The sequence below is a fragment of the Phyllobates terribilis genome, unplaced genomic scaffold, assembly GCF_046119375.1.
Source record: "Phyllobates terribilis strain yellow unplaced genomic scaffold, ASM4611937v1 Scaffold_5__5_contigs__length_657084704, whole genome shotgun sequence".
NCBI classification, from domain to species: domain Eukaryota; kingdom Metazoa; phylum Chordata; class Amphibia; order Anura; family Dendrobatidae; genus Phyllobates; species Phyllobates terribilis.
Window position 1 is genome coordinate 18,406,495 of NW_027362765.1, and position 66,646 is coordinate 18,473,140.

General features: G+C 44.2%; 1 protein-coding gene across 2 annotated transcripts; it reads right to left on the reverse strand.

The window, feature by feature from the left end:
- Positions 1-10,226: 10,226 nt before the first annotated feature.
- LOC141270508 (uncharacterized) lies at positions 10,227-53,983 on the reverse strand. Of its 2 annotated transcripts, none has more exons than XM_073680519.1 (10): positions 53,906-53,968; positions 38,501-38,633; positions 38,192-38,371; positions 37,985-38,108; positions 37,808-37,905; positions 37,519-37,609; positions 15,697-15,803; positions 15,388-15,567; positions 15,181-15,304; positions 10,227-11,789 (listed from the first exon to the last, which is right to left on the reverse strand). In XM_073680519.1, exons 1-10 carry the CDS (start codon positions 53,929-53,931, stop codon positions 10,537-10,539), a joined length of 2,316 nt encoding a protein of 771 aa, XP_073536620.1. In that variant the 5' UTR covers positions 53,932-53,968; the 3' UTR covers positions 10,227-10,536. The 2 variants fall into 2 exon arrangements, with proteins under 2 accessions (XP_073536620.1, XP_073536621.1); XM_073680520.1 differs by having other exon boundaries at positions 10,228-11,789; positions 38,501-38,570; positions 53,906-53,983.
- Between the last annotated feature and the right edge of the window lie 12,663 nt (positions 53,984-66,646).

A 66,646-nucleotide genomic window follows, 5' to 3' on the forward strand; every position in this document is an offset into this window, starting at 1 on the left:
GTGTGCTTGCACTCTGAAGGTGCCAGGTCCCGTTCTGTGTTCTCTTGTCTGCCTATCCTGGAGGCTGTATTTCCAGGCCTGTCTGAACACGCTCCTAGCCTGTTCCTCCTGCCTTCTAGGGGCCGATTACCTAGACCCGTTCCTGTATCTTGTCTGACCTGTCTGAACACGCTCCTAGCCTGTTCCTCCCGCCTTCTAGGGGCCGATTACCTAGACCCGCTCCTGTATCTTGTCTGTCCTGTCTGAACACGCTCCTTGCCTGTTCGTCCTGCCTCTCTGGGGGCCGTATTCCCAGACCCGCTCCTGTATTCCGCTGCAGTGTCGGTCTCCTCCGTACACTCAGTTCCAGTCTGAACTCTCTCCTATCCTTTACCTGTTTTGCCTCTATGTCCGTTCCCTTCCTTTTTCTGCAGAGTCTGAACTCGTACCTAACTCCTGCTTGTTGTCTCTGTACTCCCGCTTGTGAGTTTGTGGTCCACTCGCTACTTCTCTGCAAGTACCCTGTGGGTGTCTGGCTCTGCCTTTCCCTTCCTGTCTGTTCCGTGTGAACAGAGCCCTGTCCCCCCTACTCAGCCTAGCCTGCTCTGACTCCTTTGCTCACCGCTCCGGTGGTTCTAGCCTGCTCTGACTCCTTTGCTCACCGCTCCGGCGGTTCTAGTCTGCTCTGACTCCTTTGCTTACCGCTTCGGCGGTTCTAGCCTGCTCTGACTCCTTGCTCACTGCTCCGCAGCCTTGCTCCGCTCTGTCCCTTTTGCTCACTGCTCCGGCAGTCCTGTCCTGCCCTGCTTCTGCCCGCTGCTCCGGCAGTCCTGTCCTGCCCTGCTTCTGCCCGCTGCTCCGGCAGTCCTGTCCTGCCCTGCTTCTGCCCGCTGCTCCGGCAGTCCTGTCCTGCCCTGCTTCTGCCCGCTGCTCCGGCAGTCCTGTCCTGCCCTGCTTCTGCCCGCTGCTCCGGCAGTCCTGTCCTGCCCTGCTTCTGCCCGCTGCTCTGGCTGTCCTGTCCTGCCCTGCTTCTGCCCGCTGCTCCGGCAGTCCTGTCCTGCCCTGCTTCTGCCCGCTGCTCCGGCAGTCCTGTCCTGCCCTGCTTCTGCCCGCTGCTCCGGCAGTCCTGTCCTGCCCTGCTTCTGCCCGCTGCTCCGGCAGTCCTGTCCTGTCCTGCTTCTGCCCGCTGCTCCGGCAGTCCTGTCCTGCCCTGCTTCTGCCCGCTGCTCCGGCAGTCCTGTCCTGCCCTGCTTCTGCCCGCTGCTCCGGCAGTCCTGTCCTGCCCTGCTTCTGCCCGCTGCTCCGGCAGTCCTGTCCTGCCCTGCTTCTGCCCGCTGCTCCGGCAGTCCTGTCCTGCCCTGCTTGTGCTCGCTGCTCCTGCAGCCCCGTCCTGCTCTGTTCTTGCCCACCGCTTCGGGCGTTCCCTCTCTGCTGTGGTTGTCTACCGCATCTGCGGTTCTGTGACCCAGTCTGTACTGGGTCTTAACCTTTCTGTGCTCCAGCCCGTCCTTTCGGCCAGTACCTCCCTGCCTGCATACTCGCCTGTATCCACCCATCTGCATACCTGCCGTGTTTGCTTATATCCACCAGTCTGTGCCAGCCTAACCTGCCTGTTCCAGTAATCCCAGTGTGGGTCAACCCCCGTGTCCGGAGTTTGACCTGGAGTAGCACCTGGTCCCTCTGCCCGGTTTCTCCCTGGTGCACTGGCGTCGTATGCCGTCGTGCCACCTTGGTCGGATCGGCCAGATACTTAGTCACGCCCCTCCAGGCACTCTCCAGTCCATGGTCCAGTGGAACCACAACACCCGCACACGCCAGTCAGTCCGGGCGTGTGCATAACAGCATGCTCAGGCCATGGTTCCCGTTGAGCCCCACGGCCTTCGCTCTCTGAGAAGTTTTCCAGCGAATACATGCATTAAAATAAATAAATAAAATTTTTTTTTTTTCCTTTAGCTGAGTTCCAGGCGAATTACGCACCCGTCCAGATGGATCTATCTGCTCTCGTTCCTGCGGATCCGCTACGTTATTATGGGGATCCAAGACAAAGTCGTGCATTTGTGGAGCAATGCATGCTACACTTCAAGTTCTACCCTCTATGTTTTCCCACCGATCGGGTTAAGGTGGCATTCATTATGTCTTACCTGGCGGGTGATGCCTTGGAATGGATCAACCCCCTATATGAAACACAGGATCCGATCCTCCTGGACCTAATGGCCTTCCTGGTGGCCTTTCTAATGGTCTTCGATGATCCTAACCCGGAGGCTCCTGCTGAAGCTTCACTTCCCAATATCCCGGAGCAGCCCCAATGGGTAATGTGTGTGGGTAGCGCAATAGTCCTCCAGCCCAATGAGACTACTGCCCACCCAGAATCCTCACAGGGTGACTACGCTTTCCGGAATACTACTCCCAACCTCAAGAGGCAGTCCAGACGTGCTAGACGTAGAGGCAAGCCGTCACGCCAGGGTCTGTCCTCCCTGAGACCTCCTGACCCCAACCTTGAAGTCCCTACTGAAGCTTCATCTCCCTGTATCCCGGAGAAGCCCCAACGGGTAATGTGCGTGGGTAGTGCACCAGTTCTCCTGCCCGAAGAGACTTCTGCCCATCCAGACTCCACACAGGAGAACTTCCTGCACCCGGCATCAGATGCTTCACCCACTTTAACCGGTGTGCATGTCCAAGGATGCTCCAAAGCTGTGGTTACCTCAGAGTCTGTGCACCTCTACTACCTGGCGGAGGACCCCCTGTTGCCTCCTGAATCCTCCGGGATACCACTCGATGACAAATGGAGAGAGACTTCTCTACACCCAGTACTCGATACTTTGTCCGCTTCGTCCTGTGAGCCTGACAATGGGTACCCCAAAGTGGTAGTTACTCCCGAGTCTCTACACCCCTCTGACCAGGCGGAGGACCTCCAGTTGTCTCCAGAACCCTTCGGGGTGCCACCTGGTGGTGAATGGACAGAGACTTTCCTATATCCTGGATCTGATACCTCGCTTGCTTCGTCCAGTGAGTCCGACCTAGTGTACTCTGAAGCAGAGGTTACCCGTGAGTCTCTACACCCCTCTGACCAGGCGGAGGACCGCCAGTTGTCTCCAGAACCCTTCGGGGTGCCACCTGGTGGTGAATGGACAGAGACTTTCCTATACTCGGTACCCGATACCTCGCCTGCTTCGTCCAGTGAGTCCGACCTAGTGTACTCTGAAGCAGATGTTTTCTCTGAGCCTCGGCACTCTTCTGACCCGGCGGAGGACCTCCAGTTGTTTCCTGAATCCTCCGGGGTACCACCAGATAACAAAGAGACAGTGACTTTTCCTCATTATGTACCTGATAACCCGTCTATTTCTTCCTGTGAGCTTGACAAGATGTACCTCGAAGCAGAGATTACCCCCAAGTCTCTGTCCCCCTCCAACCCGGTGGAGGACTTCCAGTTGTCTCCTGTACCCTCTGGGGTGCCACCTGAAAATATGTGGAGAGAGACTTCCTTGTGTGCTGTTCCTGGTACTCCACCCGTTTCGTCTGTTGCTAAGGGTGGCTGGATGGGAGGTAGCATCCTAGCTACCCAGAGGAGACCAGTTTTTCCGGTGGACAGTGGAAGTGATCTCCTTGAAGTGAAGAATTGGCCCTCGAATTCCCTGCGGAAGATTCTGGCAGGCCTGAAGAAGAGGGGGCGTAAGGGGGGGGGTACTGTAACATACCTGGCGGCGTCCTTGCATAGTGGTCCATCTCCCACTGTGCAAGAGCGCGCACTTGATCTCCTGTCCAGAATGTCTCTCTGGCTTCCCTCCTTGCTGTCTGTTTGTCTGTTTTGGCTGCATAGGGCGACGCCCGCTGAACTTCCTGTTTCTTGTACCTGCTGCGGACACGCCCCTGTTGCACCTTCAGCCTATTGCTGTCCATCTTTGGGTATTTATACCACCTTCTTCCTCAAGATGGCGCCTGAGCATAGTGTTTCATTCAGTGTGTGCTTGCACTCTGAAGGTGCCAGGTCCCGTTCTGTGTTCTCTTGTCTGCCTATCCTGGAGGCTGTATTTCCAGGCCTGTCTGAACACGCTCCTAGCCTGTTCCTCCTGCCTTCTAGGGGCCGATTACCTAGACCCGTTCCTGTATCTTGTCTGACCTGTCTGAACACGCTCCTAGCCTGTTCCTCCCGCCTTCTAGGGGCCGATTACCTAGACCCGCTCCTGTATCTTGTCTGTCCTGTCTGAACACGCTCCTTGCCTGTTCGTCCTGCCTCTCTGGGGGCCGTATTCCCAGACCCGCTCCTGTATTCCGCTGCAGTGTCGGTCTCCTCCGTACACTCAGTTCCAGTCTGAACTCTCTCCTATCCTTTACCTGTTTTGCCTCTATGTCCGTTCCCTTCCTTTTTCTGCAGAGTCTGAACTCGTACCTAACTCCTGCTTGTTGTCTCTGTACTCCCGCTTGTGAGTTTGTGGTCCACTCGCTACTTCTCTGCAAGTACCCTGTGGGTGTCTGGCTCTGCCTTTCCCTTCCTGTCTGTTCCGTGTGAACAGAGCCCTGTCCCCCCTACTCAGCCTAGCCTGCTCTGACTCCTTTGCTCACCGCTCCGGTGGTTCTAGCCTGCTCTGACTCCTTTGCTCACCGCTCCGGCGGTTCTAGTCTGCTCTGACTCCTTTGCTTACCGCTTCGGCGGTTCTAGCCTGCTCTGACTCCTTGCTCACTGCTCCGCAGCCTTGCTCCGCTCTGTCCCTTTTGCTCACTGCTCCGGCAGTCCTGTCCTGCCCTGCTTCTGCCCGCTGCTCCGGCAGTCCTGTCCTGCCCTGCTTCTGCCCGCTGCTCCGGCAGTCCTGTCCTGCCCTGCTTCTGCCCGCTGCTCCGGCAGTCCTGTCCTGCCCTGCTTCTGCCCGCTGCTCCGGCTGTCCTGTCCTGCCCTGCTTCTGCCCGCTGCTCCGGCAGTCCTGTCCTGCCCTGCTTCTGCCCGCTGCTCCGGCAGTCCTGTCCTGCCCTGCTTCTGCCCGCTGCTCCGGCAGTCCTGTCCTGCCCTGCTTCTGCCCGCTGCTCCGGCAGTCCTGTCCTGCCCTGCTTCTGCCCGCTGCTCCGGCAGTCCTGTCCTGCCCTGCTTCTGCCCGCTGCTCCGGCAGTCCTGTCCTGCCCTGCTTCTGCCCGCTGCTCCGGCAGTCCTGTCCTGCCCTGCTTCTGCCCGCTGCTCCGGCAGTCCTGTCCTGCCCTGCTTGTGCTCGCTGCTCCTGCAGCCCCGTCCTGCTCTGTTCTTGCCCACCGCTTCGGGCGTTCCCTCTCTGCTGTGGTTGTCTACCGCATCTGCGGTTCTGTGACCCAGTCTGTACTGGGTCTTAACCTTTCTGTGCTCCAGCCCGTCCTTTCGGCCAGTACCTCCCTGCCTGCATACTCGCCTGTATCCACCCATCTGCATACCTGCCGTGTTTGCTTATATCCACCAGTCTGTGCCAGCCTAACCTGCCTGTTCCAGTAATCCCAGTGTGGGTCAACCCCCGTGTCCGGAGTTTGACCTGGAGTAGCACCTGGTCCCTCTGCCCGGTTTCTCCCTGGTGCACTGGCGTCGTATGCCGTCGTGCCACCTTGGTCGGATCGGCCAGATACTTAGTCACGCCCCTCCAGGCACTCTCCAGTCCATGGTCCAGTGGAACCACAACACCCGCACACGCCAGTCAGTCCGGGCGTGTGCATAACAATCAGTATATAATATCTGAAGAAATATTGACTTATTTCCCACAAGAATTTTTTGATTACGTCTTTCTTATCTTTAATTGATGTTCCAATCTTGCATCAAACTTGTTCATCATCTGCTTTAATACCTCAAAAAATGTGGATGCTTGTAAATGTTCTTTGATTATTTCCCAATAAACAAAACATTGAAAACAAAACAAAACCAGTGTAATGACTGGCACAAGGTGGAGGCATCGGTGAAGCGGCTGGACAGAAATATGACCTGACTGCCGCATTCAGGACGGATTGGAGAGGATAAAGTTTGGTAAGAGGGAGACCGATCAGAAGAGAGTTGCAGTAGTCCAGACGAGCGTGAATAACATAGTAACATAGTTTGTAAAGCCGAATAAAGACTTGCGTCCATCAAGTTCGACCTGTTAGTTCTGTAATTGCTAAAGTTGATCCAGAGGAGGGCAAAAACCCCAAATGATTTAGCCAATCTTCACCTGAGGAAAAATTCCCTCCCGACTCTGAAACCAGCAGTCAGAATAAATCCCTGTATCAACCTACTATTTTATTTTATTTTTAAGTATACGCTGAAATCTGCCTGGTATCTAGAAATGCATCCAGTCCCCGCTTGAACTGGTGTAGTGAATCCGACATTACCGTCTCCTCACTCAGTGAATTCCATATTCTCACTGCTCTTACCGTAAAGAACCCCTTCCTATGCTGGTGCTGAAACCTTTTCTCTTCCAGTCTTAGTGAATGCCCTCTTGTTCACGTAATATCCCTCTTTTTGAACAAATCCCGGGCAAGATCTCTATACTGTCCCCTAACATATTTGTACACATTTATTATGTCCCCCCTCAACCTTCTCTTTTCCAGGCTGAATAGTCCTAGTTTTGCCAACCTCTCTGGGTATTGCAGTCCCTCCATTCCCTTTATTAATTTTGTTGCCCTCCTTTGTACCTTTTCAAGCTCATTTATATCCTTTCTATATATTGGGGCCCATAACTGAGCACAGTATTCCAAGTGTGGTCTGACCAGTGCTTTGTACAGTGGAAGAACAATGTTCTCATCCTTTGAAGCTATACCTCTTCTGATACATCCCATTACCCTGTTTGCCCTTAAAGCAGCGGCCTGACTTTGGGCACTCCAATTTAGTTTGCTATCAATCAAGATGCCAAGTCCTTCTCCATCTCTGAATTCCCCAATGATTTCCCATTCAGTGAGTACTGGTGACTTCCATTTTTCCTTCCCATATATATGACCTTACATTTCTCCTCGTTAAACCTCATTTGCCATTTAATGCTCGACCTACCCAGCTTATCCAAATCCCTCTGTAGGTCTGCACTGTCCTCTTTTGTATTAATTGTTTTACATAACTTTGTGTCATCTGCAAATATTGATATTTTACTATTTATCCCGTTGACTATGTCGTTAATAAAGATATTAAATAACATTGGGCCTAGTACAGACCCCTGTGGTACCCCACTAGTGACGCTTACCCAATCTGAGTATATTCCATTTATAACCACCCTCTGCCTTCTATCCTTTAGCCAGTTAGCTACCCACTTGCAGACATTTTCCCCCAGCCCCATCATTCTCATTTTGTATACCAACCTATTATGTGGCACGCTATCGAACGCTTTTGAGAAGTCGAGATACACGACATCCACTGGTTCCCCCTGATCTACTCGAGAGCTAACCTCCTCGTAGAAGTCAATCAGGTTTGTTTGGCAGGAGCGATTCCTCATGAATCCATGTTGGTTCGGGATTAAAAGATTATTAGCATCAAGATGCTCCGTAATTGCCTCTTTAATGAAGCTTTCAAAAATTTTGCCCACAACGGACGTCAGACTCACCGGCCGATAGTTTCCGGCGTCACTTTTTGCTCCCTTTTTGAATATTGGCACTACATTCGCCTGTCGCCAATCAAGTGGTACAGACCCAGTCTCAACAGAGTCCTTAAATATAAGGTATAACGGTCTGTCTATCACATTACTTAGTTCCCTTAGTACCCGTGGGTGTATGCCATCAGGTCCTGGTGATTTGTTTATTTTAATGTTACTGAGGCGTTTCTGTACCTCAACTTGGGTTAGATTAGTCATACTTAGTGGAGGATTAAGCTTGTCACTTCTCATTTCTCCTGTTAGTACTATTTCCTTTGTGAAAGTTGTCGAAAAAAAAATATTTAATAGATTAGCTTTATCCTCATCTTTCTCTATGATTTTGCCTTCCTCACTTTTTATCGGTCCAATATTATCCGATTTAATCCTTTTACTATTTATATACGTAAAGAACAGTTTGGGATTTGATCTACTTTCCCTAGCAATACGTTTCTCTGTTTCCTCCTTCGCTATTTTTATTTGTTTTTTACAGGTTCTCGTTTTTTCCTTGTAACACATTAGTGCCTCCTTACTGTTTTCCTGTTTTAATCTCTTGAATGCCTCTTTTTTGCTATTTAACGCTCCTTTTACATTCTTGTTCAACCATATTGGTTTCCTCTTATTTCTGGCCCTTTTAGTCCCATACGGTATATACCTCTCGCACTGAGTATGTAGAATTATTTTGAAGGTTTCCCATTTACTATTCGTATTCCATTGATTAAGTACTTTGTCCCAGTCAATAAGTTGAAGGTTTTCTATCAGCTGATCAAACTTCGCCCTCCTAAAGTTTAATGTTTTTGTTGTTCCCTTATTGATAACCCTACTGAAGGGCATTTTGAAGTCGATAATATTATGATCGCTATTACCTAGGTGCCCCCCTATCTGTACATCAGTTATTCTATCAGGCCTATTAGTCAATATTAAGTCCAACACTGCCTTCCCTCTCGTTGGTTCCTGCACTAGTTGGGAGAGATAATTATCCTTAATATTTGTCAAGAACCTTTTTCCTTTCTGAGATCTACAGGTTTCTGTTTCCCAGTCAATATCCGGGTAGTTGAAATCCCCCATTACAATCACTTCATTATGTTTTGCTACTTTGTCTATTTGTCCTAATAGCAGATTTTCATTCTCCTCTGTTATATTTGGTGGCTTATAGCAGACCCCCAGTAATATTTTATTATTATTTTTTGCCCCTCTATCTCTACCCACATGGACTCGACCCCCTCTTCTCCCTCTCCTATATCTTCCCTTAATCTGGGTTTTAGACATGACTTTACATATAAGCAGACTCCGCCGCCTTTCCCCTGTTTCCGGTCCCTTCTAAATAAACTATAATCTAATAAATTTACCGCCCAGTCGTAGCTATCGTCTAGCCAAGTCTCTGTTATACCTACGATGTCATACCTCTCCTCCGATATAAGCGCCCGCAGCTCATCCGCCTTATTGGTCAGGCTTCTTGCGTTGGTCAGCATCAAGTTTGTCGACTACAAGAGCGACAGTAAGAGTTTTAGCAGTTTTAAAGGTGAGAAAAGGTTGGATTCTGGAGATGTTTTTAAGATGCAGGTGACAAGAGCGAGTGAGTGATCGGATATAGGGAGTAAAGGAAAGTTTAGTGTTGAATATGCAGCGAGTGTGCTGCTTGGGAGTTATGGTTGAACCCTCCAAGGTCATTTCAATGTCAGGTAGAATTAGGTTAGTAGAGGGGAGAAACACAAGTTCAGTTTAAGATAGAGGGAGGACATGATGTTAGAGACAGCAGACAAACAATCCTTGGTATTTTGTATTTGGGTAAGGGTGATGTCAGGTGAAGAAGTGTATAATTGGGTGTCATCAGCCTAGAGATGATACTGGAACCCAAATCTGCTGATTGTTTGTCCAATAGGGGCAGTGTATAGAGAGAAGAGGAGGGGGCCTAGGACTGAGCCCTGCCCTGCGGAACCCCGATAGTAAGGGGACGAGGAGAGAAGTAGGAGCTGGCAAAAGATACAGTGAAGAATCATTAGTTTAAAAATATTTAAAATTATTTAAAAATAAAAAACACAGTATACTCACCGAACGCCTATTTCGTTGAAGTCATAGTCCACTGTAAAAAACAGAAAATAATAAACAGCAAAAATACTCACCTAACGCCCAATCCGCTGAAGCCATTGTCACCTGTAAAAAAAAATAAAAAACAACCATATGCCTCACCTGTTCGACGTGATGACATAATCCACAGTGTCCCACGAAGATCTGGGTCAGTTCTAGAGCAGTCACATCAGCAGGCTATACACTGACAGGAGTGTAATCACTTCTGTGTCAGTGTATAGCGCTGAGCTGCTGGTTGAGAGGTCACCAGAGTTCAATCAGCTGATTAGCTCCGGTGACCTCACTTACAGCACAGCCGCTGAGTGAGAATTTTCTCACGCAGCATCAGTGCAGTAAGTGAGGTCACTGGAGCTCATCAGCTGATGAGTTCACATGACCTCTCTCCCTGCAGCTGAGCGCTATACACTGTGGGGAGCGATTGCGCTCCAGTCAGTGCATAGCCTGCTGCTGGGTGATCTGATTGGTGAGTATATGGTGGTTTTTATTTTAACATTTATTTAAACTTTTTTTTTTTTTTTTACACTGTGAGCACAGACGCCGGCCGATGACAGGTCCCATCAGTGGCACATGCTATCGCTGTTATCAGACAGACGTACAGTACAGACCAAAAGTTTGGACACACCTTTTCATTTAAAGATTTTTCTGTATTTTCATTACTATGAAAATTGTACATTCACACTGAAGGCATCAAAACTATGAATTAACACATGTGGAATTATATACTTAACAAAAAAGTGTGAAACAACTGAAAATATGTCTTATATTCTAGGTTCTTCAAAGTAGCCACCTTTTGCTTTGATGACTGCTTTGCACACTCTTGGCATTCTCTTGATGAATAATAAAGGCAAAATATATTCACGCAAATTTACCACTAACATAAATAATATCAACAGTTCACATCTTAACATTTCACATTCTGATGCGAATATGGCTTTGCTCACATGTGAGTATTTTGATGTTTAACAAGAGTTGATTTCTGATTAAAACATATCCCACATTCTGAACATGAAAACAGCGTTGCACCAGTGTGAATTATCTGATGTCTAATGAGATCCGGTTTCTGATTAAAACATTTTCCACAATGTGTACATGAAAACGGCTTCTCCCCCGTGTGAATTCGCCAGTGTCTAAACAGAACTGATTTCTCGCTAAAACACTTCCCACATTCTTCACAAGAAAATGGTTTCTCCCCTGTGTGAATTTTCTTATGTTTGATAAGATTTGATTTACGGTTAAAACATTTCCCACATTCTGAGCATGAGAAAATATTTTCCTCTTTGTGAGTTTTCAGATGTCTAACAAGATTTGATTTAGCAGTATAACATTTTCCACATTCTGGACATGAATGTGGCTTTGCTCTCGTGTGAGTATTTTGATGTGTAATAAGATTTGATTTTCTGTTAAAACATTTCCCGCATTCTGAACAGGAGTATGGTTTCTCCCCTGTGTGAATTCTCTGGTGTTTCATAAGATTTGTTTTATGGTTAAAACATTTCCCACATTCTGAACATGAGAACACGTTTTCTTCTTCCGTGTGAGTTCTCAGATGTCTAACAAGATTTGATTTAGCAGTATAACATTTCTCACATTCTGAACATGCATATGGCTTTGCTCTTGTGTGAGTGTTCTGATGTGTAATAAGAATCGATTTCCAGTTAAAACATTTCCCACATTCTGAACATGAAAATGGCTTTACACCTGTGTGAATTGTCTGATGTCGAACAAGACATGATTTCTGGTTAAAACATTTTCTACATTCTGAACATGAATACGGCTTCTCCCCTGTGTGACTTCTCTGATGTCTAAAAAGATCATATTTCACGCTAAAACATTTCCCACATTCTTCGCAAAAAAATGGCTTCTTCCCTGTGTGAATTATCATGTGTGTCAAAAGATTTGATTTCTTGTGAAAACATTTTCCACATTTTGAGCATGAATGTGGCTTCATTCCAGTGTGAACTCTATGATTTATAATACCCCTTCTGTGACGTTTAGTTTTCTTAACAGTCTGTGATGAATCTAAAGACAGGACATGTTTAAAAAGATCAGAGGATACATCTTTTCTTTGAAGATCTGGAGGCATAGCTGCAATAATGGCTTGTTCTTCATATGGATCTTGTGTGATACCGTGATCATATGATTTGGAATGTAAAGTTCTATGATGTTCCTCTGAGCTCTTGGTAAAAGTACCTGACAAGGATAGAACAGATTTTATTATTTTTGAATAGTATCACCTGAAAAATTATTGTAACATATATCTAAAAATTTCTATAGGATTTGCAAGGCATGTAGCAACTCTAAAAGGTGTTATCCATGATTTTTTCGCTTGGGGCTAATAACTTAAAGGCAGGTAGTTTCTATCTCTGCCAGCTCAGAGTGGTCATGAACTGCTCCTGCCAGCGAATCTCCGGCTTCCGGTGACGTCATATCCTCTGCTCTGTCGATGGGGCATCGCTGCAGATGTTTTGATGATTGACATTTGAATCCCCTCTGCCTAACTGAGGCGAGCCGAATGTCAACCTGCATGATGTCAGCTGTCAAGCCCCGTCGACAGAGCAGGATGGAAGAGAAGGCGCTGTTCGGTTAACGCAAGGTGAAGTGAAGTAGGGAAATTGCAGCCTGAACTGGCAGAGATTGTCGCCGGGAAGAACAGGCAAGTAGCATACAAAAAAATGACCAGAGTCTGTGGAAAAGAGTTCTCAATATCGATACCAAGCTATTTTTCATTAGTTAATAATCTTCTACTGGAATCTTGAAAGGGTGATATTAATTAATAATTTCTCTCTCTACACACAGTTGATGCTGGTTATATTACATAGTCGGCATTGATGTCTAACAGCAGCATGGGAGTTGAGCTCTGATCGCTGCTGTTAACCATTTACATGCTGCTGTCAATCACTGACAGTGGTATTGAAATGGAGCAATCGCCGTCATTTGTGTGGACTGGCTCCCATTGCTTTCCCCCACAATGCAATTGCGAGGCAACGATGAGTTACAACAGCAGCATCAGGCCTTCTAAAGGCCCCTGTTGCTGCCATCTTGGTACTTCCTGTGAAGCTCAGCTATGGGCTGAGCTTTGTAGGAGACTTGGAATTTCACTATATACTGCAATACTGAAGTATTGTAGTACACAGTATAAGCAACTTGTAGGGAACATGAATCTGCGATTTAAAAAAAAAGTTATTACTGGATCTGTAAAAGTCCGATCTATCAAAAAATATAATAAAATAACCCAAAAACTATAAAGAGCAAGAAACATCAAAATTCCAGGGTCTCGGAAAATGGCAACACAAAACAAAATTATATATATATATATATATATATATATATATATATATACAGTACAGACCAAAAGTTTGGACACACCTTCTGATTTAAAGATTTTTCTGCATTTTCATGACTATGAAAATTGTACATTCACACTGAAGGCATCAAAACTATGAATTAACACATGTGGAATTATATAGTTAACAAAAAAGTGTGAAACAACTGAAAATATGTCTTATATTCTAGGTTCTTCAAAGTAGCCACCTTTTGCTTTGATGACTGCTTTGTACACTCTTGGCATTCTCTTGATGAGCTTCAAGAGGCAGTCACCGGAAATGGTTTTCACTTCACAGGTGTGCCCTGTCAGGTTTAATAAGTGGGATTTCTTGCCTTATAAATGTGGTTGGGACCATCAGTTCTGTTGTGCAGAAGTCAAGTGGATACACAGCTGATAGTCCTACTGAATAGACTGTTAGCTGCTTTTTTCTTGACATAATACAAATACTAAGTAAAGAAAAATGAGTGGCCATCATTACTTTAAGAAATGAAGGTCAGTTAGTCCGAAAAATTGGGCAAACTTTGAAAGTGTCCCCAAGTACTGTTGCAAAAACCATCAAGCGCTACAAAGAAACTGGCTCACATGAGGACCGCCCCAGGAAAGGAAGACCAAGAGTCACCTCTGCTTCTGAGGATAAGTTTATCCGAGTCACCAGCCTCAGAAATTGCAGATTAACAGCAGCTCAAATTAGAGACCAGGTCAATGCCACACAGAGTTCTAGCAGCAGACACATCTCTTCAACAACTGTTAAGAGGAGACTTTGTGCAGCAGGCCTTCATGGTAAAATAGCGGCTAGGAAACCACTGCTAAGGACAGGCAAAAAGCAGAAGAGACTTGGTTGGGCTAAAGAACACAAGGAATGGACATTAGACCAGTGGAAATCTGTGCTTTGGTCTGATGAGTCCAAATAGGAGATCTTTGGTTCCAACCACTGTGTCTTTGTGCGACGCAGAAAAGGTGAACGGATGGACTCTACATGCCTGGTTCCCACCATGAAGCATGGAGGAGGAGGTGTGATGGTGTGGGGCTGCTTTGCTGGTGACACTGTTGGCGATTTATTCAAAATTGAAGGCATACTGAACCAGCATGGCTACCACAGGATCTTGCAGCGACATGCTATTCCATCCGGTTTGTGTTTAGTTGGACCATTATTTATTTTTCAACAGGACAATGACCCCAAACACACCTCCAGGCTGTGTAAGGGCTATTTGACCAAGAGGGAGAGTGATGGGGTGCTATGCCAGATGACCTGGCCTCCACATTCACCAGAACTGAACCCAATCGAGATGGTTTGGGCTGAGCTGGACCGCAGAGTGAAGGCAAAAGGGCCAACAAGTGCTAAGCATCTCTGGGAACTCATTCAAGATTGTTGGAAGACTATTTCCAATGACTACCTCTTGAAGATCATCAAGAGAATGCCAAGAGTGTGCAAAGCAGTCATCAAAGCAAAAGGTGGCTACTTTGAAGAACCTAAGTATTAAGTATATAATTCCACATGTGTTAATTCAGTTTCGATGCCTTCAGTGTGAATATAAAATTTTCATAGTCATGAAAATACAGAAAAATCTTTAAATGAGAAGGTGTGTCCAAACTTTTGGTCTGTACTGTATATATATATATATATATATATATATATTGGTTTTACAAAGTTCTAATTATTATTTCAGCACTTAAAAAAAATAGAAAAGCAATGAAAGTTTGATATCTCCATAATCGTACTGACCTGAGGAATCGTGCCGTCAGTACATTTTTGCAACACAATGAACTTCGTAAAAACAAAACCCCAAAAAACAATGGCAGAGTTGCATTTTTTTCACCATTTCTTTCAACTTGGAATATGTTTTCCTGTCTTAGTATATTGACACCATTCCCTTCACCATACATTCAAGACTACAACTAGACCCGCAAACAAGCTCTTCTAGGTCTATGTTGACAGAAAAAAATAAAAAAAGCTGTGACTCTTAATAGAAAGAGAGAAAAAGCAATGCAACATTGCATGATGTTTCGGGAAACACCCTTTTCTCATTCCAGTTGCCCGAAATGTCATGTAACAAGTGTGAATGCTCAAATCCATAGACGTCTCCATGACTCAAAATCGGAAGGCAAGGAACCTCGACAAAAATTTCACAATGGTGATTATATTGGTGTTTGCATTGTTTGACGCATATGGAAACTGTAGTGAGCACATACAGGGACTGAATTCATTCTTTACATACAGATAATTATAGGCCGTGTGTATGTAGTCCTGTCTATTACCTGGTGATGTGAGGGGCTGGGGAACCTCCATCATGACGTCCTTGTATAGATCTTTGTGTCCTTCTAAATACTCCCACTCCTCCATGGAGAAATAGACGGTGACATCCTGACATCTTATAGGAACCTGATACATACAATGATACCGTCATCCCCCCGATCCCTTCATAGCATTACTGTACAATGTCCCAGCATTCCCAGCAGTGTCACCTCTCCAGTCAGCAGCTCAATCATCTTGTAGGTGAGTTCTAGGATTTTCTGGTCATTGATGTCCTCGTGTATCAGGGGGTGAGGTGGAGGCCCCGTGATTGGGCTCAGGGGTCTTCCCCATCCCTCAGACACAGGGTCCTGACAGCGCTCACTAGAGGTCTCTTTCACTACTGTGTAATCCTGGTTATGGAGAGACACATTAATAAATCTCACTACAGACTTTTCCAGAGTCCTCACCTCTCCAGTTCTGTCCATCTGTTATTCCCATACATAAGAATGATGTAATGTGACATCATCAGAATCTCTCACCTCTCCAGTAAGCTGGAAGAGGATCTCTAGGGTGAGGTGTAATATCCTCTCTGCCATTTTGTCCCTGTTCTTATCCATACTTGATGGGTCAGGAAAATTATGGAAACCTAAATGGAAACATGTTGAGATGGAGCAAATACATACAAAATACCACGTAAAAAAATACAATTACTAGAGTTGTGATGCCGATGTAAAACAATAATGTGGTGACTCTTATTAAAGCACTGTGGACAATTTCTTCAAAATCAGTTATCTTGTGGTTATTATTTTATTGGTTAAAGGGAATCTGTCAGCAGGTTTTTGCTATGTAATCTGAGAGCAACATGATATAGAGTCAGAGAGCCTGATTGAAGCGATAGGTTAGCCCCTTCCCGACATTTGTAGTATACACCGCGTGCAGAATTATTAGGCAAATGCATATTTTGATCACTTCGATACTTTTTATACATGTTGTCCTACTCCAAGCTGCATAGGCTTGAGAGCCAACTACCAATTAAGTAAATCTGGTGATGTGCATCTCTGTAATGAGGAGGGGTGTTGTCTAATGACATCAACACCCTATATAAGGTGTGCTTAATTATTAGGCAACTTCCTTTCCTTTGGCAAAATGGGTCAGAAGAGAGATTTGACGGGCTCTGAAAAGTCCAAAATTGTGAGATGTCTTGCAGAGGGATGCAGCAGTCTTGAAATTTCCAAACTTTTGAAGCGTGATCACCGAACAATCAAGCGTTTCATGGCAAATAGCCAACAGGGTCGCAAGAAGCGTGTTGGCCAAAAAAGGCGCAAAATAACTGCCCATGAATTGAGGAAAATCAAGCGTGAAGCTGCCAAGATGCCATTCGCCACCAGTTTTGCCATATTTCAGAGCTGCAACGTTACTGGAGTATCAAAAAGCACAAGGTGTGCGATACTCAGGGACATGGCCAAGGTAAGGAAGGCTGAAAAACGACCACCTTTGAACAAGAAACATAAGATAAAACATCAAGAATGGGCCAAGAAATATCTTAAGACTGATTTTTCAAAGGTTTTATGGGCTGATGAAATGAGAGTGGCTCTTGATGGGCCAGATGGATGGGCCAGAGGCTGGATCAGTAAAGGGCAGAGAGCTCCACTCCCACTCAGACGACAGCAAGGTGGAGGTGGGGTACTGGTATGGGCTGGTATCATCAAAGATGAACTTGTGGGACCTTTTCAGGTTGAGGATGGAGTGAAGCTCAAATCCCAGACCTACTGCCAGTTTCTGGAAGACAACTTCTTCAAGCAGTGTTACAGGAAGAAGTCGGTATCGTTCAAGAAAAACATGATTTTCATGCAGGACAATGCTCCATCACATGCATCCAAGTACTCCACAGCGTGGCTGGCCAGTAAAGGTCTAAAAGAATAAAAAATAATGACATGGCCCCCTTGTTAACCTGATCTGAACCCCATAGAGAACCTGTGGTCCATCATAAAATGTGAGATCTACAGGGACAGAAAACAGTACACCTCTCGGAACAGCGTCTGGGAGGCTGTGGTGGCTGCTGCACGCAATGTTGATCGAAAACAGATCAAGCAACTGACGAATCTATGGATGGAAGGCTGTTGAGTGTCATCATAAAGAAAGGTGGCTATACTGATCACTAATTTTTTTGGTTTTTGTTTTTGCATGTTAGAAATGTTTATTTCTAAATTTTGTGGACTGATATTGGTTTACCTGGTGAAAATAAACAAGTAAGATGGGATTATATTTGGTTTTTATTAAGTTGCCTAATAATTCTGCACAGTAATAGTTACCTGCACAAACAGATATCCTCCTAGGATAGCCAAATCTAAAAAAAAAACACTCCAACTTCCAAAAATATTAAACTTGGATATTTATGAGTCTTTTGGTTTAATGGGAACATAGTTGTTGATCAATAATAAAAATAATCCTCTAAAATACAACTTGCCTAATAATTCTGCATACAGTGTATATATCCGTCATCGTCGGGAAGGACTTCCCGACCGATTCCATATATACAGTTATATGAAAAAGTTTGGGCACCCCTATTAATCTTAAGCTTAATGTTTTATAAAAATTGGTGTTTTTGAACAGCTATTTCAGTTTGATATATGTAATAACTGTTGGACACAGTAATGTTTCTGCCTTGAAATGAGGTTTATTGTACTAACAGAAAATGTGCAATCTGCATTCAAATAAAATTTGACAGGTGCATAAGTATGGGCACCCTTATCATTTTCTTGTTTTAAATACTCCTACCTACTTTTTACTGACTTACTAAAGGACTTTTTTTGGTTTTGTAACCTCATGGAGATTTGAACTTCATAGCCAGGTGTATGCAATCATGAGAAAAGCTACTTAAAGTGGCCACTTGCAAGTTGTTCTCCTGTTTGAATCTCCTCTGAAGAGTGGCATCATGGGCTCCTCAAAACAACTGTCAGATGATCTGAAAACAAAGATTATTCAACATAGTTGTTCAGGGGAAGGATACAAAAAACTGTCTCAGAGATTTAACCTGTCAGTTTCCACTGTGAGGAACATAGTAAGGAAATGGAAGAACACAGGGACAGTTCTTGTTAAGGCCAGAAGTGGCAGGCCAAGAAAAACATCAGAAAGGCAGAGAAGAAGAATGGTGAGATCAGTCAAGGACAATCCTCAGACCACCTCCAGAGAGCTGCAGAATCAACTTGCTGCAGATAGTGTCACTGTGCATCGGTCAACTATACAACGCACTTTGCACAAGGAGAAGCTGTATGGGAGAGTGATGCGAAAGAAGCCGTTTCTGCAAGCACGCCACAAACAGAGTCGGCTGAGGTATGCAAAAGCACATTTGGAGAAGCCAATTTCTTTTTGGAAGAAGGTCCTGTGGACTGATGAAACCAAGATTGAGTTGTTTAGTCATACAAAAAGGCGTTATGCATGGCGGCAAAAAAACACAGCATTCCAAGAAAAACACTTGCTACCCACAGTAAAATTTGGTGGAGGTTCCATCATGCTTTGGGGCTGTGCGGCCAATGCCGGAACCGGGAATCTTGTTAAAGTTGAGGGACGCATGGATTCCACTCAGTATCAGCAGATTCTTGACAATAATGTTCAAGAATCAGTGACAAAGTTGAAGTTACACAGGGGATGGATCTGTCAGCAAGACAATGATCCAAAACACCGCTCCAAATCTACTCAGGCATTCATGCAGAGGAACAATTACAATGTTCTGGAATGGCCATCCCAGTCCCCAGACCTGAATATCATTGAACATCTGTGGGATCATTTGAAGAGGGCTGTCCATGCTCGGCGACCATCAAACTTAACTGAACTGGAATTGTTTTGTAAAGAGGAATGGTTAAAAATACCTTCATCCAGGATCCAGGAACTCATTAAAAGCTACAGGAAGCGACTAGAGGCTGTTATTTTTGAAAAAGGAGGATCTACTAAATATTAATGTCACTTTTCTGGTGAGGTGCCCATACTTATGCACCTGTCAAATTTTGTTTGAATGCAGATTGCACATTTTCTGTTAGTACAATAAACCTCATTTCAAGGCAGAAACATTACTGTGTCCAACAGTTATTACATATATCAAACTGAAATAGCTGTTGCAAAAACACCAATTTTTATGAAACATTAAGCTTAAGATTAATAGGGGTGCCCAAACTTTTTCATATAACTGTATACATCATGGCAATAGCCCGCGAATAGAGGGCTATGCACAGGCGATCGCCGCCGGATGTCAGTTGATTCTGACAGCTGACACCTGGGACTCAGTGCCAGGAGGGGTGCCTGCACATATATTTAGTATAATGATAATTTATTATTACCGCATATATATTTATTGAACCCATAAATATTTTTCTGGAAAAAAAAGTACACATATTTGGTATTGCCGCTTCCGGAACGACCTGACTTATAAAACAGTCCCACTAGTTAACCCCTTCAGCGAACACCGTAAAAAAAAGTGAATAAAAAATGAGGCAAAAAAAACTATGCTTTATCATGATACCACCGAACAAAAAGTGGAATTAAACGCGATCAAAAAGACGAATGTAAATAAAAATGAGCAGCGTACAACGTACTGGTCACTATAACGGCAGTTTGTAATTTTCACTCAGCAACATCCACTGCTGCTTGTTTCTGGAAAACACCCATGGAGTCAAAATAGTCATTACACCTGCAGATAAATTGCCAAAGGAGTATAATTTCCAAAATGGGGTCACTTGAGTGGGGGAATCTGCTATTCTAGCACTTAGTAGTTGTGTATATGGTGTCCGCATACTATTCTAAAAAAATCTGCGCTCCAGGAGGCAAGTAGCATTCCGTCTCTCCTGAATCTCGCCGAGTGGCTAATCAGTACTGTACAGCCACATATGGGGTATTTCTACATTCAGCAGAAATTGTAGGACAGATTTTGGTGGCATTTTTACCCATTTCCCAGTGGAAAAATGTAAAATCTGGGGCTAAAACTAATTTTTGGTGATAAAAATGTAATTATGCTTTTCTTCACTGACCAATGGGATAAAATTCTGTGACCGACCTGTGGTGTCAATATGATCACTGCACCCATAGATGAAATCATTGAGAGGTGTTGTTTGTAAAATGGAGTCTCTTATGGGGGGTCTGCTGTTCTGGCACCTCAGGGGCACTGCCAATGTGACATGGCACCCTCAAACCAATCCAGCAAAATCTGAATTCCAATACGGTGCTTCTTCCTTTCTGAGCTTTGCACTTTGCATCAAAAGTAGTTTTCGACCACATATGGGGTATTGGCGGACACAGGAAAAATTGCACAACAAATTTTGGGGTCCATTTTCTCCTGCTATCCTTGTGAAAATGCAAAGATTTGGGGCTAAAAACATTTTTGTGGGAAAAATATATATCTTTCATTTTTACAGATCCACATTGTAAAATTCTGTGAAGCACCTGTGGGTTGAAGGAGCTCACTACACATCTAAATAAATTCCATGAGGGGTCTAGTTTCCAAAATGGGGTCACTTGTGGGGGTTTTCTACTGTTTAGGCACATTAAGGGCTCTCAAAACGAGACATGGCGTCCGCTAATTATTCAAGCAAATTTGACATTCAAAAAGTCAAATGGCGGTTGCGAAGACCCAGGGTGGAATTGTTAGAACTCTCCTGTTAGGTTTTTTCTAGTTTGCTGGTCACATGACCTTTTTTGCCTATTTAATCCGGCTCCGCCCTCCTGGCCTTGCTGGACTTCATTGCAATTTCTACTCTTGAGCTAGCTTGGTGCTCTGTTCCTTTCTCAGTCAGTTTTGCTAGGTCTTCGGACCTCTATGTTCTATGTTGTTTGTTTGTCTTATTTCTGCTACAATTTCTGCTAGGAGGTGTCCATCTTTCTCCCAGTCCCTAGTTCTTGTAGGGATCCCTTCCTCACATCTATAGGTCTTCGTTCAGACTAGCCGAGGACTTTAGCGGGTCTGATCGCAGGATCAGGTTCCCCGTTACATCGTAGTGATCCAGCTTAGTTCTATTGTAGGGACAGATCTCCTGTCTTTCCTTAGTGCTTGTAGCAGATCATAACAGTAACAGTAAGTCTCTAAGGAAAGACCTCCAGTTTCCATCATGGTCTCGGTTCAGGATTTGGCTCAACGCTTGCAGGGACTCTCTCTGGAGTTGGCCAAGCTCCAACAACACGTGAGTAGCTGTTCTGGAGCACATTTTGTGGAGCCAAAGGTACGTCTGCCTGATCTATTTTTTGGTGAACAACAAGATTTTTTTCCTTTAAAAATACTTGTTTATTGTACTTTCGTTTAAGACCCGGATCCTCTGGTGATGAATCACAGCGCATAGGGTTCATAATGTCACTTTTGCGCAAAGAACCTCAGGAATGGGCCTTTTCTCTCCAACCTAGTGATCCGTGCTTTAGATCAGTGGATAGTTTTTTTTCTGCTTTGGGGTTGTTGTATGATGATCCTGATCATGTCTCATCTGCTGAGTCTGAATTAAGACGTTTGAGGCAGGGATCAGGTAATGTGGAAAATTATTGTACTCACTTCCGTCGGTGGTCTGCTCAGGTAGGGTGAGCTTTGAAAAGTTTGTTTCTTGCGGGGCTAGGTGAAAGGGTTAAGGATCTGCTGATTGCTTATCCTTCACCTGGAAACTTGCAGGAGGCAATGCAATTAGCTATACGGGTGGACAGGAGACTGCGTGCAAGGGTTAATGAGAGTAAATCCTCTGCCATGTCAGCTCCGAGTCTTGAGAGGGTCTGTACTGACATTGGAGAGCCAATGGAGATTGGGGCGATGTCACCCCGCTCTCAGGAAAAAGACCGCAGATTTTCTGAAGGTTTGTGCTTTTATTGCGGTGGATCTGATCATTTCATTAGGAACTGTGTGCTTCGTGTGAACAAAGAAAAAAAAAAGGTCAGTTACGCCCGTATAGCCTGTTTAAATACTAAGGGTGTACTTCTTTCTGCTACTACCACTGCTCAGGAAGAATTAATTGAATTTCGGGTATTTGTGGATTGTGGTTCTACTCTAAATGTGATTGATGGGGGGGTTCTTGGAAAAACTTAAATTAAAACCCAAACCTTTGTCATCCCCTATTGCTGTGGTTTCTGTCGATGGCTCTCCCTTAAAGAGTGTTACTCACAAGGTCTGTGAATTTCCCCTCACTATTAATGGTATTCACCAAGAGAATTTGGATTTGGTAGTATTAAATAATTTGCCTTCTCCAGTAGTGTTGGGGTTACCCTGGTTAAAATTGCACAATCCTGTACTGGATTGGTCTACCAATGAAATTAAGTCCTGGAGCCCTAAGTGTTATGACAAGTGTTGTAACGGGTGCATTGCTGCTGTGGATAAAGGGGAATTACCTGTACCTATTCAGGATTTTTGGAAAGTTTTTTCTGAGAAAGAATCGCAAATTTTGCCTCCCCATAGAGACTATGATTGTACCATTGAATTTGTCCCTGGAGCAACTCTTCCTAAAAGTCGTTTATTTAATCTTACTATTCCTGAGAGAAAGGCTTTGGAGGAATACATACAGACAAGCTTGGCCGCCGGTCAGATTAGGCCTTCCAAGTCTCCTGTGGCTGTTGGATTTTTTTTTTGTTAAAAAAAAGGACGGCGGTTTATGTCCTTGTCTGGACTTTCGTGAGATTAATAAAATTACTGTACGCAATCCTTACCCACAGCCATTGATTCCTGATTTGTTTAACCAGTTAGTGGGGGCCAAGTGGTTCTCTAAAATTGATCCCCGGGGGGCATACAATTTGTTGCGCATGAAGGAGAGTGATGAATGGAAGACTGCTTTTAACACTCCTGTGGGTCATTTTGAGAATCTGGTTATGCCTTTTGGTCTTACCAATGCTCCAGCATTTTTTCAGAATCTTATTAATGACATCCTTAGACCTTTGATCGGCAAAAATGTGGTTGTGTATTTGGATGACATTTTGATTTATTCGCCGGATCTGGAGTCTCATTGGCGGAGCGTATGTGAGGTTTTACAGTTATTAATGGACAATTCGCTTTTTGCTAAGCTAGAGAAATGTGAGTTCGCTGTACAGAGAATTCGTTTTTTGGGTTACATTATCTCCAGTGAAGGTTTTGAGATTGATCCGGTTAAAGTTCAAGCTGTGCAGGAATGGCCTAGGCCTATTGGTTTGAAATCGATACAGAGGTTTTTGGGTTTCGCCAATTATTACAGAAAATTCATAAAATTTTTTTCTATTATTGTCAAACCACTGACCGATCTCACCAGGAAAGGTGCTAATGCGGTTCAGTGGACTACTGAGGCCATTGAAGCTTTTTTGTTTCTAAAGGAGAGGTTCACCTCTGCTCCCATCCTTATGCAGCCTGATGTGACTAAGCCGTTTTTGGTTGAGGTTGATGCTTCTTCTGTGGGGGTCGGTGCGGTGTTGTCTCAGGAAAGCAAGGATGGAGTACATCCCTGTGCCTTTTTTTCAACAAAAACTTTCTGAGACTGAACTTAATTACGATATTGGTAATCGGGAATTGCTGGCTATTAAACTCGCATTTGAACACTGGCGCATCTCTTGGAAGGTGCTGAATTTCCCATTCAGGTTTTCACTGATCATAAAAATCTGATCTATCTTGATGCTGCCAAGCGCTTGAATGCCCGTCAGGCTAGGTGGGCACTTTTTTTCTCGCGGTTTAAATTTTCCGTTACTTACATCCCGGGTACCAAGAATGTTAAAGCTGATGCTTTGTCTCGCAGCTTTTCTCCCATGGTCGGTGCTGAGAAGGAGGAGAGCATTTTACAAGAAGGTGTTGTGATTGCTGCTTTGGACTCCGTTTTGGAGGATGAGATTCTTAAAGCTCAGGAGAATGCCCCATCTAACACTCCCCATGGGAGGTTGTTTGTGCCTAGGACCTTTAGGACAGATTTGTTTATTGAGTGTCATGAGTCTCGGTTGGCAGGTCATCCAGGAATTTCTGAGACCAAGAGACTTGTGGGTCGCAGTTTTTGGTGGCCTGGATGGCAGAAGGAAGTCATTAAGTGGGTGCGTCAATGTACTGTGTGTGCTAGATCTAAGTCTTCACATACTCCTGCAGCGGGGTTGCTTTGCCCTCTGGAGGTTCCTAGTGCACCTTGGACACATCTGGCTATGGACTTTATTACTGACCTTCCCCCCTCTGAGGGTTTCACGGTCATCTGGGTGGTCGTGGACCGTTTTAGCAAGATGTGTCACTTGGTTCCCTTCATCAAACTGCCTTGCGCTAAGACACTCGCTAAGGCCTTTGTCAAGGAAATTGTCAGACTACATGGCGTTCCTACTGACATTGTTTCTGATAGGGTACCTCAGTTCGTGGCTCGTTTTTAGCGTGCCTTTTGTGACAGGTTGGGAGTTCATTTGTCGTTTTCATCCGGATATCATCCTGAGTCTAATGGCCAGACAGAAAGAAAGAACCAGGATGTTAAGCAGTTCTTGCGTTGCTTGTATCAGACAATCAAGAGGGGTGGTCTGAGTTTCTGTCACTTGCTGAATTTGCTCTTAACAACCATACATCCTCTTCTGCTGGTTGTTCGCCTTTTTTTTGTTGTTCTGGGAGACATCCGTCTTTTGGGTCATTCTCCAAATTGGTATCGGCTGTGCCTGAGGAGGAGAGTTTTTCCGGTGATTTGGAGAGAGTTTGGACGGATGTGCGTGGTAATCTTCAGGAGGCTAATAAAAAAATCTAAGAGGTACTTTGATAGGAAACGGCAAGAGGTTTCGTTTGCTATTGGTGACATGGTTTGGTTGTCCTCTAAGAATCTGTGATTGAGGATTCCTTCTAAAAAATTGGGTCCCAAGTTTGTAGGGCCCTTTAAGGTGCTTCAGATAGTTAACCAATGTGCTGTTAGGTTGGAGGTTCCTACCTCCTGGAAGATTAATCCGGTGTTTCATGTTTCTCTGTTGAAAAGAGCTGATGTGTCGGATGGTGACGCCTCTGCCACTGTTCCTCCAGTGGTGGTGGACGGGGAATATGAAATTTCCCGCATCCTAAATTCTAGACGGTACAGAGGGAGTTTGCAGTATCTCGTCGCTTGGAAGGGTTTCGGACCCGAGGATAACTCATGGGTGAGGGCAGATGATGTTTCTGCTTCCAGACTTGTCAGAGCGTTTCACAGGAGGTTTCCTGATAAGCCCGGGCCTAGGGGATCCGGAGGATCCTCTTAGAAGAGGGGGTACTGTTAGAACTGTCCTGTTAGGTTTTTTCTAGTTTGCTGGTCACATGACCTTTTTTGCCTATTTAATCTGGCTCCGCCCTCCTGGCCTTGCTGGACTTCATTGTAATTTCTACTCTTGAGCTAGCTTGGTGCTCTCTTCCTTTCTCAGTAAGTTTTGCTAGGTCTTCGGACCTGTATGTTCTATGTTGTTTGTTTGTCTTATTTCTGCTACAATTTCTACTAGGAGGTGTCCATCTTTCTCCCAGTCCCTAGTTCTTGTAGGGATCCCTTCCTCACATCTATAGGTCTTCGTTCAGACTAGCCGAGGACTTTAGCGGGTCTGATCGCAGGATCAGGTTCCCCGTTACATCGTAGGGATCCAGCTTAGTTCTATTGTAGGGACAGATCTCCTGTCTTTCCTTAGTGCTTGTAGCAGATCATAACAGTAATACTACTCAGAGGGTAAAACAGTGTGACAATACTTTATTGAACCACCAAATGGACAATAAACACATAGAACAGTCCCAGCAAATACCCAAGATGGTACAACATTACACGGTCTCACTCTTCCACTGGCCTGCCTGGCATACAACAAATGCGACTTTGTGACATCCAGGGCCAACTACCTCAACCAGTGACCCCCTGCTTTTGGCGGGCCCCCACAGAGAGGAGGTAGCGGCAAGCTTAGGAAGCTGACAGTCAATCGAAGTACAAGGCCAGGAGACCAGAGGGTCCCACCCTGGCCTCTCTGGAGATTTTCCATGGGGCCAGATGACCGGCTGGTCCCAATCTGGCTTCTCTGAACGTCTCCACGGGTTCCAGGCGACCGGAGGGTCCCACCTGGCAAACACAAACAACATATCCATGGGGCCAAGTGACTTCATTGTCCCAACCTGGTCTCCCCAAATGTATCCATGGGTTATCTGATGGTCAATGGAGCAGATCTGTATCCTTCCAGTCAGGGCCGTATACCCTTAGGCTGTAATCATGTAGAATCCAAATCTGTGCCTCTCTGAAGAATGTCTGATCTTTGATTCTCCTTGTAAAGTCTCTCTTTCAATTCTCACTGCTACAGAGGCATATGTCCCTTAAATAGTTACAACAGTTCTGTCAAGCACACATCCACAGGTCAAGGATTAGGGAGGGTATTATTCCACAGGGTTCAGGTCTCATTGTTTGTGCATTTAATCAATTTACAAAGTTGGTATAGAAGGGGCTTTTTAAATCAACATCTAGCTGGCTTTAGTTCACAGACCAATAGAAGACAACATTTAGGGTTATACAAATACTGGTCTGTCTTTCTTGACCACCAAAGAAACACACACAAGTTCTAAAGTCAACACAAACCCAATAGTGCATTTCTCTTGGCTTAACAAATTTAGACATCTGGCTGATTAAGAAAAGAAGCTGTTTCGTCACAGTGCTCCTTTCCTTCCGAGCCCTGCCATGCACCAAAACAGTGGTTTTCCGCCACATATGGGGTATCGGCTTACCCAGGAGAAAGTGCACAACATACTGTATGGTGCAGTTTCTCCTGTTTCCATTATGAAAATGCAAAATTTGGTGGTGAAAAACATTTTTGTGGGAAAAATCTGAAAATTTTATTTTATGGCTCAATGTTATAAACTTCTGTGAAGCACCTGGGGTTCAAGGTGCTCACCATACATCTAGATAAGTTCCCTGAGGAGTCTAGTTTCCAAAATGGTGTCACTTGTGGGGGTTTTCCACTGTTTAGGCAAATCAGGGGATCTCCAAACGCGACATGGCATCCGCTAATTATTCAAGCAAATTTTACATTCAAAAAGTCAAATGGCGCTCCTTACCTTCCGAGCCATTCCGTGCACCCAAACAGTGGTTTTCCCCCACATATGGGGTATCGGCGTGTTCAGGAGAAATTGCACAACAAATTTTGCGGTCTATTTTTTCCTGTTACCCTTGTAAAAATAAAAAAAATTGGGTCTAAAGTAAAATTTTTGTGAAAAAAAGTTAAATGTTCATTGTTTTCTTCCACATTCCAAAAATTCCTGTGAAGCATCTGAAGGATTAATAAACTTCTTGAATGTGGTTTTGAGCACCTTGAGGGGTGCAGTTTTTAGAATGGTGTTTATTTTGGGTATTTTCTGTCATAAAGCTCCTCAAAGTCACTTCAAATGTGATGTGGTCCCTAAAAATGTTTTTGTAAATTTGGTTGGAAAAATGAGAAATCGCTGGTCAACTCATTCTCAGAATCACTGGGATCTGTTGAAGCATTCCAGAGTTATTACCTCAAAGTGAAACTGGTCAGAATTGTAAAATTTGGCCTGGTTATTAAGGTAAAAACAGGCTCGGGGGTGAAAGGGTTAATTACTGGGAAGTGTTTTGCTATTTCAAATAAATTCTGTGTTTTATCACTTCAGGACTGGGTGTCTGGTGCCTCCTAGTCCAACCCTGCTCCCATGACTGATTACCAGCTTTGATTACTAGCTTTCTGTGAATTTACAATGGATACAGAAAGTGGCCAATCAGTGGTGTGGGCGACGTTATACACAGGTCAACATTCCGAGCTTTGTTAGATCTGCAACAAAGAAAACTGTAATTCTATCACAACTGCTGCACCTAGTAAACAAATAGACACATCGCTGAAATCAGGGTCTCTACCTCATATCGTGCTGCTGACATATTTCAAAGCAAAAACCTGCTGACAGATTCCCTTTATGTATTAGAGAGGTTGGTCACTACTTTTTTATTGATGAACAATCCTTAGGAAAAGCCTTCAATATCTGATCAGAGAAGGTGTGACACCTGGCAACCCCGCTGATCAACTGCGGCCCGCGCAGGCTGGCATTTTTCATGTTTTTCTAACTTTTTTTGAAGGTTTGCATCAGTTCATGTAAAGAACATGCCTACAACTGTGAACATTTGGTTTTTGTTTTTATCGTGAAGCAAACAACAAATATACAAACTGAAGATTTCAGTTTTGTCCTAACTATTCACCCCCTAAAGTCAGTACTTTGTAGAGCCTTCTTTTGTATCAATTACAGCTGCAAGTCGCTTTGGATAAGTCTCTCAGCTTTTCACATCTTGCCCATTCCTCAAGGCAAAACTGCTCCAAGTTAAGCTTCCTCTGGTGAACAGCACTCAAGTGTAACCACAAATTCTCAAGTGAATTAAGGTCTGGGCTTTGACTAGGCCACTACAAAACATTTGCATGTTTCCCGTTAAACCATTCGAGTGTTGCTTCAGCAGTATGCTTTGGGTCATTGTCTTGTTGGAAAGTGAACCTCCGTCCCAGTCTCAAATCACTGACAAACAAACAGGTTTACCTCAAGAATATCCCTGTATCTCGCACCATACATCTTTCCCCTCGACTTGGACCATTTTCCCTGTCCCTTCTGCCAAAAAACATTCCGACATCATGATGCTGCCACCACCATCTTTCACTGTGGGGATGGTGTTTTTGGGATGATGAGCTGTGTTGGTTTGGCACCAGACATAGCGTTTACCTCAGTGGCCAAAAAGTTACATTTTGGTCTCATCTGTCATGCCAGTTGTGGGGAAGACTTAGTGCAACACAGAGGGAAAAAGGGAAAGGGAGCCCAGACACTAGGGAAAGGGGGGAAGTGGAGACCTTCTAGTTTGGTCTAGCGTCACCCTGTCTCAACTATCATCCCTATATTGCCTCCTCAGCAATCGCCGCACGCGTGCCTCACCCTACTCACCCTGGCATATGGCTACGGCTAGGGATGGAAGGAGATGAGCACTAGTCAATCTCCACTAAACTCTATAGACAACGGTGGACAAAACGGGGGAAATGGCTTAGCTTTAGATGAACTCCAAATAAGCACATGGCCTCAAGCTCCAGAGAGGACGAAGTACTGCTCCTGCTAAGCTTCAGTAGTAGAAATGGATATAGCTGGCGAATCCCTCTCAGACACACCAGGTATATATATACCCAGGCCAGAGAGCTAATTAGCAAGAGAGAGGTAGCCGCTCGGTCCTAAAGACAGCCTCTTATCTAAGAAGCAGTCTGCAATGCCAAACGTAGAGATCTCTTGCAACCCACTGCAGGGCGATTATCTGTCACCTCTGACACACCCGTGACAGTACCCCCCTCTACGAGAGGCCTCCGGACACTCAGTGCCGGGTTTCTCAGGAAAAGAGGTGTGGAATGAGCGAATCAACCTGGAAGCGTTCACCTCTGACGCGGAAACCCACATCCTCTCCTCTGGACCATAGCCTTTCCTGTGCACGAAGTATTGTAGAGAACGACAGAGACGAGAATCTACAATCCTCGAAATCTGGAACTCCAGATTACCATTAACCATTACTGGGGGCAATAGTAGAGGTGAGGGCTCAAGAGGTTCCACATACCTTTTGAGTAAGGACCTGTGGAACACATTGTGGACCTTAAGGGCCTGAGGAAGTTCAAGACGAAAAGCTGCTGGGTTAATGATGGCGGTTATTTTATAGGGACCAATAAACCTAGGTCCCAGCTTCCAAGAAGGAACTTTCAATATTCCTGGTGGACAACCACAAAAAGTCATGCACATTCAGATCCGGACATGGCAAGCGTCTTCTGTCAGCCATATGTTTATACCTGTCTCCCTTAGTCTTTAAATTACACAGAACACCTTGCCATACCGAGGAGAGTGACGAAGCAAACCGTTCCTCCTCAGGAACTCCTGAAGCTCTTCCCTGACCGAAGGTACCAAACTGTGGATGATAACAGTATGCACCGAAGAACGGTGATTTGCCATTGGATTCTTGACGATGATTATTGATGGCAAATTCTGCCAGCGGTAAATAGGATGCCCAATCCTCCTGATTTTCGTAGACGAAACACCTGAGGTATGTCTCCATTGTTCTGACTTACACACTCGGTCTGACCATTCGACTGAGGGTGGAAGGCAGAGGAAAAGGACAGCTGCACTCCCAGTCAAGAACAGAATGCCTTCCAGAACTTGGAAACAAACTGGGTCCCCAGATCAGACACCACATTGGAGGGAACCCCATGAAGGTTCACAATCTCATTTATGAACACCTGAGCAAGTGTCTTGGCATTGCGAAGTGCAGGTAATGCAACAAAGTGAACCATTTTACTGAACATATCTACTACCACCAAAACCACCGTTTTGCCTGCAGAAACCGGTAGGTTAGTAATAAAATCCATGGACAAGTGTGTTCATGGCCTACTAGATATAGGTAGCGAAAGAAGAGTACCAGACAGACGGGTATACAAAACCTTAGAACGCGCGCAAATACTACTAGCAGATAAGTGTTCAATCACATCCTGATGCGACCCCGGCCACCAAAAACGACGAAAGAGGAGGTCCGCGGTTGCCTTACCTCCTGGATGCCCAGCAAGCACAGAGTTATGATGTTCCTTGATTACTTTGCAACGCAGATCAGATGGTACAAATAACTTTTCTGAAGGTCAGGAGGCAGGGGCGTCCCCCTGAGCCTCCAACACCTCACCCTCAAGTTCAGGATAAAGAGCCGAAATGACTACCCCTGCTCTGGGACAAAGCATCAGCCTTGACATTTTTGACCCCTGGACGAAAAGTGACAACAAAATTGAACCTAGTAAAAAACGGGGACCATCTGGCATGCCTAGGGTTGAGACGTTTAGCTGACTGGAGGTATGACAGGTTCTTATGGTCAGTAATAACAGTAATAGGATGGACAGCTCCCTCCAACCAATGTTGCCATTCCTCGAACGCCAATTTGATTGCCAAAAGTTCCCTATTACCCATATCATAATTTCTCTCAGTCGAAGACAATTTTTTAGAACAGAAGGCGCATGGACGCCATTTGCCAGGGGCCGAACCCTGAGACAACACAGCTTCAACCCCGACATCCGAAGCATCGACTTCCACAATATAGGATTGAGAAACATCGGGTTGACTGAGTATAGGTGCAGTGGAAAAATGATTCTTTAAGGAAGAAATAGCCTGGAGGGAAACATCCGACCATTTGGAAAAATCAGACCCCTTCTTAGTCATGTTATTAAGGGGTTTCAGTATAGCAGAGTAATTTTGGATGAATTTCCTGTAAAAATTAGTAAAGCCCAGAAAACGTTGCAGAGCCTTCAGGTTATCGGGACGTTCCCAGTCAAGAACTGCATGGATCTTCTCCAGATCCATCCGAAAACTTGAAGATGACAAGTACCCCAAAAACTGCACCTCCTCAACAGCGAAAACACATTTTTTCTAGTTTGGCATAAAGTTTGTTATCCCTTAATATCTGGAGCACCTGCTTAACATGCCACCGATGAGTCTCAAAATCAGGTGAATAAACCAAAACATCGTCCAGATAAGACCACCCACAAACCTCCCCACCAAATGGTGGAAAAGATCATTTATGAAATGCTGGAATATCGCAGGTGCATTGGTCAAACCAAAAGGCATAACCAGACTCTCGAAATGTCCTTCCGGGGTATTAAACACTGTCTTCCATTCGTCCCCTTCTCTGATTCTAACCAGATTGTAGGCTCCCCTTAAATCCAACTTGGAGAATGCATTAGCTCCCACAACCTGGCTGAACAAATCAGGAATCAGAGGAAGATTATATGGATCACGGATGGCAATTTGATTTATTTCCCGGAAATCTAAACAGGGATGTAGACCACCATCTTTTTTCTTCACAAAGAAGAATCCTGCCACCACGGGCGAAGATGAGGGTCTGATATGTCCCTTCTCCAGACTTTCTGAAATGAAATCCTTCATGGCTTGTCTCTCAGGGCCAGAAAGATTATACAGTCTGGACTTTGGTAGTTTAGCTCCGGGGATCAGGTTAATAGGATAGTCATAAGCACGATGAGGAGGCAAATCCTGACACCCCTTCTCAGAAAAAACGTCCTCAAAACCAAACAGAAAAGCAGGTAATATTTCCATAGCGACAGTAGCAATGGAAATATCTAGACAGTCCTCATGGCAGTAATCTCCCCATTCAATAATCTCCCCGGTTTGCCAATCCACCAACGGATTATGTCTAACAAGCCAAGGTATACCCAAGACAATCGGAGTAGGGAGATTGTTTAGAACATAGCAAGGGATGATTTCACAATGAACTGACCTCACCCTCAGTTTTACATTATGTACAATTTGAGTAAATGCTTTCTGTGCAAGTGGTGCCGAGTCAATGGCAAAGATGGGAATAGGTTCAGCTAAATCACAGCAAGCAAGACCATGAGTTTTCACAAACTCAGCATCAACCATGCTGACTCCGGCTGCACTGTCAACAAACACAGAAATTTTTTTGGTTTTGCTCTCTAGCACCACCTCTGCTGTCAGGACAAGGCGGGAACTCCAGTTTGGCCACAAATACACCCCTCGTTTATCCAACTCCAGACTACCGAGAGTTAATCGAGTCTCCTTTTGTTTAGGAATTGAAGGACAGGTCCCAACAAAGTGTCACTTTTTCCCACAAAAAAACAAACGCCTTTTTTCATGCAAATTTCCAGGGAGATGTATGATGTAGAGACACCCCCTAACTTCATGGGTTCCTCCACCTCCCCCAGTACTGGTTCACCCCCAGACCGCTCCTTTGGCAGAGGTACACAACCCCGGCAAGAAGGCCCCAAAGAAGGTGGTCGCACCGTCTATCCCGAAGGCGTCTATCAAGACGTATGGCCAAAGACATGGAAGCCTCCAAGGACTGTAGAGTTTCATATACAGCCAAGGCATCTTTCAACCTTTCAGTAAGCCCCTCACAAAATTGACTTCTAAGGGCTGAGTCATTCCATTAGGAATTTGTTGCCCATCTACGGAATTCCGAACTGTATGTTTCCACTGACCGAATCCTCTGCTGAAGGCGACGTAGCCTAGACTCAGCCAAGGCGACTCGGTCAGGGTCATCATAGATGAGGGCCAGAGCTCCGAAAAACCCTTCCGCAGATTGGAGACAAACCGAGTCCTGCGGTAACGAAAACGCCCACGACTGAGGATCTCCCTGCAATAGAGAGATCACAATACCAACCACTCCTCATTACCAGAGGAGTAAGGACGAAGTTTAAAATACAATTTACATGCCTCCTTAAACACAAAAAAACCTCCTGAAAACATGTCCGGAAGGACAACCTTGCGTTCAGGCTGGACAGGCCTACCTGCAAAGACCCCAATATTGGCGATCTGTAACCGCTGATGCTGAACCTCACAGCAGAGGTCATTCACCTCCAGAGACAGACAGTGGAACTGCTCTGTGAGCTCTGCAACTGAACCCATACCAAAGGGAGAAAGGAAAAAAAAAACACACAAAGAAAAAAGAAAAAACAAAAATGTCAGTTGCCTTTTTTTTTTCTCTTTTCAAAACGTGCCTGGCCGGCTATAATGTCACGCCAGGTGTGGGGAAGACTTAGTGCAACACAGAGGGAAAAGGGAAAGGGAGCCCAGACACTAGGGAAAGGGGGGGGGGGGAGGGAGTGGAGACCTCCTAGTCTGGTCTAGCGTCACCCTGTCTCAACTATCATCCCTATATTGCCTCCTCAGCAATCGCCGCACACGTGCCTCACCCTACTCTCCCTGGCGTATGGCTACGGCTAAGGATGGAAGGAGTTGAGCACTAGTCAACCTTCACTAAACTCTATAGACAAAAAGGGTGGACAAAACAGGGGAAATGGCTTAGCTTTAGATGAACTTCAAATAAGAACACGGCCTCAAGCTCCAGAGAGGACGAAGTACTGCTCCTGCTAAGCTTCACAAGTAGAAATGGATATAGCCGACGAATCCCTCTCAGACACACCAGGTATATATACACCCAGGCCAGAGAGCTAATTAGCAAGAGAGAGGTAGCCGCTGGGTCGTAAAGAGAGCCTCTTATCTAAGAAACTGTCTGCAATGCAAAACGTAGAGATCTCCTCCAACCCACTGCGGGGCGACTGTCTGTCACCTCTGACGCACCCGTGACATCATCTGACTATAGCACCTTCCTCCATACATTTGGGGAGTCTTCCTCATGTCTTTTGACAAACTGAAAATGAGCCTTACAATTTTTATGTGTAAATAAAGGCTTTTTTTCTGCCCCCTCTTCCATAAAGGCCACTTCTATGGAGTGTACGGCTTATTGTGGTCGTATGGACAGATACTTCAATCTCTGCTTGGAAACTCTGCAGCTCCTTCAAGGTTACCTTTGGTCTCTGTGCTGCCTCTCTGATTAATGCACTCCTTGCCCGGGCTGAGAGTTTTGATGGGTAACCCTCTCTTGGCAGGTTTGTTGTGGTACCAAGTTCTTTCCATTTGATGATAATGGATTTGATGGTGCTCCAGGGATCATCAGAGATTGGGATATTTTTTTATTTATTTATTTTTAAAACCCAACCCTGCCTTATACTTCTCAACAGCTTTGTCCCTGACTTGTTTGGAGATCTTCTTGGTCTTCATGGTGTTGTTTGGTTAGTGGTGCCTCTTGCTTAATGATGTTGCAGCCTCTGTGGCCGTTCAGAAAAGGTAAAGTTTATATACTGACAGACCATGTGACACTCAGATTCACTAAGCATGTGACTAATGAAGGTAATTGCTTGCACCTGAAGTTTTTAGAGACTTCATAGCAAAAGGGGTGAATGACACATGCCAAATGCTACTTATTTGATCAAATACATTTAATTTATACCTACAGTGGCAATTTTGAAAGTTTTCCCACCTACAAAGAATGGAGAGGTCTGTAATTTTTATCGTAGGTACACTTCAACTGTGAGAGGCAGAATCTTAAAATAAAAAACAGGAAATCACATTGTATGATTTTTACATAATTAATTTGCATTTTATTTTGACTATTTTGAGGTCTAGCCACAGATTTTCAATAATGTTCAGATCAGGGGACAATAAAGGCCATTGTAAAACCTTTAGCTTGCGCCTTTTGAGGTTGTCTATTGTGGATTTTGATGTGTATTTAGGATCATTATCCATTTGTAGAAGCCATCCTCTTTTCAACTTCACCTTTTTTACAGATAGTGTTATGTTTGCATCAAAAAATTTGTTGAAATTTCATTGAATCCATTCTTCCTTCTACCTGTGAAGTGTTCCCTGCGCTATTGGCTGCAACACAACCTCAAAGCATGATTAATCCACCCCCATGCTTAATGGTTGGCAAGATGTTCTTTTCCTGAAATTCTGTGCCGCTCTATTTTCTCCACACATACAGGTGCTTCTCAGTTCAGTACTTCAATTTACTGTATTGAAGAACTGAAATAAACTTTTTGATGATATTCTAATTTAGTAAGAAGCACTTGAATATGCATACATACATATAGAAATAGATATACCGTATTTTTCGCTTTATAAACGCACCTGATTATAAGACGCACTTAGGTTTTAGAGGAGAAAAATAAAAAAAAAATATTTGTGAATGACGCACTGTTAAGGGGATCTGTGGATGATGCACTGTTATGAAGATCTGTGGATGACGCACTGTTATGGGGGATCTGTGGATAATGCACTGTTATGGGGTGTGACGACACAGCTTTTCTTCTTAATTATGCCAGACATACTTTCTGATGGCCAAGAGCAATATACCTTTATTTTTATGTTGACTTTTTAACCTGTATTCTTCTTTGGATGCTCAACACAGACTATTGTTCGTATAAACCTGAATGCTGATCACTTGAGGTGATATTTGTAATTGATGAACGGCTGTTATCTACATCTTATATCAGCTCTTACAATGTATCGTCTGCCATATAGGGACTCTGAACAATGAAAGTCTGCTAAGATATGTTAAATACCACCATAGGGTGTTTGCCAGCCAACATTGGGGGGGGGGGGGTGAGCTGTGGATATTCGAGCATTGTAAATTAATATCATGACCCCTGACCCTTGACTTCTGAATGACGGCTTGAAAGGACAAATATGAAATATAAAAAGGGGGTCTTTTTGTCAGAGAGACACTACAGGATGACAGCCTAAGTGACTACAGCTCTGGCTGGAAAAATACAAAACTGCTTCATTGACCATTGCTGAACTCTCAGAAAAGATGTGAAGAATCCAGGTTGGGACAATCAGGTCACCTGGCCATATATCTCACGACTCTAATCCTGGCAGGCCAGCGGAAGGGGGCGAGACTCTGTAGCTTGCACCATCTAATGTATGTGCTGGGACTGTTCTATATGTTATTGATTGCTGGTGGTTCATTAAATTATTGCCACACTGTTTACCCTCATCCTGTGTTGTCTGATTAGTGTTCTACCCAAGGAAGATTCCGTGTCTTCACACGAGAATCTGTGGATGATGCACTGTTATGGGGTATCTGTGGATGACGCACTGTTATGGGGGATTTGTGGATGACGCACCGTTATGGGGGATCTGTGGATGACAATATTATGGGGGGGTATGTGGGTGACACTTATGGGGGATCTGCGAGTGACACTTATGGAGGGGATCTATGGATGACGCACTGTTATGGGAATCTGGGGATGATGCACTGTTATGGGGGATCTGTGGATGATGCTGTTGTGGGGATAAAGTACATGGGCTGTGTTCATGGTATATTAAATGTGACTACGGCCCCCATCATCCTTCAGAATCCACCTATTATATGTACTGCATGGTCTGGATGCATTCTTAAGGATGACTGTATAGTACAGTCCCTGTTTGACTACCACCCCTCTCATCCTTAAAAATACACCCACGTATTCATGGGTGTATTATGAAAGATGAGGGAGGTGGTATTCACATTTACAATAAACATTACAGTCCCTCCCTGGATTGATTATACTAAATATGACTACAGTCCCCATCATCCTTCAGAATACACCCATTGGTACTGTACATTTTGAAAGATGATGGGGGTTGTAGTTATATTGCACTTCCCTTTCAGTGTCTCTGCTCACCACTTTATGAAGGCTGGACCTTTCTTACAGGAGACACAATTTTGTCAGTGATAGAGCACTGATTGGTGGAGGCAGCTTAGCAGCAGGTCCTTCCACCAATCAATATCCAGCCCTGCAGAGGGGGGAGGAGAATTGTTCTCCTCTGCCTTAAAGGAGGGCCCCCGCTGCACTGAATGGTGGATTGACAGTGGCCCTGTGACTGCCCGCCACCACCATCCAGAGACCGCTGCTCCCACCAGCATGATTCACCTCCTGTCTCTTCACATGACAGCCCGCCGCAGCCTGTCTGCCGCAAGCTTGCCCGGGCCACTTTGAGGGGAAAAAAAGAGAGTCTTATCAAGCGAAAAATACGGTACATAATTATATTCCCATGAGAAGACTTTGTGACTTCTCTGCATTTAGTGGTTACTACTCACGTTTGTAGTCATATGTAGAAATCTCCTCTTTACACTGCTCATCACCCCTCACATATGTCTCTGTAGAATTAATATGAGTCAGATCTTCACCCTGAAACAAATATTGTAAAAGTCACAGACAGATGGAGAAGTCCCATCTATGATCAGCTCTAATCCTGCCATCTCCATCGTTCTCATTACACAAGTATAAAACATATAATACTGGTGGATAAAACAAGACTGAGCACAAGACCTTCACAGCCGTCTACACATCATAGGGGAGATCTCATGACACCTTCTCTCCATCTACCTGATGATCCTGAGGAACATTGGGATCTTCTTGTTTACAATGCTGTGGAAGAAGAGGATGGGGACATCTCTCTGGTGTTGTCCTCTTACTGGATAGAACTGGAGGAAACACATACAGGGACTGAATTCATTCTTTACAGATAATTATAGGCAGTGTATATTTAGTTCTGTCTATTACCTGGTGATGTGAGGGGCTGCGGAACCTCCACCATGACGTCCTTGTACAGATCTTTGTGTTCTTCTAAATATTCCCACTCCTCCATGGAGAAATAGAAGGTGACATCCTGACACCTTATAGGAACCTGACACATACAATGATACAGTCATCCCCCCGTTCCCTTCAAAGAGTTACTGTATAATGTCCCAGCATTCCCAGCAGTGTCACCTCTCCAGTCAGCAGCTCAATCATCTTGTAGGCGAGTTCTAGGATCTTCTGGTCATTGATGTCCTCATGTATCTGGCAGAGAGGTGGAGGCCCTGTGATTGGGCTCAGGGGTCTTCCCCATCCCTCAGACAAAGGATCCTGACAGCTCTCACTAGAGGTCTTCTTCACTACTGTGTAATCCTGGTTATGGAGAGACACATTAATAAATCCCACTACAGACATTTCCAGAGTCCTCACCTCTCCAGTTCTGTCCATCTGTTATTCCCATAGATAAGAATGATGTAATATGATGTCATCAGAATCTCTCACCTCTCCAGTAAGCCGGAAGAGGATCTCTAGGGTGAGGTGTAATATCCTCTCCACCATCTTGTGCCTGTCCCTTGCCATCATTGATAGGTCAGAAATATAATAGAAATCAATTAGTATCTTAAATTGTAGAAACCTAAATGGAAAGAGGATGAGTCGATATTAAAACATACAAAATACCATGTAAAACATATTACCGGAGATGTGATGCCTGTATAAAGCAATCATATGGTAGAGAACTCCACACATCTAGAGGTCAGAAAGTGGACATCTATGCCCTCATGGATCTCAGGAGTTATTAATAAATTCAGATAATTTTGGAGGTATTTAGTAATAAGGTATAGTATTGCCGTAAAGAAAATTACCTGAATTACAAAATTATCACGGTATTTTACTCTCATAGTGAAAGTCTCCAAAAATCGTATAAAAAACCCCAAAAATAACTTACTTGCACAATTTTTTTTATTCCAAAATAGTATAAATAAAAAAAAGCATTTTGAAGAAGAAAAAGAAAACATAAAAACTTGCTTCATCATTAAGACCCAAAACACATGACTAAATCAATAAGATTAATCTTTTAAGTTTTTAAAATAAACTGGAGAAATTGTGCTTGGAACTGGGTTCCATCCAGTGTTTGCTTTCTTGACTTGTAGTGATAGCTCAACCTTCCAATCTAGGACAGGGGCCTGTTGTGCTGTCAGTATGGTGATGGACAGCTCAGCCATCCAATCGGAGACTGGGGCATGATGAGCTGTCAGTGCTTTGAGTAACAGTTTAGCCGTCCAATCAGGGCCAGGACCTGCTGGGCCTTCCTCCATGGGTCTGCTATTCGAATGATTACTTGGCTATTTAGCTCTCTCTCTGCCTCTAATTACTGCCAGTTGTAGCTTTGCTCAAATGGTGTGCGCATTCTCTGTTCTTGTATTTGATCTTTGCTGCCCAACCTTGGACCTTGCCTTTGACTATCCATTTGCCTTACCCTTTTGTCTTGATCCTCTACTTTCCCGAAATTCTTACATCCGACCCTTACCTGACTACATCTTTGCTTTAACTCCTTGTATATGACGAGCCCTCTTGGTATCTTGACCTCTTGACTACCAAAGCCTCAGTTTTGTCAGCTTTTGGGACGTTAGTCAGTACTCACGATTATAGTCCATAATTTACTAATAAGTTATATTATGTCAGGTATATGCTAGCTTTATAAAATCATGTTTTCTTTCTGCTATAAGAAACCAAGGCGAAGTCTGCAGATATTGTTAGAAGATGCTGTTCCATAGATAAGATGTGGTCAAAGAAACCAGAAGCCTTGAAGTCTTCTCCAAAAGGATTATACGTGAAAGCAAATTATTTTTTATGTTTTGCTTATGAATTGTTTAATTATTACTTCTGTTCAATATTCTTTTGTCGGGACATGAGCAGAAACTTCATGACTTCATGGATCTGAGGCAGAACTTTGATTTATAAACTGCACCTTTTTGCAAGAGGTCAGACACCTCCCTCATATTCATAGGGATCCCGTATATGCCTTTAATATCTTATATTTACCCAACTCTTTTAATTGTAACTTTATACATTTTCCTTTTATTCAAATCACCTGTGAAAATCGGATGTTTGCTGGATTTTCCATATGAAGGTTAAGCTCAAATAATGAGCATTTGGTGCGTTATTTTCTCATGTGAAATTTTGTTCGCAAAAAGAGTAGCAAAAGAGCTTATTCACACCTCAGTATTTCGGCAGTATTTTTCATTAAAGATTGTATTCCAAAACCAGGACCTTACAGATAAAAATTATAAGGCTACATTTCAACAATCAGTTTTTTGGTGAGTTTTTTTGGAAAAATGCAAGTAACCTATTTTACATTATCTGCAACATCAAAAAGTCAACAAAAGCTCATGGAGGGACCATAGCCTAACTGAAAGATTCACACCTCTACTGTGTTTTGGAGACACCCCTGGTTTTGGTACACAAATTCTGATGAAATACTGATCAAATATACTGATGTGTCAATAAAACCTAATACAGTTTGAGTACAGTGGAGGAGATTTATGTAAATCTCATGCCCGCAGTGCATTTTTGCACACTGCGGATTTTCCTCTTCGGCGTTTTTTATCTGTGGATTTTCTGCATCTCATTCAAGTCAAAGACTTTTTAGTGTGTTTCTGTAGGAGTCGTGGAGGTGATGTTTTGCTCACTGACACTCTATGGGGCTAAATGTATTTTATATTAATGTATGTTTCTGAAAGTAAAACCCTCTGGGGCTGCAGTTTACCCCAGACAGGGTTAACTGTAACAGCGACCCAGGTTAAGGAGGGGGAACCGAGAGTTAGTGCCAAGTTCACAAGGTGACAGTTCAGTTGGAAGTAGTGAGAAGTGACAGCCGTAGTCACAGGCAATAGGCTGCTAGGGACAACATGAGCCTAAATGCCAGGGCAGTGGATTGCCAAAGAACCCTACTGTGGAAATCAGTCAGTCGGCCTCGGAACCTCGAGATGGACATCGGGCCCTTGGGCGCACCAAGCGAAGCAACAGGGGAAGATGGACTCAAACTCTTACAGGTGGAGGGTGATGGAATCCGGGTGCACTGCTAGTGGTGGAGACAAATTCCTAGTGCTAGGGTAGTTAGCAAGATGGATGATCTACCCATACCGAGAACGAGGGCTGAAGTTGTGTCCGGTATCTGTGGAAAAGTCCATAACCCATTGGGCCTTATCCTGCATGCCTGATTGTAAAAACTGCAAGTTGTCCAGTAAAAGTTTGGTTGTGTTTACAAATTCCGTGTCCTCTGGATTGTTTGCTGCAAAGGTTCTGGAAAAGGAAAGCCTGGAGGCAGTGGAGGCCTATGGGCCATAAGTAAGTGTGATGCAACCAACACACAGTAGCACACCGGGATGGGGACACGTTTTGTCTGTAGGGTGCCAGAGCGTGCAGAGGCAGCAGCTTGCCCACAACTACCTCGCTCAGGCACCTTACATTTCAGTATTAAAAATGCATGTAATCTGCACATGACTATATCAATAAAGTTTTATCAAAGCTAAGTAAAAGGAAGTTTCCAAATCAAAGCAATTTTATTTAAAACACGACATAAGAAAGTAGACAAAAAAAATTGCAGAAGAAAAAATGTGATAAAAACGCCTTTAAAAATTAAGCCCTCAAATGCAATGAAAAATACAAACAAGTTCATCCATCTAATTTGTGCAGAAATTCTGTAGCATCAAAACTGCACCAAATAATTATCATGGGAACTTAGCCTAAGGGCTCTAGCAGACATCCAATTTTTCCATGTACGACAAAAATGAATTGATTATTCTGATCAGAGCTTGATCAGAGTCTGGGCTGAGTGTCATCTGATTTTCTCGTACATGGAGAAATTGACAAAAAAAAAAAAATCTCCTTCTCCATTCTGACAGTCCATGAAAATTGGATGAGACTCGGATGTCATCCAAGTGCAGTCAGATGTTTTCACGTACCTACGGAATTGCATTGCCGATTTTGCTCAAAATCGGACATGCCTCTGTGTTTTTCCGCGGACCTCTCGGTCCAATGAAAAGGTCGGTCATGTGAATGGCCCCATAGACTATCACTGGTATAATGTCACGCAAGGTGTAGGAAAGACTAAGTGCAACACAAAGGGAAGGGGGAAAAGGGGTAGACCTGCTAGGCTGACCTTATATCACCCTGTCTCCCCTAACGTCCCTATATTGGTTCCAAACCAATCGCCGCACAGAAACCTCACCCTGCCTTTCCCTGGCGTTTGGCCCTGGCTAGGGAAGGGAGGGGATGAGCGCTAGTCGATCACCACTGACAACTAGAAGATAGCTTAGCTTTAGTCGACTTCAGAAAGATGAACACACGTCCTCTTAGCCCCAGAGAAGAAGTACTGCTCTTGCTCAAGCCTTCACAAGGGGTCATGTGAATATCGCCGGCACCTCCCTCTAGCAAACAGCAGTTAATTAGCAAGAGGAAGGTAGCCGCTGGGTCCTACAGAGACAGCTTCTAAGAAGGTGTCTGTAATGCCAAACGAAGAGATCTCCTGCAACCAACTGCAGGGCGACTGTCTGTCACTTCTGACACACCCGTGACATATGAGTGCTATGTGTGGAAATCATGGATAGCATGATTGTACGTAAAAATCTGAATGAGGTCTTACATGCACATTCAGGTGATAAGATTTTTTTGACAGCTGGACAATCCAATCATAAAAAAATTGCAGGTATGCCTCTAATTAATGCATTAACCTTTCACTGATTGGACTCCCTTTAGGCTATGTGCGCATGTTCAGGATTTCAATGCAGAAATTTCTGCAGTGTTTCTGCATCTCTTGGTAGGAAAAACGCTGTGGAAAAAAGCGCGTTTTGCCACGATTTAGACACTTTTTTATGCATTTTTTATGCGTTTTTTGGATGCGTTTTTGGACATCAATGAATGCCTTTTGGAGCTAAATAAGGATATTTGAAAAAAGAAAAGTGGGACATTGCTTCAACCCTTGGATTACCGTCAGACCTGGGGTGAATATATTGGTTAATTTAAATGATTAAAGAATGTGTCTGTTGTATTTCAAATAAAGTGTTTACTCTTTGTCTGTGTGCGTGTTTATTTAACTCTTTACTTTAAGTAGCTTTTACTAATGAAAGGGTCTGATTGACACCTTGTCATCACCAAACAAAAGGGCTAGGTGTCAGCTAATCCCATACACCCAATTTCATTAGTATTTCCATTCAAGTAATTTTTGTGGCAGCTGAGAGCAGCTATTTTTAGCCTAGGAAAGTGCTACATGTTCCCTGGACATTAATAGCAGCTCACAGCTGTTTCATTAGCCGCTACGTCCTCACGAACAGCAACAAGCAGCACTTTGGACGCAGCGTATTTTCGCCGATCAGTGCCGATCCACCGCATATAATGACATTTCAATGGGTCAAAATCTGCAGCTGAGACCAGCGTGTCTGCTACAGAAGTTGACATGCTGCGGGTGAGTTTGGGTACATGGCCACGATCAGGAGCCACGGCAGGTTTGAAGCTGCGTGTTTATGCAGTGAAACCCGCATCGTCCAGATGTTACAGCATAGTGGATGGGATCTCTAGAAATCCCATGTCCACTATGCGTGCATCTGAGGCTGTGGATCACCCATGAACACTGACATGCAGTGCGTCTTTCAGGACTGCAGCATGTCAAATTCTCTTGAGGAGTCGCTAGTCTCTGCAACAGAAATTTGACCACTAGAATGTATTGAATGCGGGAAATATGCATGGTTCAGTGAACACATGTGGATTTACCTGCGTTCAATAGAACGCAGCATTTTGGACGCAGCAAAAATATGCTGCATCCAAAGAGCTGCTACGTCCGGATCGTGGGCACATAGCCCATTGTGGCGACCCATATTATTTATGCCACATGGTCATGGGAAGAACTACAATAGGTGCAGGGGTTGACATTGCACAGGGCCTAGAAGCTTAGGGGGCCCAAAAAGTCCTTTTGGCCTATATGAAAAGACCAATACTATTAAAAACTTGCAATAATTGGGGTCTTTGGAGTTTCTGCGCATGGTGAATAAGTACATTTACACTAGACAAACAATGGTGGAAATGCTGTTATATGTACCCCAGAAATTCAACATTGAAAAATACAGATAGACAAGCCCTCATACTGATATATTGAAAAGCAAAGTGAAAAATGGGATGGCTTTTCAAATACAAGGATAAACCAAAATTGGTAGGTCAGTGACACCAAGGGGTTAATGCTAATGTGCTGCATTACACACGACCTACGAGTGATCACATCATGTTCTATGGGGATAATTACAGGTCTGACTGATGGTCCAGATAGAAAAGGCGAAGAAATGTGCAACAATCTCGTGAACGGACCAAATGAGTGAAAGTTTGCGTGAAAATAAAAAATGGCAGCACAATGATAGTATCTGCGCCCCCAGTCCATTATTCCCAGACCGGCTGCTAAGAGACGCCGGGAAATCTCCACTTCAGCCTTCGTATAATATCTATTTATATACATGTAGAAGAACAAAACTGAATAGTAAAGACCCAGAACATGGAACGTAAATGAATGAAAACCGGACAATGATGAGGAGCAAAAGTGACCAATTATATATATAACTAGTAGTGTTGAGCGATACCTTCCGATATCAGGAAATATCGTATCGGATTGGATCGGGCCGATACCCAAAAAGTATCGGATATCGCCGATTCCGATACCGGAAACCAATGCAAGTCAATGGGACACAAATATCGGAATGAAAATAAACCCTTTCTTTCCTTGTAGGTTAATTCTACATGAAGTAAAACAACTAAGAATAATGTAGAATGACATGAAAAGCCGGCAATTCAGCAGCGGCATACACCGGTACCCGACAATTTACAACAGAAAGAATAGAGCTTCACACATAGATTAGATAGATAGAAACATGTCAGTCACATATATATGAAGTACAGTGACAGTGTTGCTTACTGTACTTGTCATTTAGTGTAAAGGATTTATTAAAAAAAATATTAGTGTTTTCGTGCACCGTCTCTTTAAAAAAGCCGGCCGGCAATTCAGCAGCGGTACCCGACAATTTATAACAGACAGAATAGAGCTTCACACATAGATTAGATAGATAGAAACATGTCAGCCACATATATAAGAAGTACAGTGACAGTGTTGCTTACTGTACTTGTCATTTAGTGTAAAGGATTTATTTAAAAAAATAATAGTGTTTTCATGCACCGTCTCTTTAAGAAAGCCAGCCGGCAATTCAGCATCTGTACCCAACAATTTAGAATAGAAAGAATAGAGAATCACACATAGATTAGATAGATAGAAACATGTCAGTCACATATATATGAAGTACAGTGACAGTGTTGATTACTGTACTTGTCATTTAGTGTTAAAATAAAGGATTTATTTAAAAAAAAATTGGCGTGGGGTTCCCCTTAATTTTAGGCTCTAGCGGAGGTTAAGCAGACAGCTGGGGCAAATGTTTGAAGCCTGGGAAGGGGGTAATACCCACGGAGCTTCCCAGGCTACTAATATCAGCCCCCAGCTGAATACCTAGCCTTTACTAGCTATTAAAATGGGGGAACCCCCCCAAAAAAATAACGTGGGGTCCCCCCTAATTTAATAGCTAGCACAGGCTAGGCAGACAGCTGGGGGCTGATATTAATAGCCCAGGAAGGGTGCCATGAATATTGGCCCCCTCCCAGGCTAGAAACACCAGCCGTCAGCCGCCCCAGAAATGGCGCATCCATAGGATGCGCCAATTCTGGCACTTAGCCTCACTCTTCCACGCTGCCCTGGTGCGGTGGCAGGGGGTAATAGGGTTGGGGTTGATGTCAGCTTATAATGCCAGCTGACATCAAGCCCAGGTTAGTAATGGAGAGGCGTCTATAAGACACCCCCATTACTAACCCCATAGTCAAAGTTAAAAGAAAACACAAACACCCAGAATAAAGTCCTTTAATTGAAATAAAGACACAATTCTTTATTGTTCTAAATTAAACCATACTTACCATCACGCCCATTCCAGCTGAAGCCAACGATCTCCTGCAATAAAAGTAAAATAATAAAGCAACCTCATCCTTACCTTTCCATTGTTCCCACGACAGCTTCAGCTCTGCTACATCGAGATGACAGGCTGGACCGCAGCAGAACGCTGCCATCCAGTCTGTCATCCCACAGACACTGAGAAGCGCAGGCATGCTTGCGCTCCTCAGTGTCTCTCTGTGACGTCATCCAGATGAGCCGAGTTCATGTCCAATGAACTCAGCTCACCTCATGCACGTCACTGACAGCGTGGGAAAATTCTCCTGCACTCAGCGCTTCAGCGTGAGAATTTTCCCACGCTGTCAGGGACATACATGAGGTGAGGTCATGTCCAATGAACTCAGCTCACCTCATGCACGTCACTGACAGCGTGGGAAAATTCTCACGCTGAAGTGCTGAGTGCAGGAGAATTTTCCCACGCTGTCAGTGACGTACATGAGGTGAGCTGAGTTCATTGGACATGACCTCGGCTCATCTGGATGCCGTCACAGCCAGACACTGAGGAGTGGAAGTATGCCTGCGCTTCTCAGTGTCTGCGGGATGACAGGATGGATGGCAGCGTTCTGCTGCGGTCCAGCCTGTCATCTCGATGTAGCAGAGCTGAAGCTGTCGTGGGAGCCATGGAAAGGTAATGATGATGTTGCTTTATTATTTTACTTTTATTGCAGGAGATCGTTGGCTTCAGCTGGAATGGGCGTGACTGTAAGTATGGTTTAATTTAGAACAATAAAGAATTGTGTGTTTATTTCAATTAAAGGACTTTTTTTCTGGGTGTTGTGTTTTTTTAAATACTTTACTAGAAATTCATGGTGGTCATGTCTAATATTGGCGTGACCCCATGAATTTCGGGCTTAGGGCCAGCTGATAATGCCAAGCTGGCCTTAACCCCTTTATTACCCAGTGAGCCACCGCACCAGGGCCCTGGATGAGTTGGGTACAGCGCCAGAAGATGGCGCTTCTATGAACGCGCCATTTTCTGGGGCGGCTGCGGACTGCAATTTGCAGCGGGGGTGGCCCAGAAAGCTTGGGTCTCCCTGCGCTGCGGATTCCAGCCCCCAGCTGCCTAGTTGTATCTGGCTGGGCACAAAAATAGGGCGAAGCCCCACGCATTTTTTTTTTAAATTATTTCATGAAATTCATGGAATAATTAAGAAAAAAAGGGCTTCTCTATATTGTTGTGTCCAACCAGGTACAAATAGGCAGCTGGTGGTTGGGGGCAGCCCATTCCTGCCTGCTGTACCTGGCTGGACACAAATATAGTGCGAAGCCCCACGTCAATTTTTTTTTAATTATTTCATGAAATAATTTTTTTAAAAAAGGGCTTCCCTATATTGTTGTGTCCGGCCAGGTACAAATAGGCAGCTGGTGGTTGGGGGCAGCCTGTTCCTGCCTGCTGTACCTGGCTGGACACAAATATAGGGCGAAGCCCCACGTAAAATTTTTTTAAAATAAATCCTTTATTTTAACACTAAATGACATTTGAGGAGTTAATAAAGATGCAGTCCCTAAATTATTATTTTATTTATTTTTTAATTAATTTTTCCCAAAACTTTTGACGTGGGCTTCGCCATATTTTTGTATGCCAGCCAGGTACAGCATCCAGCTTCTATGAACGCGCCATTTTCCGGGGTGGCTGCGGACTGCAATTTTCAGCGGGGGGGGGGGGGGGCAGAAAGCTTGGGCCTCCCTGCGCTGCAGATTCCATCCCCCAGCTGCCTAGTTGTACCTGGCTGGACACAAAAATAGGGAGAAGCTTCACGTATTTTTTTTTTTTAATTATTTCATGAAATTCATGAAATAATTAAGAAAAAAAGGGCTTCCCTATATTGTTGTGTCCAACCAGGTACAAATAGGCAGCTGGTGGTTGGGGGCAGCCCGTTCCTGCCTGCTGTACCTGGCTGGACACAAATATAGTGCGAAGCCCCACGTCAATTTTTTTTAAATCATTTCAGGAAATTCATGAAATAATTAAAAAAAATTGATGTGGGGCTTCGCCCTATATTTGTGTCCAGTCAGGTACAGCAGGCAGGAACGGGCTGCCCCCAACCACCAGCTGCCTATTTGTACCTAGCCGGACACAACAATATAGGGAAGCCCTTTTTTCTTAATTATTCCATGAATTTCATGAATTTAAAAAAAAAAAACGTGGAGCTTCGCCCTATTTTTGTGTCCAGCCAGGTACAACTAGGCAGCTGGGGGCTGGAATCTGCAGCGCAGGGAGGCCCAAGCTTTCTGGGCCCCACCCGCTGCAAATTGCAGTCCGCAGCCGCCCCGGAAAATGGCGCGTTCATAGAAGCGCCATCTTCTGGCGCTGTACCCAACTCATCCAGGGCCCTGGTGCGGTGGTTCACTGGGTAATAAAGGGGTTAAGGCCAGCTTGGCATTATCAGCTGGCCCTAAGCCCGAAATTCATGGGGTCACGCCAATATTAGACATGACCACCATGAATTTCTAGTAAAGTATTTAAAAAAAACACTAACACCCAGAAAAAAGTCCTTTAATTGAAATAAACACACAATTCTTTATTGTTCTAAATTAAACCATACTTACAGTCACGCCCATTCCAGCTGAAGCCAACGATCTCCTGCAATAAAAGAAAAATAATAAAGCAACCTCATCCTTACCTTTCCATGGCTCCCACGACAGCTTCAGCTCTGCTACATCGAGATGACAGGCTGGACCGCAGCAGAAAGCTGCCATCCAGCCTGTCATCCCGCAGACACTGAGAAGCGCAGGCATACTTCCACTCCTCAGTGTCTGGCTGTGACGGCATCCAGATGAGCCGACAATGAACTCGGCTCACCTCATGTACGTCACTGACAGCGTGGGAGAATTCTCCTGCACTCAGCGCTTCAGCGTGAGAATTTTCCCACGCTGTCAGTGACGTGCATGAGGTGAGGTCATGTCCAATGAACTCGGCGCACCTCATGCACGTCACTGACAGCGTGGGAAAATTCTCACGCTGAAGCGCTGAGTGCAGGAGAATTTTCCCACGCTGTCAGTGACGTGCATGAGGTGAGCTGAGTTCATTGGACATGACCTCGGCTCATCTGGATGCCGTCACAGCGAGACACTGAGGAGCGCAAGCATGCCTGCGCTTCTCAGTGTCTGCGGGATGACAGGCTGGATGGCAGCGTTCTGCTGCGGTCCAGCCTGTCATCTCGATGTAGCAGAGCTGAAGCTGTCCTGGGAACCATGGAAAGGTAAGGATGAGGTTGCTTTATTATTTTACTTTTATTGCAGGAGATCGTTGGCTTCAGCTGGAATGGGCGTGACTGTAAGTATGGTTTAATTTAGAACAATAAAGAATTGTGTCTTTATTTCAATTAAAGGACTTTTTTCTGGGTGTTTGTGTTTTTTTTAAATACTTTACTAGAAATTCATGGTGGTCATGTCTAATATTGGCGTGACCCCATGAATTTCGGGCTTAGGGCCAGCTGATAATGCCAAGCTGGCCTTAACCCCTTTATTACCCAGTGAGCCACCGCACCAGGGCCGTGGATGAGTTGGGTACAGCGCCAGAAGATGGCGCTTCTATGAACGCGCCATTTTCCGGGGCGGCTGCGGACTGCAATTTGCAGCGGGTGGGGCCCAGAAAGCTTGGGCCTCCCTGCGCTGCGGATTCCAGCCCCCAGCTGCCTTGTTGTACCTGGCTGGACACAAAAATAGGGCGAAGCCCCATGTATTTTTTTTTTTAATTATTTCATGAAATTCATGGAATAATTAAGAAAAAAAGGGCTTCCCTATATTGTTGTGTCCGGCTAGGTACAAATAGGCAGCTGGTGGTTGGGGGCAGCCCGTTCCTGCCTGCTGTACCTGACTGGACACAAATATAGGGCGAAGCCCCACATAATTTTTTTTTAATTATTTCATGAATTTCCTGAAATAATTAAAAAAAATTTGATTTTTGTGTCCAGCCAGGTACAACTAGGCAGCTGGGGGATGGAATCTGCAGCGCAGGGAGGCCCAAGCTTTCTGCCCCTCGCTGAAAATTGCAGTCCGCAGCCGCCCCGGAAAATTGCGCGTTCATAGAAGCTGGATGCTGTACCTGGCTGGCATACAAAAATATGGCGAAGCCCACGTCAAAAGTTTTGGGAAAAATTAATTAAAAAATAAATAATAATTTAGGGACTGCATCTTTATTAACTCCTCAAATGTCATTTAGTGTTAAAATAATGGATTTATTTTAAAAAAAAATGGCGTGGGATCCCCCATAATTTTAGTCTCTAGCGGAGGTTAAGCAGACGGCTGGGGCAGATGTTTGAAGCCTGGGAAGGGGGTAAAACCCACGGAGCTTCCCAGGCTACTAATATCAGCCCCCAGCTGAATACCTAGCCTTTACTAGCTATTAAAATGGGGGACCCCCCCCAAAAAAATGACGTGGGGTCCCCCCTATTTTAATAGCTAGCAAAGGCTAGGCAGACAGCTGGGGGCTGATATTAATAGCCCAGGAAGGGTGCCATGAATATTGGCCCCCTCCCAGGCTAGAAACACCAGTCGTCAGCCGCCCCAGAAATGGCGCATAAATAGGATGCGCCAACTCTGGCACTTAGCCTCGCTCTTCCACGCTGCCCTGGTGCGGTGGCAGGGGGTAATAGTGGTGGGGTTCATGTCAGCGCCAGCTGCCATGAAGCCCAGGTTAGTAATGATGGGAGTCTATAAGACACCCCCATTACTAACCTACAAAGTGTTAAAAAGAAAAAACACACTACACCCAGAAAAAAATAATTTATTTGAAATAAAACACACAATTTTATTTAATTCTTAGTTTACTAAAAATAATAGTTACCTGTCCACGTTCCTGCGCTGATCTCCCATGCACAGCTGTCACATCTGGAGATGGTGACAGCTGTGCATGGCTGCTGTAAGCTCACGCTGCCGGGAACACGTCCGCTCCCGGCAGCGGGAGCCACTGACTGAGGTCACCGGAGTGCATTCAGGCAGCGCAGCTCCGGAGACCTCCTTTACAGCACTGCTGTACCGTGGGAATTTCTCACGATACAGCAGGGCCGTAAAGGAGCTAACCGGAGCAGCGCTGCCTGAACTCCGGTGAACCCTTACGGCCCCGTCATTCTAGCGGCGGCAGCGGTTCAGAGCGGTCACATTCTATGTGGCTGCTCTGAACTGGAGATCTTCGTGGGACACTCGTGGACTGCTACGGAGGGGTAAGGATAAGGTTGTGGTTTATTATTTTATATTTTATTACAGGAGATCGATGGCTTCGGGGAATTAGGTGTCTTGGTGAGTATAGGTGTAGTTTTTTATTTTTTACTTTATTTTAGGTGGCGATCGGCGGGGACAGGTAATGTATGAACTAATTTCTTTTAGGTAACCACTGGCCACCAATGACATGTATTTAACATTTATTGGGGACACAGTAGGGCAATTTATATAGCAGGATCAGGCTGATGGGAACTACTGCTCCCATCGAGCTGATCCTGCTGGCAGGAGTGGACGGGGGACAGACATAGGCCGATGGGAGTAGTAGTGTCACATCGGCCTATGTCTGCCTGCACGCACACACACCCGCACACATCGCACAGACACCGCGCACACCCGCACATACATCGCGCACACACCCCGCACACACACACCGCACACACACTAATCATGACGGTCTGATCGTCTGGGAGGTGAGGCTGACCTGTGCGGCCGTGGGAAAGTTCATGTGAGTTCATGCAGTCAAGCTTGAACTCACATGAACCCTCTGAGGGCAACGCGGCGACTTCAAATGAACAGCTGATCGGCATCAGCTGATACCTCAGCTGTTCATTTGAAATAACCGGCGGGAAAGCGCAGCACAGAACGGGAAAGCCGGCGGTGAAGTCTTTTCACTGCCGGCTTCCCCGCCCGGGTCCTTCACTCCCCGCTCCTTGGAGCTGCGCTCCCCGCCCGGTCCTAACTTACGATCGGGATGGGAGGTGGCGAGGGGAGCGGAGGATCGGGGTGGGAGGCTGCGGGGAAGCAGTATGGGGCTGTGTGATTGTTTAAAAGCCGGCGGCTTTATACCGCCTGCCGGCTTTTAAACAATCAGGAGAATTCTCCCCCGCTGGGATGGCATTCTGATGACAGGCTGGATCGCGCTGCCATCCAACTTGTCATCCTTCACAGACACTGCAGAGCGCAGGCATTATGGGAACTTCCGATTCCGGTATCCGATATTGTAAAAGTATCGGAATTCCGATACCGCGAATATCGGCCGATACCCGATATTACAGTATCGGAATGCTCAACACTAATAACTAGCTGTACTACCCGGCTTCGCCCGGGTTAATAACTGCTGTTAGCAAAATAGAATGTGTTAACAAAAATTTATTCTCCACACAAAAACCACAAACAAATAGATAGAAAGTTCATTGGCTCTTGAGGAAGCAGTTCTTGTTCTCTTGTCTGCAAGCCTCGCTTCCCTCTCCTCAGAAAGTTCATTGGCCCTTGAGGAAGCAGCTCTTGTTTTCATGTCTGCAAGCCTCGCTTCCCTCTCCTCAGAAAGTTCATTGGCTCCTGAGGAAGCAGCTCTTGTTTTCATGTCTGCAAGCCTTGCTTCCCTCTCCTCAGAAAGTTCATTGGCCCTTGAGGAAGCAGCTCTTGTTTTCATGTCTGCAAGCCTCGCTTCCCTCTCCTCAGAAAGTTCATTGGCTCCTGAGGAAGCAGCTCTTGTTTTCATGTCTGCAAGCCTTGCTTCACTCTCCTCAGAAAGTTCATTGGCCCTTGAGGAAGCAGCTCTTGTTTTCATGTCTGCAAGCCTCGCTTCCCTCTCCTCAGAAAGTTCATTTGCTCTTGAGGAAGCAGCTCTTGTTTTCATGTCTGCAAGCCTCGCTTTCCTCTCCTCAGAAAGCTCATTGGCCCTTGAGGAAGCAGCTCTTGTTCTCTTGTCTGCAAGCCTTGCTTCCCTCTCCTCAGAAAGTTCATTGGCTCTTGAGGAAGCAGCTCTTGTTCTCTTGTCTGCAAGCCTCGCTTCCCTCTGCTCAGAAAGTTCATTCGCTCTTGAGGAAGCAGCTCTTGTTCTCTTGTCTGCAAGCCTCGCTTCCCTCTGTTCAGAAAGTTCATTGGCTCTTGAGGAAGCAGCTGCTGTTCTCATGTGTGTCAGCCTTGTTTCTTGGTCTTCACATTTTTCATTGGCCCGTAATGCAGCTTTTCTTTTCGCATCAGCTGACATTCGTGCCATGAAATTCCTTTTCTTATGAGTAAAAATAGTCTGTAACTGGCAGTTTCTATATCCTCTCACATAGAAGTAATGTGACTGACATCAGTCTTTCCACCAACACACACTAACTGACATCTTATTACCTTACACAAGCTTTGTTATACTGAGAATGTCCTTTGTTGCCTATATTAACCAATCACAGCTCAAATTAATTAACTGTAGCAAAATAGAAGCTGAGCTGTGATTGGTTGCTACTGGCAGCCTGATAAATCTTTGTGAGATGCGTTTTGTGTGTGCTGAGGGTGGTATATGTGTTCAAGCACGTGGTAGTGTGTGGCGCATTTTGTGTGTGTGTTCATATCCCCGTGTGTGGTGAGTATGAGTATCCCATGTCGGGGTCCCACCTTAGCAACTGTACGGTATATACTCTTTGGCGCCATCGCTCTCATTCTTTAATTCTCCCTTGTTCACATGTGGCAGCTGTCAATTTGCCTCCAATACTTTTCCTTTCACTTAATCCCCATTATGTAGATAGGGGCAAAATTGTTTGGTGAATTGGAACACGCAGGGTTAAAATTACGCCTCACAACATAGCCCATGACGCTCTCGGGGTCCAGGCGTGTGACTGTGCAATATTTTGTGGCTGTAGCTGCGACAGTGCAAATGACAATCCCGTACATACATACATACATACACACACACATTCAGCTTTATATATTAGATCTCCACATACCTCCACCTGCAGAGCCGCCACCACATATATGGCTGTTCTGTGCGCACAGGACCTGTGATGAGGTCACAGGAGGGGAGGAGTCAGGGGTCACATGATCAGGGGCCTCAGTGGATGCAGGACTCTGCTGTGCTGGTTGTCATGGTGCTGGAGGAGCTGAAGTTTATGTGTGGGGTCAGGAGGGGTTTACAGTGTGGATGTAGCAGAGCCGTGTGTGTACAAGGTGTACGGAGCGGAGCCGCGTGTGTACGAGGTGTACGGAGCGGAGCCGCGTGTGTACGAGGCGTACGGAGCAGAGCCGCGTGTGTACGAGGTGTACGGAGCGGAGCCGCGTGTGTACGAGGTGTACGGAGCGGAGCAGTGTCTGTACGAGGTGTACGGAGCGGAGCCGTGTCTGTGTATGAGGTGTACGGAGCGGAGCCGCGTGTGTACGAGGTGTACGGAGCGGAGCCGTGTGTGTATGAGGTGTACGGAGCGGAGCCGTGTCTGTGTATGAGGTGTACGGAGCGGAGCCGCGTGTGTACGAGGTGTACGGAGCGGAGCCGCGTGTGTACGAGGTGTACGGAGCGGAGCCGCGTGTGTACGAGGTGTACGGAGCGGAGCCGCGTGTGTACGAGGTGTACGGAGCGGAGCCGTGTCTGTGTACGAGGCGTACGGAGCGGAGCCGCATGTGTACGAGGCGCACGGAGCGGAGCCGCGTGTGTACGAGGCGCACGGAGCTGAGCCGCGTGTGTACGAGGCGCACGGAGCTGAGCCGCGTGTGTACGAGGCGCACGGAGCTGAGCCGCGTGTGTACGAGGCGCACGGAGCTGAGCCACGTGTGTACGAGGCGTACGGAGCCGTGTGTACGAGGTGTAAGGAGCGGAGCAGTGTGTATACAGAGCAGAGCTGCATGTGTACGGAGCGGAACCTTGTGTCTACGAGGTGTACTGAGCATAACCATGTGTGCACAGAGAAGGAGCAGTGTGTGTGTACGAGGTGTATGCACAAATCAAATTACAAAAATATTTATAACACAGGTTGTAATGTAACAAAATAGGTAAAAAGTTAAGGGGGTGAATACTTTCGCAACCCACTGTGCATATTGTATAGAATATATGTATTGTGGTAGGACGACTCGCTCGGCCACTTCCGGAAGTAGACTCAGGAACCCGGGTTTTCTTTGCAGACTTTATTAGCAGCATAAAGCTCTGCACTCCAGCAAAATAATCACAGCCTTACTTGGCTAAACCACAAAAACAAAAGATAAACTGTAGCACAGTCAATATATGTGGGTGCGGGTCGCTCACACAGGTTATGTCCTGCCTTCAGCTCCCTCCTGAGCTATGGCTGTCCAGTCTGGAGACCTTGCCTCTCCAAACACAACTCAAAGAAAAAAAAAACAGGGCTGAACATTTAAATGATACTCAGCCACACCCTGAGGTGCAGGAATGGGGAATGATGTCGCTCCCATCACTGTCATTCCCCTAAAACCACGCCCTTTAACCCTAGAACACGCAACCATAGAAATCTACACTTTCACATACCTGGGGCCTTTTAGGCCTGTGTGCAAATAACAAGGAGTAGCTCAAATAGAAATAGTTTTCAAAGTTTATTTGAGATGTGAATATTTCAAAACATTATAATTATGTGCATAAAACAAAAAAAAGTAATTACACCGGCTTAAAACGCCCAATATATGCATTCTATATAATTCTTTATATATTTATAACAATTTTTTTGTCTAAAAGTTTTTTTATATAAAAGTTGTAGTAAACATGGTGCAGGAATATTTCTTATCAAAAACTTTCCTTTTCAACTTTACTGATTACCCCAACAATTTTCATATATTATTTTTTCGGAAGAATGTTCCTTGCAGACATTTTGTCTACAAGTAGTACAGAAACGCTCAGATTTCCTTTCCTTCTTTACTGGACAAATATAACAGCGCTTTCTTTTTTTTTCTCTTGGCTCTGGATGTTCCTGAAAATGTATACCACATCGGATCATAGCTTCCGTAATTTGCCTTGGCAAGCATTTCATGTTGCTTCGCTCCATCATGGTAGGCATCAAAAGTTCATAGCAAAGTTCCGTCAAGAATAGACGTCTCTTGTCCTTCCTGTTGGCATGGAATTCTGGATGAGTCTCACTATAAACAATATAGCTATTGAGGGCTGACACATCAAGGATATTATAAAAAATGACTACAGGCCAACGTTTTGTCTGCCTCTTTCACGAATACTTTCCAATCATTTCATCCATCTTGTCCACACCTCCTTTTGTTTTATTATAATGCGGTGTGATTTCAGGTTTCTGTTTCCTGTCATCGGTGTCAATACTTCCATCATGATGCATTGTACTCAGTAATATCATGGATTTTTCTTTCTTTGCTTTATAAGATACCATTGTCGCTTGATTGCAGAAACCAAAGACACTCTCATAAAGTGATTGCTTGGGATTGTGTTTCATGATTGGAGGAATTTCGCGGCGGTTTGGCCTCATAGTATCAACAAGTGTGAGTTTTTTCTGAAGCAAAAATTTGCCCAGTTCCAGATTGGTAAAGTAGTTGTCCATTGTTATATTTTTTCCAGAATTGAAAATTGGTACTGCAAGTTTTTTTTTACTAGATCAGAACATAGGTCTTTCTGGACTGGAGCATCACCTTCTTTGCCACAGTAAATCAGACCATTCATGTCATAATAGCTTGTAGAATCACACATCCAGAAAAAATTTTATGCCCTACTTGGCAGGTTTACTGGGCATATACTGAATGAATTTGCAACGACCCCTAAAGGCAAGAAGTTGCTCATCCACTGTCACATTGTCTTTAGAGTGGTAAAGCTTTGTACAGTTTTTGATGAAAAGATTCCAGATGTAGGTAATAGGGGCTAATTTATCTGTTTCCAACCTCACAGGACGAGTTCTCTTATCATCAAAACGAAGGCTTCTCTGAATATTCCCAAATCTATTGACTGACATTGTAGCTTTGTAGTGTGGATCTGAAAAAGGGTTCAGAAATAATTCTCTGATTGGAACATCGTACGATTTTGTACACCCTGCCAGAAGAGTAAGGGCAATATAACCATATAGTTCCTCTTTTATTATATTTTTCCATGTTTTTTTTTCTTCTTGAAGCGATATGTTTTCCTTCTAAGTAACAGTACAGAAAAAAAGACTGAGGATCACATGTAAACCAAGTACAGGCCTAAAAGGCCCCAGGTATGTGAATATGGGGTAGTCCCAAAAAAGAGTTGTTTTACCGAAATGCCTATAACATAAAAATATATGAACAATTGGAAATTACTAACCACTATATACCTGAGGAATACCTAGAGTTTCAAAATTCTAACTAAAGTAATCTTGCAGAAAATAGAAAACAAGTAACTTAGCAGGCCTGCGAGGCCCCAGGTATGCGTTCTAGGGTTAAGTGAGATAACCCACCAGCATATAACATGCTGGCAGAAAGTCCATTGGTTTCAGTTCACACAGGCTAGCAACCTGTGCAACACATACAGTACAGACCAAAAGTTTGGACACACCTTCTCATTTAAAGATTTTTCTGTATTTTCATGACTATGAAAATTGTACATTCACACTGAAGGCATCAAAACTATGAATTAACACATGTGGAATTATATACTTAATAAAAAAGTGTGAAGCAACTGAAAATATGTCTTATATTCTAGGTTCTACAAAGTAGCCACATTTTGCTTTGATGACTGCTTTGCACACTCTTGGCATTCTCTTGATGAGCTTCAAGAGGTAGTCACCGGAAATGGTTTTCACTTTACAGGTGTGCCCTGTCAGGTTTAATAAGTAGGATTTCTTGCCTTATAAATGGGGTTGGGACCATCCGTTGTGTTGTGCAGAAGTCTGGTGGATACACAACTGATAGTACTACTGAATAGACTGTTAGAATTTGTATTATGGCAAGAAAAAAGCAGCTAAGTAAAGAAAAATGAGTGGCCATCATTACTTTAAGAAATGAAGGTCAGTCAGTCCGAAAAATTGGGCAAACTTTGAAAGTGTCCCCAAGTGCAATTGCAAAAACCATCAAGCGCTACAAAGAAACTGCCTCACTTGAGGACCGCCCCAGGAAAGGAAGACCAAGAGTCACCTCTGCTTCTGAGGATCAGTTTATCTGAGTCACCAGCCTCAGAAATCGCAGGTTAACAGCAGCTCAGATTAGAGACCAAGTCAATGCCACACAGAGTTCTAGCAGCAGACACATCTCTTCAACAACTGTTAAGAGGAGACTTTGTGCAGCAGGCTTTCATGGTAAAATAGCTGCTAGGAAACCACTGCTAAGGACAGGTGACAAGCAGAAGAGACTTGTTTGGGCTAAAGAACACATGGAATGGACATTAGACCAGTGGAAATCTGTGCTTTGGTCTGATGAGTCCAAATTTGAGATCTTTGGTTCCAACCACCGTGTCTTTGTGCGATGCAGAAAAGGTGAACGGATGGACTCTACATGCCTGGCTCCCACTGTGAAGCTTGGAGGAGGAGGTGTGATGGTGTGGGGATGCTTTGCTGGTAACACTGTTGGGGATTTATTAAAAATTGAAGGCATACTGAACCAGCATGGCTACCACAGCATCTTGCAGCGGCATGCTATTCCATCCGGTTTGCGTTTAGTTGAACCATCATTTATTTTTCAACAGGACAATGACCCCAAACACACCTCCAGGCTGTGTAAGGGCTATTTGACCAAGAAGGAGAGTGATGGGGTGCTACGCCAGATGACCTGGCCTCCACAGTCACCAGACCTGAACCCAATCGAGATGGTTTGGGGTGAGCTGGACCGCAGAGTGAAGGAGTTCTCTGGGAACTCCTTCAAGATTGTTGGAAGACCATTTCCGGTGACTACCTCTTGAAGTTCATCAAGAGAATGCCAAGAGTGTGCAAAGCAGTCATCCAAGCAAAAGGTGGCTACTTTGAAAAACCTAGAATATAAGACATATTTTCAGTTGTTTCACACTTTTTTGTTAAGTATATAATTCCACATGTGTTAATTCATAGTTTTGATGCCTTCAGTGTGAATGTACAATTTTCAAAGTCATGAAAATACAGAAAAATCTTTAAATGAGGTGTGTCCAAACATTTGGTCTGTACTGTACCTCCCCTCATATACCATACCAGTGACTTTGTCACAATATGTAGAGGATAGTACACTGTATATAGATGCATACATATAGTACAGAATATACAGTCATGCCTGAAAGTGTTGTTACAGAAAATGAAGCATTTCTCCCAGAATATTTTTACAATTGCACATTTTGTTATATACATGTTTATTTCCTTTGCATTGGAACAACACAAAAAAAAAATGAAAAATGCAAATCAAACATAATTCCACACAAAACCCCGGCCAAAATTGTTGACACTTTTCCAAAATTGTGGGTACATAAATTTGTTCCAAGCATGTGATGCTTGTTCAAAATCACCTGTGGCAAGTAACAGGTGTAGGCAATATGAAAATCACACCTGAAACCAGATAAAAATGCTAAAAGTTGACTCAATCTTTGCATTGTGTGTCTGTGCATGGAGAACAGAAAGAGAAGAGAACTGTCTGAGGAGTTGAGAATCAAAATTGTTGAACATCAACAATCTCAAGGTTACAAGTCCATCTCCAGAGATCTTGATGTTCGTTTTCCATGGTGCGCAACGTAATCAATACATTTACAACCCATGGCACTGTAGCTAATCTTTCTGGACTTGGACGGCGAAGAGAAAAATTGATGAAAGGTTGTAATGTAGGATAGTGCGGATGGTGGATAAGCAGACCCAATCAAGATCCAACAAAAATTCAATGCAAGGCTCAGGGTGCATCAGTGTCAGTGCAAACTATCCGTTGACATTTATATGAAATGCTATGGCAGGAGACCCAGGAAGACCCCACTGCTGACACAGAGACATAAAAAACTAGACTGCAGTTTGCCAAAATGTATGTGAAGAATCCAAAATTGTTCTGGGAAAGCGTCTTGTGGACAGAAGACACAAAGAGCTTTTTGGTAAAGCACATCATTCTTCTATTTACCGACAACAGAATAAGGCCTCCAAAGAAAATAACACAGTACCTACAGTGAAATATGGTGGAGGTTCAGAGATGTTTTGGGTCCGTTTTGCTGCCTCTGGCACTGGGTGCCTTGACTGTATGCAAGGCATCATGAAGTCTGAAGATTACCAAAGGATTTGGGGACGCAATGTAGTGCCAAGTGTCAGAAAGCTGGGTTTGCGTCCTAGGTCATGGGTCTTCCAGAGGACAATGACCCCAAATATATTTCAAGAAGCACCCAGAAATGGATGCAAACAAAGTGCCGGAGAGTTCTGAAGTGGCCAACATTTAGTCCAGATCTAAATCCCATCGAACACCCATGGAGAGATATTAAAATTGCTGTTGGGAGAAGACGCCTTCACATATGAGAGACCTGGATCAGTTTGCAAAAGAAGAGTGGTGCAAAATTCCAGTTGAGAGGTGTAAGAAGCTTGTTGGTGGTTATAGGAAGCGATTGATTGCAGTTATTTATTCCAAAGGGGGTGCAACCAAATGATGCCAACAATTTTGTCCGGCCCATTTTTGGGGTTTTGTGTGAAATTATGTCCAATTTGCCTTTTTTTTATCCAAAACACACAAAGGAAATAACGTGTATAACAAAACATACAGTACAGACCAAAAGTTTGGACACACCTTCTCATTTAAAGATTTTTCTGTATTTTCATGACTATGAAAATTGTACATTCACACTGAAGGCATCAAAACTATGAATTAACACATGTGGAATTATATACTTAACAAAAAAGTGTGAAACAACTGAAAATATGTCTTATATTCTAGGTTCTTCAAAGTAGCCACCTTTTGCTTTGATGACTGCTTTGCACACTCTTGGCATTCTCTTGATGAGCTTCAAGAGGTAGTCACCGGAAATGGTCTTCCAACAATCTTGAAGGAGTTCCCAGAGATGCTTAGCACTTGTTGGCCCTTCTGCCTTCACTCTGGGGTCCAGCTCTCCCCAAACCATCTCGATTGGGTTCAGGTCTGGGAGCTGTGGAGGCCAGGTCATCTGGCGTAGCACCCCATCACTCTCCTTCTTGGTCAAATAGCCCTTACACAGCCTGGAGGTGTGTTTGGGGTCATTGTCCTGTTGAAAAATAAATGATGGTCCAACTAAACGCAAACCAGATGGAATGGCATGCCGCTGCAAGATGCTGTGGTAGCCATGCTGGTTCAGTATGCCTTCAATTTTTAATAAATCCCCAACAGTGTTACCAGCAAAGCATCCCCACACCATCACACCTTCTCCTCCATGCTTCACGGTGGGAACCAGGCATGTAGAGTCCATCCGTTCACCTTTTCTGTGTCGCACAAAGACACGGTGGTTGGAACCAAAGATCTCAAATTTCGTCTCATCAGACCAAAGCACAGATTTCTACTGGTCTAATGTCCATTCCTTGTATTCTTTAGACCAAACAAGTCTCTTCTGCTTGTTGCCTGTCTTTAGCAGTGGTTTCCTAGCAGCTATTTTACCATGAAGGCCTGCTGCACAAAGTCTCCTCTTAATAGTTGCTGAAGAGATGTGTCTGCTGCTAGAACTCTGTGTGGCATTGACCTGGTCTCTAATCTGAGCTGCTGTTAACCTGCGATTTCTGAGGTTGGTGACTCGGATAAACTTATCCTCAGAAGCAGAGGTGACTCTTGGTCTTCCTTTCCTGGGGCGGTCCTCATGTGAGCCAGTTTCTTTGTAGCGCTTGATGGTTTTTGCAACTGCACTTGGGGACACTTTCAAAGTTTTCCCAATTTTTCAGACTGACTGACCTTCATTTCTTAAAGTAATGATGGCCACTCGTTTTTCTTTACTTAGCTGCTTTTTTCTAGCCATAATACAAATTCTAACAGTCTATTCAGTAGGACTATCAGCTGTGTATCCACCTGACTTCTGCACAACACAACTGATGGTCCCAACCCCATTTATAAGGCAAGAAATCCCACTTATTAAACCTGACAGGGCACACCTGTGTAGTGAAAACCATTTCCGGTGACTACCTCTTGAAGCTCATCAAGAGAATGCCAAGAGTGTGCAAAGCAGTCATCAAAGCAAAAGGTGGCTACTTTGAAGAACCTAGAATATAAGACATATTTTCAGTTGTTTCACACTTTTTTGTTAAGTATATAATTCCACATGTGTTAATTCATAGTTTTGATGCCTTCAGTGTGAATGTACAATTTTCATAGTCATGAAAATACAGAAAAATCTTTAAATGAGAAGGTGTGTCCAAACTTTTGGTCTGTACTGTATGTAATTGCAATAACTTTCTGGGAGAAATACTTCATTTTCTGGAACAATTTCAAGGGTGCCAACACTTTTGGGCATGACTGTATACATACAGGACAGTGTGCTGTATATTAATATATACACATAGCATAGAATACAGTATAAGCAAACAGGACAGTACACTGTATATAGATGTATTCATATAGTATAGATCATATACATACAGGGTACTTCTTCAGCATAAGGCAATATGACATCTTCTAGTATTGTGATATATTCAAACTGGTCAATGGTGCCTGGTATGCAATAAATGGGCCCAACTCCATAGTATGAGAAACATCCCCAAACCATTATGCTTGTACCGCCATCTTTTACAGTCTTCGCAGTGTACTGTGGCTTGAATTCAGTGTTTATGGGTTGTCTCACAAACTGTCTGCGGACTTAAGAACCAATAAGAACAATCTTGCTCTCATCTGTCCATAGAATGTTGCGCCACTTCTCTTTAGTCTAGTTAATGTGTTCTATGGCAAACTGTAACCTTTTCAACACATCTTTTTCTCAGCAATGGTACTTTACAAGGGTTTTTTGCAAATAGTTTGGCTTCATGTATGGGTCTTCTAATGGTTGCAGGACTCACGGGTAACTGAAGATCTTCTATGATCTCCCTGGAGCTGATCATTCGATACTTCTTTGCCATTCTTGTGATTCTATGATCTATGTGTATCCTAGTATTTCTTTTCCTACCATGTGTATCAGGTTTTGTTTGCCAGTTTAAAGCATCGGAAATCTTTTTAGCTTAGCATCCAATTATTTTTGTACTTCTTTATGTTTTCCCCTCTCCAATCAACTTCTTGATCAAAGTTTTCTCCTTCAGTACAATGTCTGGAATGACCCTGTGACAACACAGCATTTATTCTTAATTATGACAGACATATTATTCAGCAGGTAAAGAGACATAAGCCATTGTTTATATGAGCCTGCACATTGACTCTGGTTGTATATTGACGTGCTGTTGATTTTTTGAAGGCCGGCTGATTATCTATTGTATCAGCCCTTACAATTTAAGCTTCTAAATAACCTTGGAGGACAAATACGCAGGTTAATTGAACAATCAATGTTTGTTAATAAAATGGTGTATGCCTGCTGATTACCCATTGTACCAGCCTTGCAGCTGATTATTCTACAAAACCCTGTAGGACAAAATATACAGGTTAATTGAACAATGAGAGATTATCTCCAACCTTCCCCCAATCCTGTGGAAAAATGCTTGAATAAGAGCTTTGAACTATAAAAAGGGGGTCTGCACCTGTTTCCACACAGACTCTAGAGGACAACAGCCATGGTACCATGGCTCTAATCAGGAATACAGATTTGATCTACTGCCCATCACTGAACCCACGGAGACGTTTGTCCCAACCTGGGTTCTGCAATCAGGTCACCTGGCCACATACCTCAATAGACTGTCAGCTTCCTAAGCTTGCCACTACCCACTCTCTGTGGGTGCCTGCCCAAAGCAAAGTGCTACAGGTTGGGATAGTTGGCCCTGAAATCCAGTGGAAGGGTGGAGGGTAATTTGCACCCTCTTGTGTATTTGCTGGGATGCCACTATATGTTATTGACTGCTGGTGATCCAATCAAGTATCACCTCACCGTGTTACCCTCATCGTGTGTTGTCTGAGTAATATTCTGCCATGGGGAAAGAGTACGAGTGTTGGTTGATGCGGTCTTTCTAAAGATAGCCAGGGCATATTCTTTCAGTTTCTGGAAGTGGTAATCCAGTCGCCAATTTTTGTAAATCAGGAGGTGTGTCAGTACTTACGAAACTGAAGGTGGCTGTATTACACCAGGGCAACATTTCCCCATTGAAATTCACCAAACTGGAAAGAGGAAGGTCGCAAAAAAGGTGAAGAGTCAGTTCCAGTAGGGGAATTAAAAAAAACACAATTTATCAGTATGACACCTGCTCCAAAAAACATTCCATGTTTGTAAAGGATTGCTTCAAGGAATACCACACATTCCAGGGATTATTAATTATATTTTTTGTATTTCCTCTGATGATTAGTTTACCATCTAATTATAACCTAATGCCACTCTAATACTAATTAAATTCCAAATAAAACTACCATCTCACAATAGCCCAAGAACAGTTCCTTGAGGGGTATAATTTGTAGAATAAGGCTGCTTTTGGGAAGTTCCTGCTGTTCTGTGCCAGGAGCAGTAGTGCTGGCTGGCTAGCTAGCAGGACAGGCAGGCAAGGGGAAGTCAGGAAAGACATGTTAAAAAACAGGAAATCCAGAACCGTAGGCAGAATCGTCAGTCAAAAGGGTAGTCAGAGATCAAGCCAGAGTCAGTAACAGGATTCACTAACACAGCAGAAGATATGACAGAACCAGTAGCTAGACTAGTTGCAAACTATAACTGGCAGACAGACTGGCCCCTGAATATTTAAATAGCAAGGAACCCCACCCCTGGCTCCAGCAGAAAACTAATTGAAGTTTTACCACTGAAGTGACAGAAAAAGCAAAACAGAAAATAGAAAGAACACATGTATAGCAGGCTTGCGTTACCCAGCGGCAACCGCAGCTTTAACACCACACTATCTAGTGGACATTGCCGGCATGGCAGGAGCGTGTTCACACATGGATGTTCCCTGTGAGCATTGCAAATGCTATTTGACACCCCAAATCATTACACCAAAGTCTGCACCCCAAGATGGCACTCTTCCCTTCTGAGCTCCAAAGTGTGCCCAAACTGTTGTAAAGGGTTATAAATTATAAAAAGTAGTCAATTTGGGGGTTTCTCCTGTTTTAGCACTTCAGGAGATAATGCTGCATGATGTCATCAATCTATACTAGCAAAATCTCCACTCCAAGAAGGCACTCCTCCATTTCCAAGCTCTGTCATGTACCTTGACAACAGTTTCCGACCCTGTAGGGTATTGCCGCATTTAGGAGAAATGAGATCCACTTTCTCTTATTACCAGTTGGGAAAATAAAAATTTGGGGCTTAAGTAACATTTTAGTGGTAAAAATACAATTATAATTTTTTACGGACCAATTTAATAAAATTCTGTTAAACACGCTGGATCAAAATGCTTGCTACACCCATAGATGTGAGGTTTGTAAATCAATGCCACTTTAAGAGGCTTTCTGCAATTTTGGCACCTCAGGAACTCTAAAAATGGTACATAGCATGCACAATGTATTCTATCAAAATCTATACACAAATTATGCCCTTTTTGTTCCATCCCCGCTATGTGTCAAACTGTAATCTTCAACCACGTGGGGTATGGTTAAGTTTGAGACAAATTGCATATAAAATCTTCGGGTCCATTTTCTCCTTCTTTCCTTAGAGGAAATGTAACATTTGGGTCAATGTAACATTTTAATGAAAAATATATATATATTTTTATAGTAGACTTTGCATTAATACCTGTGGAGCAGCTAAAGAGTTAATAAACTTCCAGAATTCTTGGAAGGGTACAGTTTTTAAAATAGCATCAATTTTGGAGTTTTTGTAATCTATAGGCTTGTAAAAGTATCTTCAGAGGTAAATTGGTCCCTAAAAATAGGTTTTGTAAATATTCATTGAATATATTAATAATTACTTCTAAATGTTTACATTTGCTAACGTATTAAAAAAATTAAAGGACATTTTAAAAAGTATGAAAGTGTAAAGTAGACATAGAAAATGTTAGTCATATCACACAAAATAGTTTACCCTGCTGTTCTGTTTGTATTGACTCTACACTTGTACTGTTCAGGTCAATGTGACCAAACCTATTAAAGCGCACCTGTCAGCAGGATTGTGTTCACTAAACTACATACACTGTCATGTGGGCAACATTACACTGATTAATATGACACCTTTGTTGATGAAATCTGTTCTTTGGTTCTTGTGTAATCTTTACTTTCAGTTTGGAGATAATGATATGCTCGTGCTTTGGGGTGGGCTCTATCTGGTGCTTTGCTTACATATTCATCTGTATGCTTTTATGACAGCTCACTGTGCCTTCACTGACCTGACTCCTATTTTACCTGACCCTGCACTACTAGATGCATTATGTAAAATAGGATGCAGGTCAGTGAAGGCACAGTGACCTGTCATAAGAGCATACATATGAATATGCAAGCAGAGCACCAGATGGGAGGGCCTGTGGTGTGGGCTCTATCTGGTGCTCTGCTTGCAGATAGAGCCCACCCCACAGGCCCTCGCTGAAGCAGGAGCATATCATTATCTCCAAACTGAAAGTAAAGATTACAGAAGAACCACAGGACGGATTTCATCAACCAAGGTATCATTTTAATCAGTGTAATGTCGCCCACATGACAGTGTATGCATTTTACTGAGCACAATCCTGCTGACATGTGTGCTTTTAAGTTAGTTAATTTTGACATTTAGCTACTCTAAGCGTATTATTTGAATACCAGTTGCATTATTTAACTGTATGTGAACATGGTTGGTCAAAAACAAACATCAAAACTTCAGTTTT

What these genes read in the sequence shown, in the direction of transcription:
- LOC141270508 (XM_073680519.1), bottom strand. Translation starts at nt 53,931, where the DNA reads ATGTGGTGGCGGCTCTGCAGGTGGAG. An exon ending in TGGCGGCTCTGCAGGTGGAG is followed by an intron (nt 38,634 to 53,905) that starts GTATGTGGAGAT and finishes CTTTCCATTTAG; the next exon opens with GTTTCTACAATTTAAGATAC. An exon ending in TCTTCCGGCTTACTGGAGAG is followed by an intron (nt 38,372 to 38,500) that starts GTGAGAGATTCT and finishes CTCCATAACCAG; the next exon opens with GATTACACAGTAGTGAAGAA.